Here is a 70,183-nt window from a genome sequence, read left to right as displayed (position 1 = left end):
AAGTTACGCAACATGTTTAAACATCTTTTATTTAATTTGTCATATACTATTTATATATAATAGACTCCTTCAGTGTGTCCTCACGGCACTTTACCACGCTAAAATACTAAATAAAATAAATTTCTGGACAAGAATCGAGCTCTAAGGCCAAGATAATAATGGTTTTGAATTTGCAATATTTTAGTTTGGACTTCAGTCTTGCGGTCCTGTTGCTCTGGTCTCAAAACACCTCACCAACAGGACGACAGTTGAAAACTAGCCAGCGGGCTAACACGAGCGCATTTACAGTCATGTGTGAAGTACATTTCACTCTGATCCATCCAAAGACCATTTCAGTCAAAACCCAACAGCTGCGCTCTCGACCATTTTACTCTGGATCAATCCAGCTGTTCAGTGAGACGTAACACCCTTTCAAAATAAGATTTCCAGGTCCAAACGCTTCGATTAACCACAACAGACACAACGGCCGAACATGTGAACAATCACGAACACTCATCAATCTTTTTCATTGACGTTAAAGAGGTCACATGACAATTACGTTGTTTTTTAAAAACTCCGATCTGTTCAAACAACGGGGAACGCGACACTGCGGCGTTGTAGAAAGAATCGGACCGCTGTGGACCCGGAAATCATATTTTGAAAGGGTGTTACGTCACGACTTAACAGCCGGATAGTTCGGTCTCATGGCAGCCGTAAAGGGAAGTAAAGGGATCTCCAAGGTCACTTTGTCCAGGAGACCAAATTTAAAGAAAAAGCATCAAACATCTGCTGAGATATTTTGATCTGCACCGATTTTGAGGCCACCCTTGTGTCTGTACTTGAGCGAAGCTTCTAACCAGAGAGGAGAGTAACTGGCTGATCGCTGTGTGAGGCTTTAGGATCAGTGTGAAGTAAGCCTCTTTACACCTGCCCCTGTAGTGGGATATCAGCTTACAGGTAGAGAGCGTGACGCAACATTTGACCTCAACGCTGTAAGCACAGTCACACAGCTTTTTACCAGCTGAACGTAACTGCAGGGTGTCAGCCCCCGCCTCCAGCTGGTTCACAATCCAGCAGCGAGGCGTCCCACTGGTTTTTACAGGCGGCTTCACGTCACTCCCATCCTGGCTTCACTTCACTGGCTCCCTGTACGTAAATCACTGTCAAGGCTCGTCAAGGTGTAGACCCAGAATACATCTCAGACATGCTGACCCCATACGACCCTGTTCACAGCATTAAGAGATGTGCGCGGGTCTCTTTTAGGGCGCACTCACACTGTCCATCTGTACTGTGCCCCAGCACGTTTCACGGCTAAAGTCTGGTTCCTTTGACCAGTGTGAGTGCAACCGTACCACGTCTAGGAGCGGCACGCTTGCCGTCCACGGCCCGTTTGGGAGAGGTGGGCTTTAGTAAAGCACGTTTGCACGTGTACGAGCATGAGCATGCGCACGTGTACGAGCACGAGGCCTACGGCGGTTCTGAGGTCATTTCCTGTGCGCCTGTTGGGACGTAGAAAAAAGAAGGAGGGACCATGCGCGGACATTTAAAACAATGGCGGTGAAAGGTTCACGTTGGTGTGATGCGGAGGTGGAGTGTTTACTGCAGATTTGGTCGATGAAAAGATTCAAAAACAGTCGACAAGACGCACAAAAACTCCGAGGTCTACGGAAAGATCTGGAAACAAAGCCACGCATCGCCATGACGTCATCAATGCGTGTGACGTGTTACGGCGTGATGACGTATAGGCAGCAAGAAGCATTCTCCGAGGCCCAGGTAGTGTGAGTACAAGGCTCACTGAATCAGTGTCCTCTCTTTTAAATCACTTCTTCAAACTCATTTTTATAGATTTGCTCCCTGTGACGCCGTCTTTTTATCCTTTTATCTCGTTATTCTTCTTTCTTTGCAACCACCTTGAACTGCTTAACTAACTAACAGGCTGATATGAATCTCCTTTTTCCTCTGAACACTTTTATACAATGATGCGTAAATCATGGTTCTGTTCAACCTCATTGGATTTTTACTATTAATACTGTTTGTTTTATACTGTATTTGTGTGTGTATTTATTTTTGCTATGTGAAAGCACTTTGTTAACAGCTGTTTTTAAAGATCCTATACAAATAAAGTTATTATTTTTATTATTATCTATTACAAAAAAGACCCATACTGACTTGATCAACCCCAGCAGAAGATAATCTCTAAATCTGGCACTGGGATCACAGTCTGGCATCAACAACAACATCTCTCACACACTGTTTGTGCTTAATCAAGGTCCTTTTCAAGGAGGAAGTAGGGGAATAGAAAAATGCTACGCCACCGGCTTTAGATTATTCAGAACATTTCTGGCCGAACACCAGTAAAGATAAATCAGACAATATGTTTGTTGACCTTGTCATATTTTGACCGTCACGGTCTTTGACACAGTGTTAAACTGGTGCTACTGCATTTTAGGTGAGAGCACATTCAGTCAGTGCGTTTCCCTGCAGTTTACAAACCCGATTATATTCGGGTTAAGGTCATACTCTGGTTTCTTAAACACCATGTAAACGCCGTACCCCGGGTTCTCTCTCCCGGGTTAACAGACCTAGAGAGCTCCTTTAGTACCCCCATTATTCTGGCATGTAAACAACCTTCTCGGATTATTTTGGGGTTTCGCGTCTGCAGGGTTATAACTCCCCCTCCCCACTCCGCGGCGGTGGCTTTTGACCCGGAAGTAGAATAAACCAGGAAGCAACGGCGCTGAAACAACGTGAAAATAATGATTAAGCCACAAATGCACAGTGGCTTATGTTATGCTAACATGTTTTGCATGTGTATGAGCATGCCCCTGAAGGCAAATTCCAGTTTTCAAGAACAAGCAACGATGGCGAGCGACATCAAACACATGACACAAGATGTGGAGTACCTTGTGCACATTCCTGGGATTCTCCAGCCACGCAAAATACATCTCCTCCACATAGTTAGAGCTGGTGCCATTAAGAAAGGGCTCAGCGGCCACCGATGTGTTCAGCCGCCTCGCAGGCTTAAACGTCCGTAAGCCCCCCTCGATCACCAACAGTCTGGGCTGCGATAGGCTCTGGGCCGTCGGCGCAGCGGTTAAAGGCCGAAGCCTTGAAACTGTAGTCCTTAAGCGGTGCATGGCTGCAGATCAGCCACAGCTCCTCTCCCTCCTCCCTCCCTGGAAGAAGCGCGGCCCCAGACAAGGAGACCCCCCGGACTCCTCGGCAGACGCCCCTCTCGCTCCTCCTGTTGGGTCGAACCGATGTGGTCCCTTCTCCGCTGGATCCTGTTGAATGTAAAGAGAAATATCGTCCATCAGAAACACTTTAAGTGCAACGTGTGCGCAAATCTTAAAAGGATAAGATCGCGTCAACAAAACCCATGAAAACACAATACCAGAGTTTAAAACGTCAACATGATACTCAACACTTCTTTCCTACCACGGCGAAGATAAACTTGATCCTCGGCACGCCAAAAATGTTGAAACTGTTCTCATACTTCACAACAGTTGAAGTCACCTTTGACCTCCTGTCAGAGCTCACATGCTTTACCCTTTGCTGTTTGTTGACATGGCTTTCAGGGAAATTCACATGTTGCCACACCTGTGACTTCAGGTAAGCAGGAGGATTTTCCAGTTCTGTTGTTTTACCATCGTCTTTGACTCCGGCAGTGACCTCGAGGTCTCTGAAAGTGCAGCTGCATGCTACATGATAAGCTAACATCAGCTGCACGCTACATGATAAGCTAACATCAGCTGAACGCTACATGATAAGCTAACATCAGCTGAACGCTACATGATAAGCTAACATCAGCTGAACGCTACAGGATAAGCTAACATCAGCTGCACGCTACATGATAAGCTAACATCAGCTGAACGCTACAGGATAAGCTAACATCAGCTGCACAGGGATGTGGGGAAGCTGATCGCAGCTGGAGGGTGCGTCCACACGATCAAAAACAATCTTTTTTCATCCCTTAGTTCTTACAAAGTTTTCCGTCCACGCGGCCTCGACTCAAAAGAGACGAGACGGAGCGGAGCGGACCGGGCGCTGGAGACAAATCTGTCGCCTGTTTCTGGAGTTATGGGAGACTTTTGTGTTGCTCTGCAGTTACGGTCACACTTTTCAGTTGTTGTTGTTCAGTTGTTCTTCGCATTTTTATTTATAAAAAAGCAAATAGCGACCAATTTGGCGACTTCTTCAGAGCATCAGGGAAAAGGGAGAAATCTGTGCTGGGGCTCATTCAGTCCCATGCATGTGGCTCAGAGTCCAGTTCACTAAACAGCCTTTGAGTCCGTCTCTGTCCTCTCACGCAGCAGCACTGTTGTTGTTGTTGTTGTTATGTGACGCCGCAGGGTCAGAGGTCGGAGGTGGGGCCATGACGCCGTCCTTTAACAAAGTATGAGGTTTCCCCGTCCAGGCCACAACGCCATGGGGGGCGTTTTCAAATCTTCACACTCTGGGACCTGGTTTTTAAAAGATACCGTTTTCACCAATAACGCCAAAGTTGTGCGGTTACAGGAAAACGCGTCTCCGTGTGGACGGGCCCTGAGCAGGACGCAGGTTTCAACCGTCCCCAGGGTTCCTGCACACTCTCCAAAGTCAAAGTCAAGCACTTTTCAAGCATTTTAAGGTGCATTTTCATGCGCTTCCACCACTTCACAGCTGCGGTCAACTACATATTTGTATACAGTACATACATTACATTCAGAATACTTAATATCACACTCGATCATCACATTAAATTAGATACCATTGTGCTTTAAACAACCAAAATTATGTTTCATGTCAACTTTCTACAGAAAGAATTGTTTCTACAGTCGAAAGAATCGTCAAAAAGAGTCATTTTTCATGCAGAAATGTCTGAAAAATGCAGTTTTCAGGCGCTTTAATATGGAGATCTTCTTTTTCTCTGTTATATATCATAAATGCCGTCCCATGTAACCTACATTTCAAACATTTAATTTAAAATCCAAGCACTTTAAACACTAAAATCCAATGTTTTCAAGGATTCCCAGCCCCTGTGCAGACCTACCTCTGGACGCGTAATGTAATTTGACATTGGAGTCAGTTGAAAGCACGGTTGCATACGGACGCAAAGTGGAGCCAAAACCATTAAACATCAAAGTTTCTGTGTTTTGCAGAAACATATGATGACATTTCTTGTGGTCATTGGCAACCAGGCTGAAAAATAAACCCAGGCTAACACGGGGAGAACATGGGGAAACAGACGACGTGTAAGAAATACAAAATAAATCAGTTTTTGGACCCGAATGCAGATCGAAGGCCGAGGTAATTATGGTTTTAAATTTGCAATAAAGATGTATTTTCATTTTGACTTTTCAGTTTAATGTTTAATGTGTTTTAGTTTCAGTTTTTCAGTTTAATTAGTTTGTTTTTTAACAAAGCGATATATAGTTTTTTGTTTCAAGGTGAGTTTTTATTGAGTTTGCTATAATATTTTTAGTTTTAGTTTCATTTTGAGTTCACTTTAATCACCCTGTATTTGGGTTATAACTGTTTTAAACTTTCAATTAAAATGTATTTTCGTTCTGACAGTTTCAGTTTCAGGTTTAGTTTAGTTTCAAGTTTCCCAAAAACATTCAAACGTCATATAAATTAACTTTCTTTGTAGTTATTTTTCCAACCAGGTCATCTAGTTTAGTTTCAAGATGAGTTTTTATTGAGTTTGCTTTAATATTTTTAGTTTTAGTTTCATTTTGAGTTCACTTTACTCCCCCTGTATGTTGGTAATAATGGTTTAAATCACCCTGTCTCTGAAGCAGAGGAATATTAGGATCAATTCAATAAAGTTTGTTGACAAAACTAAATAAACATAATCAATGATGAAGAGCGTTAAAGTCGCTGCTGTAACTTTATCTCTGCTGTTGGATCAGGTGATGAACCTCGGTACAGTAGGAACCGTACGTCCTAAATATAGCTGAGTCATAACCATAAAATCTGGGTACAGTACTCCCTAGAAGGCCACGCGCGCACGCACACACACACGCACACACACAAGCACACACACACGCACGCACGCACGCTGGAGGCCTAAAAATGATTTTAGTCTCAATAAATTAATAAATACAGGAATAAATAAATAAATGCATAACTAAATAAATTCATACCTAAATTAATACCTGTATGAATGAATAAATGCAGGAATAAAATAAATCTGCATAAATATAAATAAATACAGGAATAGTTAAATAAATAAATGAATGCCTGAATAAATGTATAAATAAAAACAGTAATAAATAAATATGCATAAATTAATACATAAATGAATGCCTGAATAAATGTATAAATAAATACAGGAGTAAAATAAATCTGCATGAATAAATAAATCAAAAATAAATAAATACAGGAATAAATAAATAAATCTGCATAATTAAGTGAATAAATAAGTAGATGAATACATGAATGACTGTATAAATAAATACAGGAATAAATATGTATTTAATTATTTATTTCTGCATTTATTTATTTATACATGTATTCATCCTATGGAGGTCTAAACATGACTTAACTCTCAATAAATAATAAACAAATGTTAATAAATAAATAAATAAATGTAGGTAATGTAGAAATACATGTAAAGCATTTATGTATTTTTTGATGTATTTAATATTTATTATTTTATTTATGGAAATGAGGCAGGAAGTCGGTAGGTATGCAAGTCAACATATATGTATTAATTTATTTCTGCATTTATTTATTTTTTAAAGTAAAGTCATGTTATGTTACATCACACACACACACACACACACACACACACACACACACACACACACACACACACACACACACACACACACACACACACACACACTAACTTAAACATGTCTCACCCCAAACTTTAAACTTAACCTTTAATTTAAGAGTCTTTAACTGAAATAGAGTCTTAACCGTTAAATGTACCACATTTGAACAGCGTGATGTCCTCACAACATCAGTAAAACACGTTAAAAACACCAACCGTCCGCGCTCGAGCGCACACAAACCGTTCTTTTTTAAAACTGTCCGTTAAACCGTCAGTTAAAGTGACGTTTCGGTCGTCTCCATGGTTACCCGCTCAGTTTAAACTTTAACGTAACGTTTTATTTGTCGAGTTTTATTACCTTTTTCCCCGGCGCTGGCGTGGCTTGTCTCCGGTGTAGAAGTGTCTTGTCTCCGGTGTAGTGAGGTAGCTTGTCTCCGGTGAAGTAGTGTCTTGTCTCCGGTGTAGAAGTGTCTTGTCTCCGGTGAAGTAGTTTCTTGTCTCCGGTGTAGAGAAGTGTCTTGTCTCCGGTGTAGTGAAGTGTCTTGTCTCCGGTGTAGTGAAGTGTCTTCTCGTCGGTGTAGTGAAGCGTGTTGTCTCCGGTGTAGTGAAGCGTCTTGTCTCCGGTGTAGTAAGTGTTTTCTCGCCGGTGTAGTGAAGTGTCTTGTCTCCGGTGTAGTGAAGCGTCTTGTCTCCGGTGTAGTGAAGTGTCTTGTCTCCGGTGTAGTGAAGCGTCTTGTCACCGGTGTAGTGAAGCGTCTTGTCTCCGGTGTAGAGAGGTTAATGAGGAGCGGGCTGTCCTGTGACCTCCGGAGCGCGAGCAGGAAAAACTCAACTGCAGCAGCGCGCGCTCGGGAACTGTCTAATCAGCGTGGTGCTGATGGGTCATCTGTGTGACGTCAACCTGTGACGTCGGCAAAGAAAGAAAACAACAACAACAACAACAACAGCGCGGTTGCGATGTAGAAATGTAATTCCGTATTTTGAACACGAGGCATATGACATTGAATTTATTGTTAACTTGTTGGTTTTATATAAAGAATTTTCATTTGCACGGATAAAAAAAAAAATAGAACGGAATTCCATTGCTAGGCAACAGCTTTGGTCCTTGGTAACTTCCGGTCAGCTGATGTCCTTCACATACACTGCAACAGGAAATAAACCAGGACTGTTTTTGTTTACATCTTTATATATAGACCCCTTATGGTCCAATTGTTGAGAAACATGTGCTAAAGTGTCCTCTAGGAGTCTAAACATGTGCTAAAGTGTCCTCTAGGAGTCTAAACATGTGCTAAAGTGTCCTCTAGGAGCCTAAACGTTCGCTAAAGTGCCCTCTAGGAGCCTAAACGTGTGCTAAAGTGCCCCCTAGTAGTCTAAACATGTGCTAAAGTGTCCTCTAGGAGTCTAAACGTGTGCTAAAGTGTCCTCTAGGAGTCTAAACATGTGCTAAAGTGTCCTCTAGGAGCCTAAACGTTCGCTAAAGTGCCCTCTAGGAGCCTAAACGTGTGCTAAAGTGCCCTCTAGGAGTCTAAACATGTGCTAAAGTGTCCTCTAGGAGTCTAAACATGTGCTAAAGTGTCCTCTAGGAGCATAAACGTGTGCTAAAATGCCCTCTAGGAGCATAAACATGTGCTAAAGTGCCCTCTAGGAGTCTAAACGTGTGCGAAAGTGCCCTCTAGGAGTCTAAACATGTGCTAAAGTGTCCTCTAGGAGTCTAAACGTGTGCTAAAGTGTCCTCTAGGAGTCTAAACATGTGCTAAAGTGTCCTCTAGGAGTCTAAACATGTGCTAAAGTGTCCTCTAGGAGCCTAAACGTTCGCTAAAGTGCCCTCTAGGAGCCTAAACGTGTGCTAAAGTGCCCCCTAGGAGTCTAAACGTTTGCTAAAGTGTCCTCTAGGAGCATAAACGTGTGCCAAAGTGCCCTCTAGGAGTCTAAACGTGTGTTAAAGTGTCCTCTAGGAGTCTAAACGTGTGTTAAAGTGCCCTCTAGGAGTCTAAACATGTGCTAAAGTGCCCTCTAGGAGCACTAGCTCTCTAGCTCCTTTAACTGTTTTTATCTTTATGTAAAACAACAACAGTAACGTGCTGTTGTGACACTGATGCTTCTCATCATGTCACACACACACACACACATACACACACACACACACACACACACACACACACACACACACACACACACACACACAGCCACACAGCCACAGAGACGCTCTTATTTTGACAGTCTGAGGTCAGATAGAAGGGGAAGGTCGTTCACTTTCTCTGGACGTCATCAGTCGGACAAAGGTCCACGTCCGTATCTCTGTCGCCTCGTTCCAGCAGAGAAGAGCGGCTGAGTCTGAACCACTACGTTTACATTCTGTTTACAAGTACGGCAGACCACAGATCAGCTTTACTCAACGTTTACATGTGAGAGTACGGCAGACCACAGATCAGCTTTACTCAACGTTTACATGAGAGAGTACGGCAGACCACTGATCAGCTTTACTCAACGTTTACATGTGAGAGTACGGCAGACCACAGATCAGCTTTACCCCAACGTTTACATGTGAAATAAACTTTAACTCTTTACCCTCAACAGCATCTAAGAATCAAACACATCTGCAGCTTTTTAACGGCAGAAGAAGAAGAAGAGTTACCGATCGCAAGTTTACATTTTTTTTGATCGAATTGTGTGAATTTATTTCAGAGATGTCCAAAAAAAGAATTCAAAATACAAAACTATACAAAATTAAATGAGAAAAACATTTTTAACAATATAAATATAATAAACTCTGCCTGAGAAGTGCAGTCTCCTATTGTTGTCTAAACTTAACTGTTTTGATCTGTAGAAAGATCAGAACACCGCCATCTAGTGTCTCAAGATTGTCGTCTCAACAACAAAAAAGAAGTCCAGCAGTGGGGTTGCCAGGTTGGTCAGACCCGGCCCAGTAGCTCCAGGAGACCGGAGTCTGTTTGAGCCTGTTTGAACCCGTCCCCTCCAGAAAACCACAGCATCAAAACAAGGATTAGAGGAGTTTGACTGACAGTTAGCGTTAGCTGTTAGCGTTAGCCATTCCAGCTAAGTGCAGATGAAAGTGATGTTAGCATCAAGGAGCAGCGTAGCCATGTGGGCGTGCGTTTGAATGGCGTTCCTCTCCTTTCTCTCAGTCCATGGAGTGAATGCTCGGCCTATAGTGACTCTGGTTGTTGCCCGTCTCCGCTCACTCAGCTGCTGGGACAAAGAACGCCCCCTTCACTGAGGCTCCCAAGCAGCTGCACGATTGGCTAACTCCATTTCACCCAGTGCCAGCCTACAGTAGCTGCACCCAACAACAGACAACCCTGGCAACCAGCAACGCCCAACGCTATTGGCTGCTACCATGGAAACACAACGGGACAGGAAGTCCGTTGTGTTTAGCTAACAGTCACCTTTTGTTGTCTTAACATCTTTAAGCAGCACGTTGTAATTCCACCGTTTGGCCACTAAATCAAAGTCTGGTGCACTTCCTGTGGCCTGAGTGAGGGCGCACTCCCTCTGTCCCTCCGTACGGCGCCCAAACACGCTTCACGGCTAAAGTTGGTTTGACCAGAGTGCAACAGTTCCGCGCTCAGGCACAACACGCTTTGAGAGCACGCTGCGCCCGGTTGAGAGAGGTGGGCTTTTAAGAAGCACGGACGCACTTGCATGAGCGCGAGCATGAGCGCGAGCATGAGCGCGAGCATGAGCACAAGCGCAAGCATTGCGTCTCCTGCGTCTGTTCCTCACGACGGACGTTTTAAAAGCTGCGGTCGAACGGTCCGCGGCGGATTCGATCAGATGAGACATTCAAACCAGTCGGATGAAACTAAATCTCTGAGGGGTGATGACGTGTAAGCGGACCCTAACGCCCTGGGCGTGGTACGGACGGACGGCGTCTCCTCTGCCTCACGGAGAACCGGAAATGGGGGGGGGGGGGGGCTCCAAAAGAGACGTGCCCAGGGGCCCCAGGGAACCGTGATCCGGCCCTGGACTACAGGTACGATCATAAACACCAGAACATCAAATCACACAAAATAAAAGCATGGGAGTGAATCTTTACGCTCTGTGATCAACACTCACACACGCACACGCACACACACACACACACGCACACACGCACACACACACACACACACACACACACACACACACGGAGATAAGAGAGACAGGAAGTGATGCGTTCTCTCTGCATTGTCGTCTTTATTGGTTCACACACTGATTACATTTGAATATTGATAACACTTGGAAACGCCGGCGCCGTCGTCGTCAGGGTCGGAAAGTTTCAAAGAGAAAAACCAGAAGAAGAAATTTGCCCTGTTTTTATTTACGCGTCCTGACGTAGAGGAGACAAACCCGGAGGAAACACGGGGGTCACTGGAGTCAGGGCGGTTGCGTTAAAGGTAGAGGATCAGAACTGAAGGAGTAACAGAAGTGTGTGTGCTCCTCTTCCTCTTCCTCACACTCACACTGGAGCTGTGGAAGCGTGGGTTTGCACGTCAGCGCCCTCTGGAGGACGGAGGAACGTTTACACTCCAGGATTTTAACTTTATCTATTTTTCCACTTTAATGTTTTGATTTCAGGAGACAGGAAACAGCACAGGGATGCAAGTATTATTATTATTATTGTTATTATTACTTCTGTTATTGTTTTTGTTATTGTTATATTAATGTGAAACCGTAAAAGAGCCGTGATTTAAAAACTGATCTGGGTCCGGGGGTTTCTTTAAAAGGCATGTTCTGCTCCTGACGCTCTCCTGTGATCATAAATACTAAACCATCAAACCAACACAAAGACAGCTGATGCACTTACAAAGCCCAGAAACAGAGATTACAGCGTCAGTCCAGAGGAAATCAACAGAACGCACGATAACACCCGACTCAGCAAAGGTATTAACCTGGACTATCATGCACTTAAACATCATCTACAGCGTAATAGAAACTGGAAACGTACACAAACGGCGTGGTGCTATAATCTCACCCACTGTCGTAATCTCAGAATAGTTAGTTTGAGACGTTCAGGACACAGATTCAGTTAAAGGACGGGAACACGTGAGCATGCTGCGTGGGTTCACCGCGGGCTCAGGGTCGACTACGCTCCAGAGGAGGAGAGAAAGAACCCTCTGCAGAATAAACAGAACCACGCGTAGGATTACACACACCCACCGCGTCTCCCTCTGCGAGACTCGCGTGGGTTCGTCGGTTCGATTTCACACAGGCGGCCTTTTAGTCGTGCAGAGAAACAGCCACTGTAACGAGAACACGGGTGTTACGGGGGAGTCATGCTCGTCATACAAAAAGAGAAGGAGGTACCGGCGTGGAAAGGTTTAAAAGGACCATTAAGTGTACTGTACAGACGAGAGAGCACAACAATCAGACCGCAGCCATAGCAACACGAGGAGTAACGATGATTGGAGGAGAAAGGTGAATGGCGGCGCAGCGTCGGAGGCTGCGCAGGCTCGAGAGTTTGCTTGTGTTGGGGCTGGTGTGCGCCCTCTGCCGGAGCGTGGTCGGATGACGGCGTGGATCCGTCCGCGGTCGAGACGCAGAGAGGAGAGCGAGGAGGGTGGTGCAAACATCTTCAGACTCCCGGGCTCCATCCTCCTGCACCTCCCTCTCAGGTTATTCCTCCTCCGCTCCGCTCAGCCGCACTCACGTTCCTGAGGAAGAGACGAGAAGATGACAAAACTGGAACATGTTGCATCTGTTCTTGTCATTTAGCATCTTTTTGTGCTGGTTTTGCATCTATTTTTAGTCATTTAGCATCTTTTTGTGCTGGTTTTGCATCTATTTTTAGTCATTTAGCATCTTTTTGTGGTGGTTTTGCATCTATTTTAAGTCATTTAGCATCTTTTTGTGGTGGTTTTGCATCTATTTTAAGTCATTTTGCATCTTTTTGTGGTGGTTTTGCATCTATTTTTAGTCATTTAGCATCTTTTTGTGGTGGTTTTGCATCTATTTTAAGTCATTTTGCATCTTTTTGTGATGGTTTTGCATCTATTTTTAGTCATTTTGCATCTTTTTGAGGTGGTTTTGCATCTAATTTTAGTAATTTAGCATCTTTTTGTGCTGGTTTTGCATCTATTTTAAGTCATTTTGCATCTTTTTGTGGTGGTTTTGCATCTATTTTTAGTCATTTTGCATCTTTTTGTGGTGGTTTTGCATCTATTTTGAGTCATTTTGCATCTTTTTGTGGTGGTTTTGCAACTATTTTTAGTCATTTAGCATCTTTTTGTGGTGGTTTTGCATCTATTTTTAGTCATTTTGCATCTTTTAGTGGTAGTTTTGCATCTATTTTTAGTCATTTTACGTTTCTATATCACCATTCTTCTCCCTGTGGTAATTTTCTATCGATTTTTAATCATTTTGCATGTTTTTGTCATCATTTTCTGTCTCTTTGGGGTCATTTTGCATCCCTCTGTGCTCATGTTTGGTGGTTTTGTGATTATTTTGTGGGTTGTATTTATTGGCTGGTGCACTGCCTGTTATTTAACGTCTCCACCGTAAGACCCACAAAGTCTCTGCACCCTGAAATAGTCCGGCACATCCCCCCATTGTTGTTTTTAAACTTATATAATAAAAGAGATAAAAGCTGCATCTGCATCTGTGCTTCAGTTGTGCTGGTGGGCAGATCTTTCGTACCTCACGCCTGCAGCGGGGCGGCGGGCGCTCCTGAGCAGTGGAAGTGGACGTTCTGCCACCGGCTCTCCCTGCGGTGCCATACTCTGGTCTCCTCTGATTGGCTGGAGCGGGGCTGGCCCTGCCCGTCCACAAACTGCGTCAGGCGGATGTAGGCGATGCAGGCGGCGTCCTCCCCGATCATGTGCACGTGAGGGTTGAGGATGGTGGTGTGGATGGGTTTGCTGTTCTTGGAGAGGACTGACGGGAGAGAAGCGTTTAAATGCATTTATAATAAGTTATAAAAGATAAATATGAGTTCATCTGAAGTCTTACGGTTGTCAAAGTAAAACCGATGGAAGTCCATTCCCTCCACCAGATTTCCCAGCCCCTCCGGCTCAAACGAGGTCAGACCAGGGTCGCAGATCTTCCTGCGAGGACACAACGTCACATTAAACAACTGTTACATGTCGCATCTATTTTCAATCTTTTTGTGGTGGTTTTGCATCTTTTTGTGATGGTTTTGCATCTTTTTGTGATGGTTTTGCATCTTTTTGTGGTGGTTTTGCATCTATTTTTAGTCATTTTGCATCTTTTTGTGGCTGTTTTGCATCAGAATCCTCTAATTGAAGCCCCTGCTGTGACCTTTTCTCCAATGTGAACTTCTGTAAAAAACAAAAGTGACACATTCGGGTCTTTTTCTGTCTTTGAAACAGTAAAAGAGCCGTGATTTATAAACTATATCATGCAATTAAACACCATCTACAGCCTAATTGTCGTCAATCCACCACGATGAAACTGGAAACGTGCATAAACAGCGTGACACCATACTAAACACACCTGTATGTCAGTCAGATCAACGGCTCTGTTCATTTTCACAGCACACAAATGAAGAAGAAGAGGGGACTCACGCGTACGCCTCAAAGTCCCCGTTGTTGACGGCCTCGATGAGCTGCTCTGTGATCTTTATGATCTCCTGTTTGCGAGCTGCAGACAGGAAACAGTGTGATTGCATCCCGCGCCCCAGTTCCACCTCTCACACTCACACACGGCGAGGACGCACTCACCCAAGAGCTGGCTGCTCATCACGTCCTGCTGCTGCTGCTGCACACGTCAGAACTACTGTGACCCCTCGCCTGCATCACCCCCCCCCCTTTGTTTCAGTAATAATAATAATGTTTATAATAAAACGTGTCTCCCTGCTCCCTGTGCAGACGCCGCGTCCCTCTCTGCCTCCATCACATGCTGCCTGAGCTCATCACCCTATTCTTGTCCCAGCGCTTTAGATGAGATTTAGTGCGCGGCTCCGTCCTGACACTGAGAGGGAGGCTTAGCGCTGGGATTGACTCCCCTCCCTCCCTCCCTCTCTCTCTTTCTGTCTGACTTTATTCTATCCTGACTCTTTAACCTTCACATACGTGCTTCTGTCGTATTAAAGGATAGTTCTGATTCTTTTAAAGTGGGTTTAAGTGAAGGACCTGCAGGAGATGGCGGGCCCCTCGCCCTCCCAGTTTGGAGAAGCAGCTTCGAAGCCCCCAGACTCCATTTCTACAAAGTCCTTCAACCTCAGGGTCACGGGAGTGGATCTACTTCTACCCCCTAACCCTGACCCTGACACTACCCCCTAACCCTGACCCTGACACTACCCCCTAACCCTGACCCTGACACTACCCCCTAACCCTGACCCTAACACTACCCCCTAACCCTGACACTACCCCCTGACCCTGACCCTAACACTACCCCCTTAACCCTAACACTACCCCCTAACCCTGACCCTGACCCTACCCCCTAACCCTAACACCTCCCGCTGACCCTAACACCTCCCCCTGACCCTAACACTACCCCCTAACCCTGACCCTGACCCTAACACTACCCCCTAACCCTGACCCTAACACTATCCCCTAACCCAAACACTACCCCCTGACCCTGACCCTGACACTACCCCCTAACCCTGACCCAAACACTACCCCCTAACCCCGCTGAACGAACTGTAACGTAAAAAACAAACCTTTCACATCTTCATCCTCAATAGTGGTGTTGCTGCTGTCAGATGATTCCTGCAAGGTGCACACACAAAAATGTTGATTACCAAAACAATTAACACAGGTGCTTATACACACACACACACACACACACACACACAAATGCATGCACAATGACACACACTCAAGTTTCTGACACCGGATCTACAACAGGACTCTGAATCTGAACATTTTGCCAAAGACGGCGCACGGATACAGACACAGCTGTGCGCGCGGCTCAGTGACGCGGCCGCCTCGGTGCTCACGGACACACACTACACACGCTTTAGCCGCCGCTGCACGACGATGATGAGGGTTTAATCTGCTGACAGACACTGGAAACCCACTGAGCTCCGTGGATCTGAACACAGAGGGGCAGTATAACACAAGCAGACAGCTCTCACGCTCTCCGCAGCGCTCTCATGCACAAACACACAAGAGGACGCACACGGAGATAAAAGACACAAACACACAAATCCTGCTTTTGTCCGGCTATCACAGCTTCACCCACACGCATGGAGGAACGCAGTGAGGACGAGGTGAGGGGGGGAATAAAGAGATGGAGGGAGGGAGGGAGGGAGGGGAGGATGATGTACCTTGGTCCCATCTATTGGATTATGGATAACAGTAGTCTGAGGCTCCTGGAGGGAGAATGGAGAGAAAGAAAGAGGAGAACATGGGACGGGAAGTGAAGGCTTTTACGATGACAACGTGAGAGTTTGAGAAACAGAAGAGAGCAGGATGGAAAGATCAGAAAGAGTTCATGATGGAGGACGTTAACGATGGATCTGTGAACTCTCTCTCTCTCTCTCTCTCTCTCTCTCTCTCTCTCTCATATCAGTCGCTTTTGGTCCCATTTTATATAAAATACACATATAAAACATAACTTTTCTTTAATATCTCACTCTTACAGTGATAGATACAGGACTGAACAGAGTTTCCAAAGGATAAAAGTGATATTTTATATTTTTCTTGTTGTCATTAAATCCCGTAAATATGAAAATATGAAACTTGTGAAATGTCATGAAAAAAACACCTCACACGCTTCTTTCTTTGTCTTTACTGTTTTATTTTATTTCAACCCCTCACAGGAATAGTTTGAGATTTTAAGAAATATGCTTATTAAGCTGTTATGTTTCACTGTTGAGTATGGAGCTAGAGCTAGGAGACTGTTAGCTTAGCTTAGCTTGGCTTAGCTTAGCTTAGCTTAGCGTAAAGACTGGAAACAGGCAGAAGCAGCTTGTACGGCTCTGATAAACTTTTTATATTTCTGTTTTTTGTGCTGATTAACACAAACAAGATAAAATACTACGACTTTTAAGCTGAAAATACGACTTTTAGCCTGAAAATACTACGACTTTAGCCTCTAAATACTATGACTTTTAGCCTCTAACTACTACGACTTTTGCCTCTAAATACTACGACTTTAGCCTCTAAATACTACGACTTTTAGCCTCTAACTACTACGACTTTTGCCTCTAAATACTACGACTTTTAGCCTCTAACTACTACGACTTTTGCCTCTAAATACTACGACTTTTAGCCTCTAAATACTACGACTTTTAGCCTCTAACTACTACGACTTTTGCCTCTAAATACTACGACTTTTAGCCTCTAAATACTACGACTTTTTGTCTGAAAATACAACATTTAGCCTTAAATACTACGACTTTGAGCCTTTAAATAAAACGACTTTTAGTCTCTAAATACTACGACTTTTAGCCTGAAAATCCATCTTGAAAAACTACTTTTTGTCACTTTTAAAGATTTGATCCATATTTTAAAAGTAACTGAAGCTGTGCAACAAATGTAATGGAGTTAAAGCTACAATATTAATTTAATATAAGTATAAAGTTGCAGTAGTATTGTACCTCGAAAGGTGCAGTAAATGTACTTTGTTACACGTAACCTCTGGTTTACAGTGTCTTGGCTCTAAAGCTCCACCCTTAAAGGGACATTTCACCCATTTGAATGCAGGTCTGAGTCTCAGCAGTGGGGGACGTCTCTGCAGAACGGAGCATGTGGAGATCTGCAGAGTGACGTGAAGCAAACCTCCACCGCAGAGAAAGGCCAAACGGCGTCCATGTGACCAGACCTGGACTAAAATGTGTGAAGTGTCCCTTTAAACATGAGAGAGCTGTGGATATTTATACTTAACTCTTTCCCAGATTGTCAAACTGTTCATTGAAAAGCTGCGAGCCTTGAGTCGACACCACTACGATCCACCCTCCACACCCACGCTCCCTCTCTCCCTTTCTCTCTCACACACACACCTACACACTCTGCATTTGTGTAAAGAGCGGACGGACAGACGGACACAGAGCTGCATACCAGGGCAGCAGACGCGGCGTTGCCTTTGGGACTGGTGACTATGCTGTTTCTGGTGCTGTTAGTCTGGGGCTGTGCAGGGAAACACAAAGTGCTGCGTTAGTGCTGAGGAACAGCGGTGACAGGTGCCATCTGCTGGTTCCTCAGTGGGTGTGTTTGAAAAAGACAGACAGGTAAAAATAGCAGATGGAAGCAGAAGAAGAAGAAGTGCTCCGAAGATTAAAAAAGGAAAGGAGCGAGAGTGCACTCAGCAGAGAGCAGCGCGCTGAAAGGTTCCCCCACGTTTCCCACGACGGCATTAATTAGATTAAAAGCTTTTCCAGCCATTCATCATCTCTGACTGCGGTAAGAATCCAAATCAATGGCGGTCAGATGCTCCCGCTCATCTGGACGCTGTTCGGCAGACGGGAAGTTAAAGCGAGGACAGATGTGCACCTCTGCGACATCTGTCACATATGAGGAAACGAGCGTCACGTCCGTTTTTGTTGAGAGATCCTCACACACACGTGTTTTAATGTGAGCGAGCGACGACACACGCTCATGGTACTCACAACGGGCGCTAAAGACATCATGCTGAATACACACACACACACACACACACACACACACACACACACAGATGCAGGCACGCACACACACACACACACACACACACACACACCTGGTTTTATAGGGACTCACATGACCAACAACTCCTCTACTCTGCAACGGCATGCGCACACACACACACACACACACACACACACACACACACACACACACACACACACACACACACACACACACACACACACACACACACACACACACACACACACACACACACGAACACTGATGCGCACACACACACACACACACACACACACACACACTGATGCACACACAAATGCACACACACATACAGATGCAGACACACTGATGCACACGCACACACACACACATGCACACACACACACACACACACACACACACATATGCACACACACACACACACACACACACATAGACAGACACACGCACATGCACACACACACTGATGCACAGATGCACACACACACAGATACACGCACACACACACACACACATACACACACACACACACTGATGCACACACACAAACACAGACACACACAGATGCACACAGATGCACACAGATGCACACACACACACACACACACATACACATACACACACACACACACACACACACACAGGCACGATGAAGCTGTTTCATGCTCTCTTATTTTCTGCTCATTATTTAATCGATCACAGTTTTGGACTGAAGTCAAAAAGAGAAACTAAACTTATGGGGGAAGACGGGAAAGTGCAGCAGAGAGAAATGTCTTTGCAGATGTAACCGCCTGTGTGCGCGTGCTCATAAAACAGGAAGTGTGTGACACTCCCCCACCCCCACCTGTGGCGGTAAGCCACTGAAAAATAAAAAGGCACAAAATCAGCGTATTTTAGAGACGGAGGAGTTCAAACGGCCTTAAAACGCACGCCAACATGGCTACGCTTCTCCTTGAACGCTAAAATGACTTTGATCTTTACTTAGCTTGAACGGCTAATGCTAACGGCTAACGCTTATGGCTAATGCTAACTGTCAGTCAAACTCCTCTCAAAATGAGTGGTTCCCCTGTTTGATTCATCACTGACATGGAGGAGGCTGATCGCTGACACACTCCGCAACCAACCTGGCAACCCGACTGCTGGAGTTATTTTTTGTTGTTGCGACTACAATCTTGAGACACTAGATGGCGCTGTTCTGCTCATTCTCAAGATTCAACCATTAGCGCCACCGAAAAGTCTAAGGGCACAGAATCAGCCAGCGGATTTTAAAGCAGCGGATTTCCCCCTTTACGAGGTTTTTGCGGTGAGACTTCGCGTTTAGGAGTGAGACTATTTTTGTAAGTTTGGGTCCCGGGGAGAAACCGAACCAGCTCTGGGTCTCGAGCTGAAAACGTTTGGGGCACAAACAGAGGAACATCTGCACTTTCAGGGTCACGTGAATTAAAAAACAACTGCGGTTGCTATGGACGGGAGCATTGCTGTTCAAAAACGGGCGGTCTGCAGGGTTTTACCTCCACATCAGTGTCAGTGTCAGGAAACTGCTCTCTAACCACGACCATTATAAAACAATTAACCTGAACTGTGATCGCACTGAGCCGCTGCAGAGAAGAGGAGAGAGCAAACTCCCTGAAACACGAGTGGAAACGGGGATGAGGTAAATACAGAGAGAGGAGAGAGAGAGAGGGAGAGAGAGGAGGAGGGGGAGGGAGGGAGAGAGAGAGGAGGGAGGGAGGGAGAGAGAGAGGGAGGGAGGGAGGGAGGGAGAGAGAGAGGAGGGAGGGAGGGAGAGAGGAGGGAGGGAGAGAGAGAGAGAGAGGAGAGAGAGGAGGGAGGGAGAGGAGAGAGAGAGAGAGAGAAAGAGAGAGAGAGAGAGAGAGAGGAGGGAGGGAGAGGAGAGAGAGAGAGAGAGAGAGAGAGAGAGAGAGAGAGAAGGGAGGGAGGGGAGAGATGGAGAGAGAGAGGAGAGAGAGAGAGAGAGAGAGAGAGAGAGAGAGAGAGAGAGAGAGAGGGAGGGAGGGAGAGAGAGAGAGAGAGAGGAATAGCTCCGGGGTCGTGTGCTGGAGTGACGTCACGGTGCAGCAAAGGAGAAACTGTGATTACGTAACGACAGTTTATCATGAAATAATCTGAGATTAGCATCGGGAGAGAGGGGAGAGACGGAGAGAGGGAGAGAGGGAGAGAGGAAGAGAGGAAAGAGAGGGAGAGAGGGAGAGAGGCTGAGAGGGAGAGAGGGAGAGAGGGAGAGAGGAAGAGGAGGAAGAGAGAGAGAGAGAGAGAGAGAGAGAGGGAGAGAGGGAGAGAGGAGAGGAGGAAGAGGAGGAAGAGAGAGAGAGGGAGGGGGAGGAGGAGAGAGAGGGAGAGAGGGGAGAGGAGGAGAGGGAGAGAGGGAGAGGGGAGAGAGGGAGAGAGGGAGAGAGGAGAACAGGAAGGTATCCATCAAAAACCAGAGGAAGTGACAGGATTCAGCCTTCAAAATAAAAGTGTCAGGTGCTTTGGTAAAGGCCGACGTTAAAAAGTTGCACTTTTACATTTGAACCTGCACAAAAGAGTGTTTTCCACGTGGTTATTTCATATCCACTATGTAGAGGAACGTGAAATTCAGAGTTTCTTCTAGTCAGACATAGTTCTATGGTAAGGGCGTCCTTGTACCTTTTCTTAGCTGACATTAGCTGAACTCCAGCCTTCCTAGGGTATGACGTGCCAGGAACCTTCAAAATAAAGTTCCCCTACCCGGTTGCGTCCGTTCCTCCAGGCACGAGGGGGGCATACTTGCTCCCACACACCTGGGGGCGCCATTCTCTGGACACAACCAGGTCTGGGAACTTTATTTTGAAGTTTCCCCGGCCCTGTTTTCATGAAACACGTCACACCCGTAAGAAAACAGCAGCAGTGAGGAAGGCTGGAGTCCTGTCAGGATCCCTGTGCTGTCAGGATCTCTGTCCTGTCAGGATCCCTGTCCTGTCAGGATCCCAGTCCTGTCAGGATCTCTGTCCTGTCAGGAACCCTGTCCTGTCAGGATCCCTGGTCATGTCAGGATACCGGTCCTGTCAGGATCCCTGTCCTGTCAGGATCCAAGTCCTGTCAGGAACCCGGTCCTGTCAGGAACCCGGTCCTGTCAGGATCCCAGTCCTGTCAGGATCCCTGTCATGTCAGGATCCCTGTCCTGTCAGGATCCCTGTCATGTCAGGATCCCTGTCCCTGTCAGGATCCCTGTCCTGTCAGGATCCCTGTCCTGTCAGGATCCCTGTCCTGTCAGGATCCCTGTCCTGTCAGGATCTCTGTCCTGTCAGGATCCAAGGCCTGTCAGGATCCCAGTCCTGTCAGGATCCCTGTCATGTCAGGATCCCTGTCCTGTCAGGATCCCTGTCCTGTCAGGATCCCTGTCCTGTCAGGATCCCTGTCCTGTCAGGATCTCTGTCCTGTCAGGATCCAAGGCCTGTCAGGATCCCTGTCATGTCAGGATCCCTGTGCTGTTAGGAACCCTGTCCTGTCAGGATCCAAGTCCTGTCAGGATCCAAGTCCTGTCAGGATCCAAGTCCTGTCAGGATCCAAGTCCTGTCAGGATCCAAGTCCTGTCAGGATCCCTGTCCACACACTTGTGGCATGGGTGTCAAAGTGATCCAGTAAAGAGTTGCTGTGGGCTGCGAGTCAGGTGTGTTTTTGCTTTGGTTGGAATCAAAACCTGCAGCCACAGCGACTCTTTACTGGATCACTTTGACACACCTACCCATGCATTATGGCGACGCTAGTGACAGACCCATACGTCGGCCGGCCGTATTACCCGCTGATATTTGCGTTTTTTACGTGTCCACTTGCGGCTGCTGCGTTTCTTCCCGTCAGTATTTACAGACAGCGACCACAGGCAGCTCTGTGACCCTGGAGACGCCTTTTTAAGTTCAATAAATGATCATTTCACTCGTAACGTTTGTTCTCATCATTGTGTCATTTTTATGATGCAAACTGAGGGAGTAAAAGTCGTATCGGCCTCAGTCTGTATCGGTCATCGGCCCTAAAGAATCCATATCGGTCGATCTCTACGTTGCGCTGTCCCTTTAAGGCCAAAAACAAGCTTTGATGGGAATATTTATGGCATAATAAAAGTAGCTCTGAGCCTGAAGGGCGTCCGGACAGAAGAAGAAGAAGAAGGACGTGAGGAGGAAAACGAGGCGGACGGGAACAAGCAGAAGAAGAAGAAGAGACGAGCGGCTCACTTACCTTGACATCCGCCTTCTTGTTGAGGAGACTCTTGGCTGCTGCGGAGAGGCAGAAGGACACACCCTCAGATGGAAGAGTACACATCATACACCTTCAGATGACCACAGCGCTCTGAATGTGCTCGCTCACACGCAGCTGCAGACGCACGCTGATGCACGCTCATGCATGGGCCGGGGGTAAACGAGAGACACAGCTCCTCGATAGAAACAAGGCATGCACAACACAGACAGAGTGACAGCGCTCGCCTCTCCACGTGTCCTCCCCCCGTCTCCACCCTCGGACAGAGTTCATCCCTCCCTCCGCAAAGAGAAAACCCTCCCTCTGTCCCGTGAAAAGACATTAAAATCCCAACCAATAAACACACACATTCAAAAAAAGCTCCATCCAACTGGCACGTCCCAACCCTGATCCAGCGGCCAAAGCATTAAGAGAGGGGGTGGGTGAGGTGAGGGGGGAGTCAAACTAATTCTCCATATAATCCAAACACACACACACACATATGACGGGGGAGATTAGGAGTGAAAGCATGCGGGGAAAGTGGAGATGCAGGTGTGTGATAATGGCTTTGTTAATCTGTAGAGTGGAGTAAAGAACACGGGAGGGTAAAAATAAACACGCGGACGACGTAAAGTGCTGCGGTGCACTCACGATCAAAGAGGATTTCATTATTCAGAGGACTTTTATTTTGAAAAACCAACCCGCTAGAATGCAACACTGACTGCGGTGAAGTTGGGGGAAGTTTCTAATAATTTCAAACACTTTTACTAAACTCCCTCATAGAAATCCAGGAGAGTGGCTAACAGCCGGACGAATCCAGGAGAGTGGCTAACAGCCGGACGTGGCTAACAGTGGTTAGCTCGGGGCAGCACGGTGAAGGCATTCAAAGGTCTTTTTTAACCACTAATGCTGCTGAAAATAACAGCAAACCTCTGCAGCAGCATGAGAAGAGTCCCTACACACACAACAAAGCACCAATGGGCTCCTTCCACTGTAATGGACTTTACTATAAGAGGAGCTGGTACAGGGGCCAGTAGGTAAGGTAAGAGGGAGAGAGGGAGAGAGGGAGAGAGGAAGAGAGGAGAGAGGACAGAGGGAGAGAGGAAGAGAGGAAGAGAGGAAGAGGAGGACAGAGGGAGAGAGGGAGAGGAGGACAGAGGGAGGAGAGGGAGAGGAGGACAGAGGGAGAAGAGGAAGAGGAGGACAGAGGAGAGAGGAAGAGGAGGCAGAGGAAGAGAGGGAGAGAGGAAGAGGAGGACAGAGGGAGAGAGGAAGAGGAAGAGGAGGACAGAGGGAGAGAGGAAGAGGAGGACAGAGGAAGAGAGGAAGAGGAGGACAGAGGGAGAGAGGAAGAGGAGGACAGAGGGAGAGAGGGAGAGAGGGGAGAGAGGGAGAGGAGGACAGAGAGAGAGAGGAAGAGGAGGACAGAGGGAGAGAGGAAGAGGAGGACAGAGGGAGAGAGGAAGAGGAGGGCAGAGGGAAGAGAGGGAAGAGGGGGGACAGAGGGAGAGAGGAAGAGGAAGGACAGAGGAAGAGAGGGAGAGAGGAAGAGGAGGACAGAGGGAGAGAGGAAGAGGAGGACAGAGGAGAGAGGAAGAGAGGAGAGAGGAGAGAGGAAGAGGAGGAGAGAGGGAGAGAGGGAGAGGGAAGAGACAGGGAAGAGAGGAAGAGAGGAGAGGAGGAGAGAGGGAGAGAGGGAGAGGAGGACAGGGAAGAGAGGAAGAGGAGGACAGAGGGAGAGAGGGAGAGAGGAAGAGGAGGACAGAGGGAGAGAGGAAGAGAGGGAGAGAGGACAGAGGGAGAGAGGAAGAGAGGGAGAGAGGGAGAGAGGAAGAGAGGGAGAGAGGGCAGAGGAAGAGAGGGAGAGAGGGAGAGAGGAAGAGGAGGACAGAGGGAGAGAGGAAGAGGAGGACAGAGGGAGAGAGGGAGAGGAGGACAGAGGGAGAGAGGGAGAGGAGGACAGAGGGAGAGAGAAAGAGAGGAAGAGGAGGGCATGGAAGAGAGGGAGAGAGGAAGAGGAGGAGAGAGGGAGAGAGGGAGAGAGGAAGAGGAGGACAGAGGAAGAGGAGGGCAGAGGAAGAGGAGGACAGAGGGAGAGAGGAAGAGGAGGACAGAGGGAGAGAGGGAGAGAGGAAGAGGAGGACAGAGGGAGAGAGGAAGAGGAGGACAGAGGAAGAGAGGAAGAGGAGGAAGAGAGGGAGAGAGGGAGAGAGGAAGAGGAGGACAGAGGGAGAGGCAGTTATTTTGTCGACGTCTATATTGAAATAACTGTGAGAATAATCACTGATTGTTGTAATTATTGCACCAAAGAAGTGGAAAAAAGGACATTTAAGGGTTTACTGCATCGTTTTCTGCACACACACACACACACACACACACACACACACGGACACACACACACACACACACACTGAGCTGCATGCGATTCTCCTCCTAATTCCCCGGAGGGCACGGCGTGAGCGTGTTGCACAACAGAGACGCTGTGACCCGTGACAGGCACAGAGATCCGAGCAGTAACGCGGCGACGGGAGAGGAGGCTGCTTACCTTGGCAAACGATCCAGAAGCATTAGAGAGAGAGAGAGAGAGAGAGAGAGAGAGAGAGAGGGAGGGAAGAGATTTGGGAGGAAGGGATTAAAACGAGCGCAGGGATGGAAGCGGCGTGTGGCGTTGTGACTCCGTTTAATCACGGGTCCAGTGAGAGGAAAGGATGTGAGGTTTGAAGAGAGGACGGGTCAGAGAGGGTGAGAACAACAGACGAGTGTTGCATCACACACTCGGGTGAGAGGAAGAGAGGAAGAGGAAGAGAGGGAGAGAGGAAGAGGAGGACAGAGGGAGAGAGGGAGAGGAGGACAGAGGGAGAGAGGAAGAGAGGGACAGAGGGAGAGAGGAAGAGGAGGAGAGGGAGAGAGGTAGAGAGGAAGAGAGGAAGAGAGGGAGAGGAGGAGAGAGGAAGAGGAGGACAGAGGGAGAGAGGAAGAGAGGAAGAGAGGGAGAGGAGGAGAGAGGAAGAGGAGGACAGAGGGAGAGAGGTAGAGAGGAAGAGAGGAAGAGAGGGAGAGGAGGAGAGAGGAAGAGGAGGACAGAGGGAGAGAGGAAGAGAGGAAGAGAGGGAGAGGAGGAGAGAGGAAGAGGAGGACAGAGGGAGAGAGGGAGAGGAGGACAGAGGGAGAGGAGGACAGAGGGAGAGAGGGAGAGAGGAAGAGAGGGAGAGAGGAAGAGGAGGACAGAGGAAGAGAGGAAGAGGAGGACAGAGGAAGAGAGGAAGAGGAGGACAGAGGAAGAGAGGAAGAGGAAGACAGAGGGAGAGAGGAAGAGGAGGAAGAGGAGGACAGAGGGAGAGAGGAAGAGAGGAAGAGGAGGACAGAGGGAGAGAGGAAGAGGAGGACAGAGGGAGAGAGGGAGAGAGGAAGAGGAGCACAGAGGGAGAGAGGAAGAGGAGGACAGAGGGAGAGAGGAAGAGGAGGACAGAGGGAGAGAGGAAGAGAGGAAGAGGAGGACAGAGGGAGAGAGGAAGAGGAAGAGGGAGAGAGGAAGAGAGGGAGAGAGGAAGAGGAGGACAGAGGGAGAGAGGAAGAGGAGGACAGAGGGAGAGAGGAAGAGGAGGAGAGGGAGAGAGGGAGAGGAGGACAGAGGGAGAGAGGAAGAGAGGAAGAGGAGGACAGAGGGAGAGAGGAAGAGGAGGACAGAGGGAGAGAGGAAGAGGAGGAGGGAGAGAGGAAGAAAGGGAGAGGAGGACAGAGGGAGAGAGGAAGAGAGGGAGAGAGGGAGAGAGGGAGGAAGGAAGAGGAGGACAGAGGGAGAGAGGAAGAGAGGAAAGAGGAGGAGAGGAAGAGAGGAAGAGGAGGACAGAGGGAGAGAGGGAGAGAGGAAGAGAGGGAGAGAGGGAGAGAGGAAGAGAGGAAGAGGAGGAGAGAGGAAGAGAGGGAGAGAGGGAGAGAGGAAGAGAGGAAGAGGAGGAGAGAGGAAGAGAGGGAGAGAGGAAGAGAGGAAGAGGAGGAGAGAGGAAGAGAGGAAGAGGAGGACAGAGGGAAAGAGGAAGAGGACAGAGGAAGAGAGGAAGAGAGGAAGAGGAGGACAAAGGAGAGAGGAAGAAAAGAAGACCAAAAAAGGGCATGTATGTGACGTTGGGAGGAGGGGCGTACGTCCATCTGGCTGACGTTTACCTCCGAGGAGAAGTGAGGGCCAGAGGCTAGCTGTCACTCAAGAGGCCACGCCCCTAATTATTCATACACTTTAACCTCCAATAAAATAAAAACTAGCCCCTCCCCCTCAGTGTTGTCATGGAGATATGAGCTAAACACACAGACTAGAATGTTCTTTTGTCCTTAAACAGGTTTAATGATGCTGTGTAAACGGCCTGTTTAACATGAAACCTGCCCCTAGTGGACACTCAGAGAACTGACGCTGACCGAGCTTCCTGATTGGATCAGACAGGAAGCTGTGGGCGGGGCTTAGGCTCAGCTCAGGTGAGTTTACCTTGCTCCACAATGCCGGCGGTGGTTCCAGGCACGTTGCTGACGGACGCCGGCGCCGTAGTCTGTCGACCCACTGGAACACAGAGAGGAAGAAGCCTGTTTGTGTGTGTGTGTGTGTGTGTGTGTGTGTGTGTGTGTGTGTGTGTGTGTGTGTGTGTGTGTGTGTGTGTGTGTGTGTGTGTGTGCCATCCTGTTCCCTCGACTCTGTTCATCGCGCTTCACTCACCAGAGAAGTTCCTGGAGACGAGCATGGTCGTCAAAATGGCGCCCTGAGGAGGAGGAGGAGGAGGAGACGGTTAAGTTAAGACCACTAAAGGAGACGGTTAAGTTTAGACGACTAAAGGAGACGGTTAAGTTTAGACGACTAAAGGAGACGGTTAAGTTTAGACGACTAAAGGAGACGGTTAAGTTTAGACGACTAAAGGAGACGGTTAAGTTCAGACGACTAAAGGTGACGGTTAAGTTTAGACGACTAAAGGAGACGGTTAAGTTTAGACGACTAAAGGTGACGGTTAAGTTTAGACGACTAAAGGAGATGGTTAAGTTTAGAAGACTAAAGGTGACGGTTAAGTTTAGACGACTAAAGGAGACGGTTAAGTTTAGACGACTAAAGGAGACGGTTAAGTTTAGTCGACTAAAGGAGACGGTTAAGTTTAGAAGACTAAAGGTGACGGTTAAGTTTAGAAGACTAAAGGTGACGGTTAAGTTTAGTCTCTAAAGGAGACGGTTAAGTTTAGACACTAAAGGAGACGGTTAAGTTTAGACGACTAAAGGAGACGGTTAAGTTTAGACGACTGAAGGAGACGGTTAAGTTTAGACACTAAAGGAGACGGTTAAGTTTAGTCTCTAAAGGAGACGGTTAAGTTTAGACACTAAAGGTGACGGTTAAGTTTAGTCTCTAAAGGAGACGGTTAAGTTTAGACACTAAAGGAGACGGTTAAGTTTAGTCTCTAAAGGAGACGGTTAAGTTTAGACGACTAAAGGAGACGGTTAAGTTTAGACACTAAAGGAGACGGTTAAGTTTAGTCACTAAAGGAGACGGTTAAGTTTAGACACTAAAGGAGACGGTTAAGTTTAGTCGACTAAAGGAGACGGTTAAGTTTAGACACTAAAGGAGACGGTTAAGTTTAGTCTCTAAAGGTGACGGTTAAGTTTAGTCACTAAAGGAGACGGTTAAGTTTAGACGACTTAAGGAGATGATGATTTAAAGCGTGCGTATAAACGTACGCGGATCATCTGAGGTGAAAAACGCGGATTCTCAAATGAGTGGGATGTTGCTGTTTGGAGGAAACACACACTTCCTGTTCACACACCTTGAGTTTCCTCCTGGCGTTGAACTTCTTCAGACACTCGACTGTCTCCTGTCGGTGCATCATGGACGCCACGGTGGAGCGTTGCTGTGGAGACACACAGAGAGAGAGAGGGATGAAAATAACAGCGTAGAGGAGCCGCGGTGACAGTGACAGGGCTCTGTGGGCAGCAGCTGTCGGAGAATCCGCGGATTCAACGCAAAAACCTTCAACTCCCTCTCACAGAAACAGCTGAAAACATCACCTAAAGTCAAAGAGCACGAGTATTTTTGGAATAATGTTCTTTGACACGGTGTTGTGGTGGTTAGCACTGTCGCCTCACAGCGAGAGGGTTCCCGGTTCGAATCCCGGCTGAGGCCCTTCTGTGTGGAGTTTGCATGTTGTCCCCGTGTCTGCGTGGGTTTTCTCCGGGTTCTCCGGTTTCCTCCCACAGTCCAAAGACGTGCAGGTGTTCGGTTCATTGATGACTCTAAATCACCCGTAGGTGTGAATGGTTGTCTGTCTCTGTTCGTCTCTATGTGTCCTGTGATAGACTGGCGTCCTGTCCAGGGTGGACCCCGCCTCACGCCCGATGTCAGCTGGGATCGGCTCCAGCCCCCCGAGACCCCGACAGGGACAAGAGGCTGAAGATGAATGAATGAATGAGAAAACACTGCGATGACACGAACGAGTGTGTGTGTGCACTTACGCAGACCCATGGGTGCTTGAGAGCCTCCTGCGCGGTGATTCTCTTGGCCGGGTTGATCGTCAGCATCTGGTTGATCAGATTTTTAGCCTCCGGCGTCACCGTGTCCCACTCTGGGGAGGGGAACTGAAGCACGCACAACACCCACGTGTGTGTTTAACACAACACAACAACAGTAAAGCAACAAACGTCTGATTTAAAGTGGCGTCAAACAGGAGAGACGGTGGAACTCACGTCGTACGCGCCGGCTTTGATCTGCTGGTAGAGTTTGTGCTGGTCCTCGTCCCAGAACGGAGGGTATCCAACCAAGAGGATGTAGAGGATCACACCTGCACACCAAAACACAACCTCTGTGTGAGTGACGGCGAGAAGGAGAGCGAGGAGGCGGCGGTGGTGAGAGACACACAAACAAAGAGGCTCACCGCACGCCCAGATGTCCACGGGTTTACCGTACGCCTCCTTCCTCAGCACCTCAGGGGACAAGTAGCCGGGAGTCCCCGCAAAGCCTGCAAACACACACACACACACACACACACACACACACACACACACACACACACACACACACACACACACACACACACACACACACACACACACACACACACACACACACACACACACACACACACAAAGAGGGGGTTTATCACTTTCACAGTTTTCATGTGACAGACAAGTCGGAATATTTTCAGAATAAAAGTTGAATTATTGTGACAAAAAAGTCGGAATATTTTCAGAATAAAAGTCGGAATATTGTGACAAAAAAGTCCAAATATTTTCAGAATAAAAGTCGGAATCTTGTGACAAAAAAAGTTGGAATATTTTCAGAATAAAAGACGGAATATTGTGACAAAAAAGTCAGAGAAAAAAGTCAGATTATGATTAAACGTCGCAATTTTTATAGAAAAAAGTCGGATTGTTGAGAGAAAATGTCGGACAGTCTGTGTTTAAAAGTCCACTTTTGGATGATTTTGGTTTCCAGGTCAAAAACAAACAGGAAACTGCTAAAAAACAAAACAAACCGTGTCCTCCTGGTGCATTTCCTGACACTAACACGCCTGCTACCTTCATCAGAACCAAGTGTCTGCAAAACTAAATACAAAATAAACAATAATAATGAAATAATCTCACTGGTGAAATAGATTCTTCAACACGCATTTCCCAAAACAACACGTTTACAACCAATATATGATAAAAAGTGGTGTTATTCTGATATAAAGTGGTGTTATTCTGATATAAAGTGGTGTTATTATGATATAAAGTGGTGTTATTCTGATATAAAGTGGTGTTATTCTGATATAAAGTGGTGTTATTATGATATAAAGTGGTGTTATTCTGATATAAAGTGGTGTTATTATGATATAAAGTGGTGTTATTCTGATATAAAGTGGTGTTATTATGATATAAAGTGGTGTTATTATGATATAAAGTGGTGTTATTATGATATAAAGTGGTATTATTATGATCTAAAGTGGTGTTATTATGATATAAAGTGGTATTATTATGATCTAAAGTGGTGTTATTATGATATAAAGTGGTATTATTATGATATAAAGTGGTATTATTATGATATAAAGTGGTATTATTATGATATAAAGTGGTATTATTATGATATAAAGTGGTGTTATTATGATATAAAGTGGTATTATTATGATATAAAGTGGTATTATTATGATATAAAGTGGTATTATTATGATCTAAAGTGGTGTTATTATGATATAAAGTGGTGTTATTATGATATAAAGTGGTGTTATTATGATATAAAGTGGTGTTATTATGATCTAAAGTGGTGTTATTATGATATAAAGTGGTGTTATTATGATATAAAGAGGTATTATTATGATATAAAGAGGTATTATTGTGATATAAAGTGGTATTATTTTGACCGACGGATAGGATAGTAATTTCTACCCCAAACTGCCATGTTTGCACTTTAATTTAGGGAATAGTTACTGCAAAAGGTGCTTTTTTGGTGCCATGTCGAGGGGTTTGTGAGGCAGAGAGTCATAATCATCGCAGAGAGTCGCTGAATGGGAAGTGAGAGCTTTTAGCTGCAGCCTCGCTGAGATTTATCTTCACGCTGGCTCCGGATCAGAGTGAGCATTAAGAAAGTCCTTTAATGCACTTGGTTCAATGTGGCTGGAGCTGCTGCTGCTCAGCCATCTTTAAAAAATCATGAGTCATTTTCCTCGTTAGTGCGCTGAACACAAGAACACACACACACAATAGAGTTAATAAAGAAAAGACCATGAAAAGAGAGAGGAGAGGAGGAAGAGGAGGAAGAGGAGGATGGAGACAGCTGATGTTGGTGCATCTGTGGGAAGCGTGTTCTCGTTCACGTGTGATTAATCAGACGTCAAAGTCCGTGTGGATCCATCAAAGTGTGACGTGAGTTTGTATCACGACACAAAAACAGGGTTTTTAAACCACCCAGACACGTTTGAACGCACACAAATGTCTCAAAATCTGAAGAAATAAGGGTTTAAAAGGTGAAAACAAGCGTGTTAATGGTAACTCCCAGTGTGTTTTATCATTTAGCTAGCACACTTTTTATGCTAATGTTTTATTTTTAATCAGAAAACACTGCAATGAAAACTAAGCACTAATTATTCTCCATGTGGTTGTAGCAGTTATGCTAGCTATAAGAGTTTTTTTTCTTGTTAGGATGCTATATATGTGATGCTAACTGCTGTTCAAACATTAATGGTAATTCCCATTATGTTTTAGCATTTAGCTAGCAGACCTTTTATGCTAAACTTTATTGTAAATCAGTAAAGTTTGCAATGATACAAATAAACAGTAATATCAAATAAACTAAGCACGAATTATCTGCATTGTTGTTGTAGCAGTTATGCTAGCTATACAAGTTATTTTTCCTGTTAGGATGCTATATTTGTGAAAATAACTTCTGTTTGCGCGTTGATAATAATTCCAGTTATGTGTTAGCATTGAGCTAATGCCTGTATCTGCTGTTATCTTCATTGAGGCTCCGTTTTTGGACTCGTTGTCGTTGTTGTGTGTGTGACGTACCAAACCACGCCTGCTGCTCTCCTTGAACCTCGATAGCGAGTCCAAAGTCCGCCAGCTTCACCGCGGCGTTCTTACACTTGCTGGCCAGCAGCAGGTTCTCCGGCTGCATCAACGACACAAACACACACAGTCACAGTCACTCTCCGTTTACAGGCTCCACTTCTAAAACACATCGTCTCAGAACACCTTCAGAGTCTAAGACGATGGAAACGTCCTCTGTGTGCCGGGTAAAGACGCTTCCTTTGGTTTCTTATGTTGGAACAAGTTGTTTCTGCAGGAGTGGGTTCAGAAGCTCTAACCTGCACATGTGTTATAGTTACATTGGTCATTTTGTTAATTAACGGAAATTAACTTTAATGTTTGTGGTCATTTTGTGTCTCTTTGAGGTCATTTTGCGTCTCTTTTTTGTTATTTTGTGTCTCTTTGTGGTTATTTTGTGTCTCTTTGTGGTCAATTTGTGTCTCTTTGTGGTCACTTTGTGTCTCTTTGTGGTCACTTTGTGTCTCTTTGTGGTCACTTTGTGTCTCTTTGTGGTTAATTTGTGTCTCTTTGTGGTCTTTTTGTGTCTCTTTGACGTCATTTTGTGTCAATTTGTGGTCATTTTGTGTCTCTTTGTGGTTATTTTGTGTCTCTTTGTGGTCATTTTGTGTCTCTTTGTGGTCATTTTGTGTCTCTTTGTGGTCATTTTGTGTCTCTTTGTGGTCATTTTGTGTCTCTTTGTGGTCATTTTGCGTCTCTTTGATGTCATTTTGTGTCTCTTTGTTGTCATTTTGTGTCTCTTTGTGGTCATTTTGTGGTTATTTTATGTCTCTTTGACGTCATCTTGTGTCATTTTGTGTCTCTTTGACGTCATTTTGTGTCTCATTGACGTCATTTTGTGTCTCTTTGTTGTCATTTTGCGTCTCTTTGATGTCATTTTGAATCTCTTTGATGTCATTTTGTGTCTCTTTGTGGTCATTTTGTGTCTCTTTGTGGTCATTTTGTGTCTCTTTGACGTCATTTTGGTGGGCCTGGTCCCTGTAGGTCCATCTACCTATCACCTTCTGACCTTGGATTCTAGCTTTGGATACACACACACACACACACACACACACACACACACACACACACACACACACACACACACACACACACACACACACACACACACACACACACACACACACACACACACACACACACACACACACACACACACACACACACACACACACACACAGAAAGCCCAGCTCCCTGTTTTATAACCCGTTCCTGCTGATCGTGATCGAGTTGTGCCAAGAAGTTGTTTGGGAGCACAGAAACAGCTGGATGTGCGGCTCCAGCTGCAGGACACTCATCATGTCACCCTCTGCTGGCTGCTTTAAAAACTCAATTAAAGGAACTTGACTTATTAACAGGAGGCGGACGCTACTTATGAAGTAAAGTCACGTAATAAAGTCGTCTGTCACAACGTATTTTCTGTGGAAACCAGAAGTAACTTTCTCTCTGAAGCACGGAGGCGGGGCTGTGAGTGTGACTGGCTCCCCTGCCAGAGTCAGAAGGTGATAGGTATCTAGCGTTGGGCATTGCTTGTTGCCAGGGTTGTCTGTTGTTGGGTGCAGCTACCGTAGGCTGGCACTGGGTGAAATGGAGTTAGCCAATCCTGCAGCTGCTTCTTTGTCCCAGCAGCTGAGTGAGCGGAGACGGGCAACAACCAGAGTCACTATAGGCCGAGCATTCACTCCATGGACTGAGAGAAAGGAGAGGAACGCCATTCAAACACACGCCCACATGGCTACGCTGCTCCTTGATGCTAACATCACTTTCATCTGCACTTAGCTGGAGCGGCTAACGCTAACGGCTAACGCTAACTGTCAGTCAAACTCCTCTAATCCTTGTTTTGATGCTGTGATTTTCTGGAGGGGACGGGTTCAAACAGGCTCAAACAGACTCCGGTCTCCTGGAGCTACTGGGCCGGGTCTGACCAACCTGGCAACCCCTATGCTGGACTTCTTTTTTGTTGTTGAGACGATGATCTGGAGGCTCTAGATGGAGCTGTTCTGCTCATTCTACATTTTAAACCTTTAAAATGTTCTCTCACTTCAATCAATCAATTAAAAACGTCACCTTAATAAAACAAATACAGTTCCTGCACTTAAACGCATGCACAACATCAGTGTCATGACGCACAAACACGCACAAACTCATGCATGCGTTGCGAGGTCCAGCGCGCACACATGCACGGGCGGACATGCTAGCTTTAAATCCAGCACTTACCAGCCTTCAGAATGATGTGACAGACAAACACAACTGAAAATCCCTCCTGACACACACACACACACACACAGACACACACAGACACACACACACCCCTGCAGGTGACTCACCTTGAGGTCTCTGTGTACCACCCCCATCTGATGGCAGTGGAGCACGGCCTCCAGGATCTGCTGGATGCAATGACTGCACGCAAACAGCAGGGGGAGCAGGTTAGTCTGAGCAACATTCATCCCCCCACAAACATCCATGCAGAGGCAGCAACACTCTCACACACACACACACACACACACACACACATACCCACGTCCTCGCCGCACGCTCTCACACACCGCAATTTAAAAACAAGTGCGAAGAGTGAACCTGTCTGGGAGCTAACGCGGGGGAGAAGGAGAGCTATTTCCTTTTTTTACAGAAAGAGCCAAACGTGGGCGTGAGCTGCAGCTCCGTGTGGGAGACGCTGTTTTCAACCAGCAACATTTCACATTCGTGTCATTTATTCAGGAGCGCTGCCTCTGACGAGACATTTGAGCAGGTTCTCCTGAAGTAGACGCTGCTGCTGAACTCTCTTTCACGCTCTCTCTCTCTCTCTCTCACAATCCGAGTGCAGACCGTCTAAAATAGTGCAACAAGAGTCCCAAAAGCAAAACAACCTGCGGACGGGCAGACAGCAGGCACAGGCACATAATTCAAAACAGAAATCACAGGCATAAATGAAAAGAGTGCAGAGGGCAACGCAACACAATGAGACACACACACCTTGAGGTCCCTGTGCACTATGTCATGTTGGTGGGTGTAAGACACACTGTCTAGAATCTGATGGATACAGTGACTGTGGAGACAAAACGACAGGGTGAGGAGCAGATAAAGGAGGGAACACTGGGGAGGAAGAGGAAGCATAAAAGACGACAAGACAGGAAGTAGACGGAAGTAGAGGATGCGGGGAGTTCGCCAAAACGACTAAGGGCGCACTCACGCTGTCCAAATCCGTACCGTGCCCCGGCACGTTTCACGGGTAAAGTCTGGTACCTTTGACCAGTGTGAGTGCAAACGTACCACGTCTAGGAGTGGCACGCTTGCCGTCCACGGCCCGTTTGGGAGAGGTGGGCTTTAGTAAAGCACGTTTGCACGTGTACGAGCACGAGCGTGCGCACGTGTACGAGCACGAGGCCTACGGCGGTTCTGAGGTCATTTCCTGTGCGCCTGTTGGGACGTAGAAAAAAGAAGGAGGGACCATGCGCGGACATTTCAAACAATGGCGGTGAAAGGTTCACGTTGGTGTGATGCGGAGGTGGAGTGTTTACTGCAGATTTGGTCGATGAAAAGATTCAAAAACAGTCGACAAGACGCACAAAAACTCAGAGGTCTACGGAAAGATCTGGAAACAAAGCCACGCATCGCCATGACGTCATCAATGCGTGTGACGTGTTACGGCGTGATGACGTATAGGCAGCAAGAAGCATTCTCCGAGGCCCAGGTAGTGTGAGTACAAACGGGCCTGGAGGGGGGGGACAAGGACCCTAAAGCACGGGGCACGGGACAGAGGCACAGTGGGAGGGCGCCCTTACGTTACCTTACCTTACCTAGGCTGGTACCTTACCTTACCTTACGTTACCTTACCTAGGCTGGTATCTTACCTTACCTTAATTCTAATCTTAATTTTATTTGGGCTTTCTTCCAAATCAACAGGATTAATCTTGTGTGAGTTGAGTGTATGAGATATATTTTGATTGGCAGTTCGGTAATGAGAGTTATCTTCCAGTTGAATACCAAAAAGAGCTGTGAGGGGGTCGGATCCAACAGGTATTCTCTGAGGATGATCCAGAATAATGGGGACACTAATGTGCAAAGACACACTGCTGTCATTACTGAGGGCCCCGCAAACTCAACTCTCCTCCAAACAGACGCGTATCTCCAAACCCTTGGACGCGTACGAGAAGAAAACCCTCCACATGTCTGGATTCAGTGAGGAAATATGTTTTTTAACCTTCCCCTCGGAGGACGGAGCGAAGGGATCGGATGGTTTCTGAGTGCAGATGGAAGCGCGGAGAGGAGACTGTCAGCGAGATACTGTTGGACAGATATCAAGCCTCGCTAATCACACACCCACACACAGACACATCCAGTGACACACACACACACACTCGCAATTTATGCAACGGAACAAGGGAGAACGAAGGCAGATGAGAGGGGGGAAAGGAAACAATAAAGGGAAGGATACAGAGGAATAAACATGGATATTAAAAACATTAAAACGGTCGCCAGGGCTCTTTAGTGCCACCATATATGTGTGTGTGTGTCATATAGATAAATCAGACAGACAGGGGCGCTCTTCATGAGGTAAAGGTTTGAATCCGTGTAGACGGTACGGCCTCCCTAGGGAGGTGTTCCAGGCACGTCCAGCTGGGAGGAGGCCTCGGGGAAGACCCAGGACCAGGTGGAGAGATTAGATCTCCACACTGGCCTGGGAACGCCTCAGGATCCCCCAGTTAGAGCTGGTTAATGTGGCCCGGGAAAGGGAAGTTTGGGGTCCCCTGCTAAAGCTGCTGCCCCCGAGACCCGATCCCGGATAAGAGGCTGAAGATGAGATGAGATGAGATGTTTGTGTTTATATTTTTGAATGAGAATTCAGATATTTTCCTCCTTTTTTACTGCATCATCTCTCTCATTCTACCCTTTTCCGTCTCTGCTCGTTTCTTCTTCCACTCTCTCGCCTCCGCAAACCGCCTCCACAGTCAAATTGATTTAAGTCTACCTCCTGAGGGGGGGGGGGGGGGGGTTACGTGTGTGTGTGTTGCGTTTTGTGTTTCCGTCCGTCTGTGAAAAAAATAAAACCTGTCTCGACCTCGATTTGCAATTCAGTTCACGGAGCGTTGAGGTATTTTAACGGGGCTGCAGGAGGACTGACACGTGGAGGGGGTGAAGAAGAAGAAGAAGAAGAAGAAGAAGAAGAAGAAGAAAAACAAGAAGAAGAAGAAGAAGAAGAAGAAGAAGGAGAAGAAGAAGAAGAAGAAGAATTGCGTTGTTTTGTTTTTACCTGGCGTCTGCTTCACTGTAGTACTCTCTCGCCACGATGTCCTCAAACAGCTCCCCTCCTGTCACCCTGAGAACAACACACACACACACACACACACACACACACACACAGACACAGACACACAGACACACACACACACACACACACACACACACACACACACACACACACACACACACACACACACACACACACACACACACACACACACACACACACACACACAGACACACACACACACACACACACACACACACACACACACACAGGAGGGGGATGTCCTCATTAGGGGGAAACCCCGGCTGCAGGATTCACTCCACCACTGGGTTGCCATGGAGACTGGCTCCAGTGCGGAGGAGTGTTGTATCCGTGTGTGTGTGTGTGTGTGTGTGTGTGTGTGTGTGTGTGTGTGTATGTGTGTGTGTGCACTAAAGTGGAAGCCGCACGGATGGAGGTTAGGGGAGGAGGGGGGGGGGCTGTTATGTAACGGGGGGGAACTGCCTCGGAGGCGAGGAGGGGATGAGGAGGAGGAGGAGGAGGAGGAGGAGGAATGCGGATATGAAGAAAGAGGAGACGGATGCAGCAAGGACTGAAGGAAGGGAGTGGAAAAACTAAGAACCAGGAGGAGGAGGAGGAGGAGGAGGAGGAGGAGGAGGAAGGAGGAGGAGGAGGAGGAGGAGGAGGAGGAGGATGAAGGAGGAGGAGGAAGGAGGAGGAGGAGGAGGAGGAGGAGGAGGAGGAGGAGGATGAAGGAGGAGGAGGAGGAGGATGAAGGAGGAGGATGAAGGAGGATGAAGGAGGATGAAGGAGGATGAAGGAGGAGGAGGATGAAGAAGGAGGAGGAGGAGGATGAAGGAGGAGGAGGATGAAGGAGGTGGAGGATGAAGAGGAGGAGGAGGAGGAGGAGGAGGAGGAGGAGGAATGTGGATATGAAGAAAGAGGAGACGGATGCGGCAAAGACTGAAAGAAGGGAGTGGAAAAACTAAGAACCAGGAGGAGGAGGAGGAGGAGGATGAAGGTGGAGGAGGATGAAGGAGGAGGAGGAGGAGGAGGAGGATGAAGGAGGAGGAGGAGGAGGAGGAGGATGAAGGAGGAGGAGGATGAAGGGGGAGGAGGAGGAGGATGAGGATGAAGGAGGAGGAGGATGAGGAGGAGGAGGAGGATGAGGATGAGGAGGAGGATGAGGATGAAGGAGGAGGAGGAGGAGGAGGAGGAATGCGGATATGAAGAAAGAGGAGACAGATGCGGCAAGGACTGAAGGAAGGGAGTGGAAAAACTAAGAACCAGGAGGAGGAGGAGGAGGAGGAGGAGGAGGAGGAGGAAGGAGGAGGAGGAGGAGGAGGAAGAGGAGGAGGAGGAGGAGGAGGAGGAGGAGGAGGAGGAAGAGGAGGAGGATGAAGGAGGAGGAGGATGAAGGAGGAGGAGGATGAAGGAGGAGGAGGAGGAGGATGAGGAGGATGAAGGAGGAGGATGAAGGAGGAGGAGGATGAAGGAGGAGGATGAGGAGGATGAAGGAGGAGGAGGAGGAGGATGAAGGAGGAGGATGAGGAGGATGAAGGAGGAGGAGGAGGAGGATGAGGAGGATGAAGGAGGAGGAGGAGGATGAGGAAGGAGGAGGAGGAGGAGGAGGAGGAGGAGGAGGAGGATGAAGGAGGAGGAGGAGGATGAAGGAGGAGGAGGAGGAGGAGGAGGATGAGGAGGATGAAGGAGGAGGAGGAGGAGGATGAGGAGGAGGAGGAGGAGGATGAAGGAGGAGGAGGAGGAGGAGGAGGATGAAGGAGGAGGAGGAGGATGAAGGAGGAGGAGGAGGAGGAGGAAGGAGGAGGATGAGGAGGATGATGAGGAGGAGGAGGAGGAGGAGGAGGAGGAGGAGGAGGATGAAGGAGGAGGAGGAGGAGGAGGAGGAGGATGAAGGAGGAGGATGAGGAGGATGAAGGAGGAGGAGGAGGAGGATGAAGGAGGAGGAGGAGGAGGAGGAGGATGAGGAGGATGAAGGAGGAGGAGGAGGAGGATGAGGAGGATGAAGGAGGAGGAGGATTAGGAGGATGAAGGAGGAGGAGGATGAAGGAGGAGGAGGAGGAGGATGATGAAGGAGGAGGAGGAGGAGGAGGAGGAGGATGAGGAGGAGGAGGATGAAGGAGGAGGAGGAGGAGGAGGAGGAGGAGGAGGAGGAGGAGGAGGAGGAGGAGGAGGATGAAGGAGGAGGAGGAAGGAGGAGGAGGAGGAGGAGGAGGAGGAGGAGGAGGATGAAGGAGGGGAGCAGCGCAGTGAAAGAAAAGGAAACTCACAGGTCAAAGAGGAGGTAGTGGAAGCCTTCCTCTGAGATGCTGTCATGGAGACGGACTGCAGGAAGAGACATGCGGAGACATTAAGGCGTCACAATCATAGTTTCTTTCATCTTCACCTTGTTTTTGCAATAATGCACACGATGCACGTTAAATCATCCCTTTTTCTGCACTCACACACATCAAATAATCCATCGAGACAGTTTTTTAGTGTAAGAACCGTTAACGGAGAAATCCAGGAGAGTCGCTAACAGCCGGACGTGGCTAACAGTGATTAGCTCGGGGCAGCACGGTGAAGGCATTCAAAGGTCTTTTTTAACCACTAATGCTGCTGAAAATAACAGCAAACCTCTGCAGCAGCATGAGAAGAGTCCCTACACACTGGACTTTACTATGAGAGGAGCTGGTACAGGGGCCAGTGGGTTATGCTGCCTTCCTTTCACATGTTTTTTCAAGTGTCCCCAGCTTTTACGGTGTACGCGGTGTTGTGGGGGTCAGCACTGTCGCCTCCCGGCTGGGGCCCTTCTGTGTGGAGTTTGCATGTTGTCCCCGTGTCTGCGTGGGTTTTCTCCGGGTTCTCCGGTTTCCTCCCACAGTCCAAAGACGTGCAGGTGTTCGGTTCATTGATGACTCTAAATCACCCGTAGGTGTGAATGGTTGTCTGTCTCTGTTCGTCTCTATGTGTCCTGTGATAGACTGGCGTCCTGTCCAGGGTGTACCCCGCCTCACGCCTGATGTCAGCTGGGATCGGCTCCAGTGACCCCGATAAGAAGAAGCGGTTGAAGATGAATGAATATGAAACCATGGCAACAGGTCATAAGTTCAGAAAACAGACAACACTCACCGATGTTGGAGTGTTTGAGCAATCTGCAGATCCGGGCTTCTCTCTCCAGTTTCTGATGGTCTGTAAGACAGGAAGACGTTAGGGTTCACGAGAAGGAGAAGAAGAAGAAGAAGAAGACGAAGAAGAAGAAGACTCTGCAGGGGCGTTACAGGAGGACACAGGAAACAAGAGCAGAGGAGAGGAAACAAGAGGAGAGGAGAGGAAACAAGAGGAGAGGAGAGGAAACAAGAGGAGAGGAGACAAGAGGAGAGGAAACAAGAGGAGAGGAGAGGAGAGGAAACGAGAGGAGAGGAGAGGAAACGAGAGGAGAGGAGAGGAAACGAGAGGAGAGGAAACAAGAGGAGAGGAAACGAGAGGAGAGGAAACAAGAGGAGAGGAAACGAGAGGAGAGGAGAGGAAACAAGAGGAGAGGAAAGGAAACAAGGAGAGGAAAGGAAACAAGGAGAGGAGAGGAAACAAGAGAGGAGAGGAAACAAGAGAGGAGAGGAAACGAGAGGAGAGGAAACGAGAGGAGAGGAAACAAGAGGAGAGGAAACAAGGAGAGGAGACGAGAGGAGAGGAAACGAGAGGAGAGGAAACGAGAGGAGAGGAAACAAGAGGAGAGGAAACAAGGAGAGGAGACGAGAGGAGAGGAAACTAGAGGAGAGGAAACAAGAGGAGAGGAGACAAGAGGAGAGGAAACAAGACGAGAGGAAACGAGAGGAGAGGAAACGAGAGGAGAGGAAACGAGAGGAGAGGAAACGAGAGGAGAGGAAACAAGGAGAGGAGACGAGAGGAGAGGAAACGAGAGGAGAGTAAACAAGAGGAGAGGAGACAAGAGGAGAGGAAACAAGACGAGAGGAAACTAGAGGAGAGGAAACAAGAGGAGAGGAAACTAGAGGAGAGGAAACGAGAGGAGAGGAAACAGGAGGAGAGGAAACGAGAGGAGAGGAAACAGGAGGAGAGGAAACGAGAGGAGAGGAAACAAGACGAGAGGAAACGAGAGGAGAGGAAACGAGAGGAGAGGAAACGAGAGGAGAGGAAACAAGAGGAGAGGAAATGAGACGAGAGGAGAGGAAACAAGAGGAGAGGAAATGAGACGAGAGGAAACAGGAGGAGAGGAAACAAGAGGAGAGGAAACAAGAGGAGAGGAAACAAGAGGAGAGGAAACAAGAGGAGAGGAAACAAGAGGAGAGGAAACAAGAGGAGAGGAAACAAGAGTGCGTTTGCTGCACTTCCTGTTCAGCATCTTTTGACTGCAGGTTTTTTTTGCACGTATTTTTGCGCGTAACTCGTAGAAAGTTCACGAGAACACGAAGAAACAGGTCGACGCTGTGTCCGGTTCTTTACACATGTACGATGGAAACATGACGTAGAGCTGTTTATGTGTGTAACATGGACTTAAAGGGACTGTTGGTGTGACATCGTCCTCTTCCTCCGCTGCGTTCACACCATCCTTTTCTATTTTTACACGATTCCCGCGTTGTTTGTTTAACTGTATTTGATCCGTCTGATGTCGGGAGACACAGACGGGGCGACATAACGTCTAAAACTCCTCAAATAGCACTTTGAAAGGACACAACGACCCGCGGCAGAGCGCTCAGACTCGTGATTTTCCTGCATATCCTCAAAAATAATCATGTGTCCTGGAAAAATACGGATTTCTGTCGTTTCTCTCGCTGCGGATTCACGAGTGAACGCTTCATTTCTCTCTCTCTCTCTTTCTCTCGGAGGAGGAACAGACGTAGACGCTTCACACACTGCAATCAAACACTCGCTAAAATATGCTAATGTGAGCGATCTGGGACACACACACAGACACACACACACACACACACACACACACACATGGTTGATGAAATCCCCCATGATGCCTCTGTGCTCCTTCACACACGTGTCACGGGGCGTTCGCTCGCCCTCTCACCTCTGGCCGAGAGCTTTTTGGTGTTGATGATTTTGGCGGCGTACTCTTGGCCCGTGCAGAGCTTGACACAGCGGCGCACCACTGAAAAGGCCCCCCTGGGAAACAAAGACAAGGAGACAGGAAGAGGAGACGCGTCAGCTGCCAGAGGAGCTTTGTCAGCATCAGAGGGAAGTCGTCCCGGACTCCTCTCTGCTCCCAGACCGCCCTGATCTGCATGAGGCCCACGGAGGCGACTGTGGGCAGAACTTAACACGGTTTAACAGGGTTCAACACTGCAACCCATGACACACAAACAGACACACAATAGAAGAGACATAAAATAACCACAAAGAGAGACAAAATGACTACAAAGAGACACAAAATGACCACAAAGACACAAAAAATAACCACAAAAAGACACAAAATGACCAAAAAGAGACACAAAATGACCACAAAGAGACACAAAATGACCTCAAAGAGACACAAAATGACCACAAAGAGACATAAAATAACCACAAAGAGACACAAACTATATATAACACTTTCATTATTGATTATTCTGCCGATTCTTCTCTCGATTAATCGTCGATGCTCTAAAATGTCAGAAAAAAGTCCAAAGTGATGTCGTTAAGTGTTTTGTTTTATCCAAAACACAAAAATATTCAGATTAATATGAAATAAAAGAGACAAAATAAGGACATTTCCGTACCTGAGGGGCTGAAAACAGCATTGTCTTTTCTCGCACAGCGTTTTCCATATGTCGTAATATATCAAACACATCTGTTGTAGTCCCAGTGGCTTAAAGCTTCAAATATGTTCAGGTTTTAGAGAATGTCATTAATATTTTCCTCATGACAAATGTATTATTTCATGCATCCGACGGTGGAGGTTGGACAGAAGCGGGACTTTAAATTAAATAAATAACTTCCACATAAAAATGCAACATCTAAAAACACTCTTTTCAGTTCATTCTTTCACCTGTTTGAGACACAACAAAGAAGAAGAACGTTAATCCCAACAACTGCTTGTATAAAGTAACATCGATGCAACAGCGCCCCCTGCAGCCGCCTCCTTCTCACCGTAACTTTAATTAAGTGCCCTCTAGGAGCCAAACGTGTGCTAAAGTGTCCTCTAGGAGCATAAACGTGTGCCAAAGTGTCCTCTAGGAGCCAGAACTTGTGCTCAAGTGCCCTTTTAGGAGCCAAAACGTGTGCTAAAGTGTCCTCTAGGAGCCAAAACGAGTGCTAAAGTGTCCTCTAGGAGCCAGAACTTGTGCTCAAGTGCCCTTTAAGGAGCCAAAACATGTGCTAAAGTGCCCTCTAGGAGCCAAAATGTGTGCTAAAGTGTCCTCTAGGAACCAAAACATGTGCTAAAATGTCCTCTAGGAGCCAAAACGCGTGATTAAGTGTCCTCTAGGAGCCAAGACGTGTGCTAAAGTTTCCTCTGGGAGCCAAAACATGTGCTAAAGTGTCCGCTAGGAGCCAAAATGTGTGATTAAGTGTCCTCTAGGAGCCAAAACATGTGCTAAAGTTCCCTCTAGGAGCCAAAACGTGTGCTAAAGTGTCCTCTAGGAGCCAAAACATGTATTAAAGTGCACTCTAGGAGCCAAAACATGTGCTAAAGTGTCCTCTAGGAGCCAAAACATGTGCTAAAGTGTCCTCGAGGAGCCAAAACGTGTGTTAAAGTGCACTCTAGGAGCCAAAACATGTGCTAAAGTGTCCTCTAGGAGCCAAAACATGTGCTAAAGTGTCCTCTAGGAGCCAAAACGTGTGTTAAAGTGCACTCTAGGAGCCAAAACATGTGCTAAAGTGTCCTCTAGGAGCCAAAACGTGTGCTGAAGTGTCCTCTAGGAGCCAAAACGTTAATCCCAACAGCTGCTTATATACAGTAACATCGATGCAACGGCGCCCCCTGCAGCCGCCTCCTTTTCACCGTAACTTTAACGACTTCAGTGATGTGAGTTTCATCAAACGACGTGAACCTCGTGTGCAGCAGCTCTGCAAGTGCTAGGGCCACGTTTGCTCATCAAACCCCGACGGAGACAAACAGAAATAACCACCTCTGTCGTTTCTCTGAGCTAATTTTATCTCACCTCTGTATTGTTACGCAACGTAACGCTCTCACACTCCGCTCTCACCAGCTCTCCAACACGCATTCATTATGAGGAGACCGAGTGAGTAAGCATGACACTCGCTGACACTCCTGCCGCGTGGTAGAAAAGGCAGCAAAGCGCCGACATGACAGGTTACAGCACCTGCAGGCAGTGGCGTGCACGGGGAAGGGGGGGGGGGCTCTAGGAGCCAAAATGTGTGTTTAAGTGTCCTCTAGGAACCAAAACGTGTGCTAAAGTGTCCTCTAGGAGCCAAAACGTGTGCTAAAGTGTCCTCTAGGAGCCAAAACGTGTGTTAAAGTGTCCTCTAGGAACCAAAACTAGTGCTAAAGTGTCCTCTAGGAGCCAAAACGTGTGCTAAAGTGTCCTCTAGGAGCCAAAACGTGTGCTAAAGTGCCCTCTAGGAGCCAAAACATGTACTAAAGTGCCCTCTAGGAGCCAAAACGTGTGCTAAAGTGTCCTCTAGGAGCCAAAACGTGTGTTAAAGTGCCCTCTAGGAGCCAAAACGTGTGCTAAAGTGTCCTCTAGGAGCTAAAACATGTGTTAAAGTGTCCTCTAGGAGCCTAAACGCGTGCTAAAGTGTCCTCTAGGAGCCAAAACATGTGCTAAAGTGTTCTCTAGGAGCCAAAACACGTGCTTAAGTGTCCTCTGGGACCCAAAACATGTGTTAAAGTGCCCTCTAGGAGCCAAAACGTGTGCTAAAGTGTCCTCTAGGAGCTAAAACATGTGTTAAAGTGTCCTCTAGGAGCCTAAACGCGTGCTAAAGTGTCCTCTAGGAGCCAAAACATGTGCTAAAGTGTTCTCTAGGAGCCAAAACACGTGCTTAAGTGTCCTCTGGGACCCAAAACATGTGTTAAAGTGTCCTCTAGGCACCAAAACTAGTGCTAAAGTGTCCTCTAGGAGCCAAAACACGTGTTAAAGTGCCCTCTAGGCACCAAAACTAGTGCAAAAGTGTCCTCTAGGAGCCTAAACGTGTGCTAAAGTGTCCTCTAGGAGCCAACACACCAAAGTGCCCTCTCCAGTGTTGAGGACACGCTATATGTGCCCTTTTATTTCATTTTCGCCCCTGCCCTTCATAAAGTCTGTGCACGCCACTGCCTGCAGGGCAGGTGAGAGTCTGGAGGATCTGAATCAGAGCGCACGCACCTCTAATCTTTTATACGCTGCTCTTTTAAACTACTAATGGACTAAAAACACCACTAGTGTGTTAGAAAGAAAGTTTAAATATGAACTTGCAATTAGTCATATTAATTTACTATCTCTCAATCACCACGACGACTGGACATGTTGGGTTTAGCTTATTTAACAGGGATTTCTTTATTATGTGAAATAATTAATTTTTTAACCGAAATAAAACTATTCGTTCATTAATTCATTCGTTTGATTGGAGCCTTCAAGAAAAACCCCTGACTCAGAACACTTGACTTGCTCTAAACCCTTCTGTCTGTGCATCTGCAGCACACACACACAAACACACACACACACACACACACACACACACACACACACACACACAGAATAAAAAGTGACAGCACCAGCAGAACAGCAAAGAGCCTCTGTTATCAGTGTGAGCAGGGGCGGGGCTTGCCAACAGGCAAACCAGGCAATTGCCTGGGGCCCCGGCTTCCAGGGGGCCCCCACTTGGGCATCCTCCCCAGTGACCGGTGCCCCAAGTGCTAATAAATGTACGGCACGGCAACGACAACAACGGGCATTTACTATGAAAAAGCGCCGTAGCAACCCCCCTTGGGGGCCCCCACGTCACTTCTGCCGTCGGCGCTGTCTGTGTCAATCAGCGCGAACCGCAGGTTTGATTGTTTGTTTAGCACCGAGCTCTGCCCACTTACACCGAGCTCCGCGCTTGCGAAAAGATGAAGAGGAGTTATCCCAGCGGGGCAGAAAAGAAAAAACAGAGGAAGGAAAGGGAGGAAAAACGAAAGAAAGACAGTGGTAAGTGCATTGTTATGTTTTTCTGACTGACTGTGTTGTGTTGTCACGGACTCCATAGCGGCTAATAAGCTAAAAACTAAGCTATGACGAATGCGTAACATGACACAGCTACATGAAGCTAGCTAGCAGGAGGAGATGTGCGCCACTCTCCAGTCTCAACCAGCAGAAAACAACAGAAAGTTTAGTGAGGCAGACAGTCTAACAACAACAACAACAGCAACAACAACAACAACAGCCTAATACAGTGGAAACCGCTTATAGTGATCACGGATATAGTGATCAACCGCTTATATGGATCAAAAGGCTTGGGACAGAATCATTTCTATACAAATGCTGTTTAAATAATTTGTTTATTGTGATCGAGAAATCCGCTTATAGTGTTCATTTTTTTTCTCATTTTATGAATGAAAACGTGCAAAAATAATTTTAAATTATTAAAAAATATTATTATTTTATGTTTTACTCCCGCGATTCCTCGCTGGACGTCTGCTTCTGACGAGTGAGCTAACAGCTAGCTAACGAGTGAGCTAACAGCTAGCTAACGAGTGAGCTAACAGCTAGCTAATGTCAGGAGTTCACACCGGCAGCAAGCGCGCGAATCATGGCTTGAAAAGGGAAGTCATTGCCACCTGATGAGAAACGTCTCCTCAAGGCTTATGACAGATTTTTTTTTATCGTTTTGAAAAAGCAGTGAACTTGGTGTTAGACAACACTGATCCATGGAAACATGTGAAGTGACTTCTTAACGTGGCGCAGCGGAGCCGCAACACAAAACAGACGTAGCTTAACTCTTCTTGATGCCGTTGTTATCTTCTATGTTGTTGTTCTATGAAACAGTGTTTCAAAGTTTATTTTAAGACTTGTTTAAAAAAAATGCACCGGCTTCACGGCAGAGCCGACGCACAGAAGAAGTTACTGTATTTGTATTTATGTATTTATGAGTTATGTCTGCGCACTGCGCAGTAATATAACTTGCATGGTTCCTCTCAAAAGGAGCATTTGAAACGAATGTGTTGGAAACCATAATAAAATTCAGTAAATGCTGAAACGGTTCGTTTCGTGCAATTGTTATCATTGAAAAACGATACAAATGGCGTTTAGATAATATTCTGCATAAAAAATGTGAAATACTGTAATAAGAATTCGGTTATAGCGACCAACCGCTTATAGTGATCAAATTGGCTCTGGACCAACGTGATCACTATAAGCGGTTTCCACTGTAGTATGTAATACTAAAGTACACCTTCTATGATAAGCTTTGCATAATGATGAGATGAACTTAATAGTGCCAGAAAGGGAGAAATATGTGTTTGGCAGTACATATGATATGTGCACCCACCACAAGAGTACATCAAGTGCATAATACATGTTGAACTTAACAATATGTTTCCCTCTCATCTCTCCTCAGGATCATTACTGTCTTTTTTAAAACCAACACATCCAGGGAAGGATGACGTTCCCCCTCCCATCCCTGATGATGACAACTGTAAGTTCATTATTCCACAATTGATAATGTTATGCCTTAATATTCTTCATGGCAGTAGTATTAAGCTGTAGTAGTAGAAAATGCTGTGCACATACATAATCATATGCCTGCCCTTAGAGATTCTCATATGCCCTGTTGTTGTTTTTTGAGTTTAGTTCCATCAACATCCACCTCCAGCAGCACAGTGGTTTCCCAACCTCCTGCGCAGGAACATCCAACCGATGATCAGAGATCAAGTCCAACTGCTGACACAGATGACTGTGAGTTAAATAATTTTTTTTTTTATTTCCATAGAGAACATATAACAATGACAATAATAATAACTGCAACAAGAATTGCTGTAATTAGCCCATGCTATTAAAGATTATTTATAACAAATATACCCTGTTGTTGTTTTTTTTTCTTTTTTGTCATCAGCTCCATCAAGACCCAAATGTGAACAGTCAATTTTATTTTTGTATTTATTTTATTGTTAACAACATTCAGATTTCTATTTTTTGTAATAAAAAAAGTTCATATTTTATATTGTGTTGGTGTCAGTTAATTTACAACAATTATTGATAGGCGTAGGGTTTTAAGAATTTCTGTTCCTCCCTGAAACTCACTTTGAGAACCCCTAATCTCTTTTAAAGTATTATTTTCAGTATACATATCAAATGTCCCAGAAATTGTGTGCAAAAAACGATTTTTTTCACTGTGGAGGGATGGGGTGGGGCCCCCACAAATTTCTTGCTTGGAGCCCCAAAGGACCCTTGCCCCGCCACTGAGTGTGAGGGCAGCTGCTGCTACTCCTGCATCACTATTGTCTTGAACTTATCTCACACACACACACACATGCGCTCTCACACACACACACGCACACACACACACACACAGAGCTGGAGCTGTGGCATAAATGTTCCTGTGAGCACAGAGATCCTCTGCCCACGCACAACCTGACAGAGACACTGAGTCCACTCCACATCCACCCACTGTGGCACCCGGAGCCTCTTCAGTCTCCCTCGGTGTGTCTGCACGCTCTCAGGGGGGACGGGGGGGGGGGCACACATCCCAAATAATACATCTATGTCTTATCACAAGACACACCTCATTAGATCATCAGCATCATCATCATCAGCAGCAGCAGCAGCATCATCAGCAGCAGCAGCAGCAGCAGCAGCAGCATCAGCAGCAGCGTTGCCCTGTGACTCCTCCACTAAGCTGAGTGCCTCTGTGATTAAAGCCAGCTGATGATGAGGGGGAGCTTAATGCCGACACATCAGCTTCCCCCTCACATTAGGCCTGTTTGTCCCTAATTAGCCTCTGGGCAGAGAGGGGAGGGTGGGGAGGGGGTGTTCCCAGAAGTGTCCCCGGGCTCCTGCAGCCTCATCTCCATCAGGCAAAACACACAACTGCATTTAAAGAAGGTGTCAATAAATACATAAATGAATGAATGAATACAAAAAGCATGCATTGATTGTCTAGTTGAGGTCCTGCAGAGATGCGGGAGCTCCGGAGAAGCGTGCGTCTTGTTTTGGAGGGATGGAGCTGCAGAGCCCCGCACCGCACCGCAGAAGAGCTCCATCCCTCCGGTTAGGACGCGCGGGGTCCGGCAGCATGCGGGAGAGAGGGAGCCTCACAGGGGGGGGGGAAAGAAGCGAAATGTAACAGCGGCTTACTTGCCCAGCTCCTCGTACAGCTGATATTCATCCGTGAAACGCGTGCATGTAGTCGCGGCCATGGTGTCTCCGCTCCTCGGACGGGTTGCGGGTGCCGAGTCCGAAATGCGCGGTGCGTCGCTGCGGACGGGAGGACCTCGGGCTCTCTGTCTCCGCCCACCTCAAACCTCCGGACGGCTGAGTGGTTCAGCTGCAGCCCGGCGCACACACACACAGGCACACACACGCAGGCACGCACACGCACGCACACGGTGGGCTCTCCTCTCTTTAAATACACCGGAGTGGAGATGTGAGCTCACCGTGACGCGACCCTCTGAGATGAAGCAGGAAAAGTGAAACCAAGGGGGCGCAGCATTGATTATGATTATTATTATTATTAATATTATTGTTATATAAATCACATCTAAGGCAGAGCAGCTGCAGCCCATAATGAAATTAAATGACTTCACTTAAGGAGCCTGGATCTATTTTCAGGCTTTCAGCAGGAAGTGAATCCAAACGGACCTTTATGTCACTTTGAATTAATAAAAAAAACACAAATATATTTATTTTCACCATATGTTTCATTTCAACACGGCCGGATTAACCTGTTGGGGGCCCGGGGGCAAAAACTGGCTGTTTGGGCCCCCCAGTGACACAGGCGGTGATGTCAGATCGCTGTGAGGTTAGGAAAACATCATGGTTTGGGTTATAATCAGTATTTTTGTTCCTTATGTGACTTTAGTTACGTACGATTATACGTAACTTAAATGACGTAGGTTCATACGCATGAGTGGATAACTGAAGCGGCCCACAGGGCAGAGACCCAGGGGCCCTGATTTATAAAATGCTGCTGAAAAAACCCAGAAAACGAGTTGAAAAATGAAAATTAATGAAAAAAAAGATGCTCAATGACCACAAGTTTACACAAAACGACCAAAAATGATTAAAAAAAAGAGACCAAAAATAAATATATGGGGTTCAAAACAATCACGAGATGATTGATGACTGAAAAAAGATGCAAAACCACCAGCAGGTTCACTAACTACGCTGTTGCTGCTTTGTTGTGTGTGTAGGGACTCTTCTCCTGCTGCTGCAGAGGTTTGCTGTTATTTTCAGCAGCATTAGTGGTTAAAAAAGACCTTTGAATGCCTTCACCGTGCTACCACGAGCTAATCAGTGTTAGCCACGTCAGACTGTTAGCGACTCTCCTGGATTTCTCTGTTAACAGTTGTTTCACTTAAAAAAAAACCCGTCTCGATGGTTTACTTGCTGAATGTAAGAGCTGAAAAAGACCACGGTGTTACACTTTAAGTCTGAGGTAACAACCTTTTTTAAACTCTCTTTCTGGGTCCAAACGAAACAAACAACCGCCTTCTGTAACCTTTAAAACATGTCGTTGGTTCAAACGAAGCATTTTCCAAACATTCAAGCCTTGGATACAAAGATGCGTCCATTTCTAAGAGCGCCCTCCCACTGTGCCTCCGTGCCGTGCCCCGTGCTTTAGGGTCCTTGTCCCCCCCTCCAGGCCCGTTTGTACTCACACTACCTGGGCCTCGGAGAATGCTTATTGCTGCCTATACGTCATCACGCCGTAACACGTCACACGCATTGATTGTCTCTTCTTCTTACTTTATTTAAACGCTTTTCTGTTCGTTAGTTTAAAACTTGCGCTTCTCGTGGAAGAGGGGAACAAAGCTGAGACAAAAAGAGTCAAACAGGCGCAGGAGAGTCATCAAATAAAGAGCAGAACAGCAAAGAACACGTGTTTATCAGAAGTCACACTGTCAAACACATGGGTAAGCATCTGATATGATGACGTCGTCGTCGTCTGGATCCAGGTCTGCTCTTAAAATCCGACACAGCAGATGATGTCGTGTCTGTGTTAATGAATTCAGTTCACTCAGAGGGGGGAGGGGGGGGGGGGGGGGGGCTCAGAACTGCACCGCGCTGGGCGGGATGTCAAACATGGAGGGGTCGAACTGCTGCCCTCTGAACGGCGAGCCCTCGGCGTCCCAGCCCTTCTTCAGCATGTTGTGCACCTTCTGTGGACGCACACGCGCGCACACGCGCGCACACACACACACACACACACACACACACACACACACACACACACACACACACACACACACACACACACACACACACACACACACACACACACACACACACACACACACACACACACACACACACACACACACACACACACACACACACACACACACACACACACACACACACACACACACACACACACACACACACACACACACACACACACACACACACACACACACACACAGATGTGTTAAACACCGATGACAGATGTTAAACGCCGTCTGTAACATTCACTTCGATCATGCGTTGCTTTTACTTCTGTACGAGTGCGGCGTGTTTTTCGACAGTGACGCGTTTCTCTTCAGTTCACGTTTTCATCATCGATCATTTGAAACAAATCTCTGACTTTACGTCTCACAGAGTTTAAGAACGTCCCTCTGAAACAGGCAAAAGACTTACAGAGACGGATGTTAAAAACCCACGCTGTGATGTCTACGTGAGTCCGTGAGTCCGTGTGTTTCGTCTGTCAGGGCGCACTCACACTGTTCTTCCGCACCGGGTCAAAACAGGTTTTGCGGCTAAAGCCTGGTGCCTTTGACCAGTGTGAGTGCAACCACTCCGCGCATAACTGCGGCCAGCTGGCCGTCCACGCCCATCTGAGAGAGGTGGGCTTTAGTAAAGCGCGTTTGCCCGTGTACGAGCACGAGCGTGCGCACGTGTACGAGCACGAGAAGTACCCTAAAGCCCGGGGCGCGGTGCGGAAGGACAGTGTGAGTGCGCCCTCAGTCTGCTCCAAAACAAACAGGCTGCAAGTTTTTTATTTCCTACTTTTTATCTCATAAATCTGCAAAAATGTTTCTGTAGATTTGCTGCTTTTAATCCCATAAATGACCCGAACCGTTCTGTAAGGCGTTTCGGTGCATTGCTGTCGTCTGGGACCACTTCCTGTCCGTTAAAATGACATCATCACCAGGTTTGGAGGATGTAATCTCAGCTGGGCTCAGTTTCTTTTATTAAACTAGCACAAATATTGGACAGATTATCATCTGACGATTATCTGAAGCTCCTCTAATAAATGATTTGTGTATTTCTGTCGTTTACATTTATAACTGAGTCAATATCGAAGCTTTTAGATCAACATGCCGTCAAAATGGAGTAAATTGTGAGGTTCACGTGCACCTGTGGATTCAGCACCTTTTAAAAGAAGGTGTGTGTGTGTGTGTGTGTGTGTGTGTGAGTCCTCACCATTTCGTGACTCTGTGGTTTCCCCTGCAGCTTCTGATGGTAGTCGAAGGAGAGTCTGTCCAGGACGGCGTGCTCCTCCTCGTCCACCGTCGCCATGGAGCGCTCGCGGTTAATCTGGTTTATGTCGATCTCTTTTTCCCCTTTCAGCACCGCGTTCCACCAAACCTCCGAGGTCTTACTGAGCGACAGCTGGAAGTCACAGACGAGCCAGCTGAGTTCAAAGAGTCATTTAAAGGTCGTCGAGCGCGCGTGTGTGTGTGTGTGTGTGTGCGTGTGTGTGTGTGCGTGTGTGCGTGTACTCACGACCACACAGCTGCCAGGCTCCAGACTCCACAGAGAGGTTTCAGTGTTGATCTTGTGAGTGAACTCTCCCTCCATCAGTGTTTTCTCCTCCGTTCCCTCCCTCACACACAGCTGCAGGCTGCCGCTCTGCAGGCTGACTCTGACCTGAGGACGGAGGACGCCACACGACACATTAGAGACACGACACGTATGAGACACAACACCCCTGACATCACTGAACTGAGAACAGCACTTGGGACGGAGTGTGTTTACCTGTCGGCCTTTAACGACGGTCTTTGGCACGAACACGCGGACCTCCACGTCGGTGTAGTCCTGGGACCAGCTGTAGTTTTCCCGCACAGCCCCGTTGTAAGTGTCGGGGTCCGCCTGCAGCTTCTCACGTCTCCTGAAGCACAACACGACACAAACGACTGAAAGATACTCTTCCCTTTCTGCTGTTTTGACTCTTTTCTTTTGTGTCGTTCTTAGGGCGCCCTCCCACTGTGCGTGCGTCCCGTGCCCCGTGCTTTAGGGTCCTTGTCCCCCCCTCCAGGCCCGTTTGTACTCACACTACCTGGGCCTCGGAGAATGCGTCTTGCTGCCTATACGTCATCACGCCGTAACACGTCACACGCATTGATGACGTCATGGCGATGCGTGGCTTTGTTTCCAGATCTTTCCGTAGACCTCGGAGTTTTTGTGCGTCTTGTCGACTGTTTTTGAATCTTTTCATCGACCAAATCTGCAGTAAACACTCCACCTCCGCATCACACCAACGTGAACCTTTCACCGCCATTGTTTGAAATGTCCGCGCATGGTCCCTCCTTCTTTTTTCTACGTCCCAACAGGCGCACAGGAAATGACCTCAGAACCGCCGTAGGCCTCGTGCTCGTACACGTGCAAACATGCTTTACTAAAGCCCACCTCTCCCAAATGGGCCGTGGACGGCAAGCGTGCCGCTCCTAGACGTGGTACGGTTGCAGTCACACTGGTCAAAGGAACCAGACTTTAGCCGTGAAACGTGTTTGGGCACGGTACGGAGGCACAGTGGGAGTGCGCCCTAACGGTCTGATTAGACCAATTCAAACAAGGAGCTTTGAAGGATAAAAACACCAGAGGTTACTGACTCTTCTGTGGAGGTCGTGCCGGCTGCCGCTGCCTGGTCTCCCTCAGCCGACTGTCCTGGACCGCTGCCGCTGTTGCTGCTGCTGCCGTCACCGCTGCTGCTACCGCCGGGCTGAGGGCCGCCTATCGCTCCTGAGGAGGCTGCAGCTGAAACATCCAGGGGGGAGCTCTCCTCCGGGCTCTGCTCCTCTGGAGGCTCTGCCGTGATCTCCAGCTCCCGGACCACCGGAGGAACACTCGGACTCTCCTCGCCCTGCTGCCGCTCACCCTGCTGCCGCTCGCCCTGCTGCCGCTCGCCCTGCTGTCTCTCTCGGTCGTGCTCGGCCAGATTCTCAAACATCTTAAACGTCTGCAGACGGATCAGAGATTATTAGATTATACTCGTTCACGCACCTTTAATCACAGAGGAGGAACTCAGTACTTGAACATCACTTTTATCCCATAGTTAAATCCTCTCTGGCTCTGGGGTCCTTCTCAGTTTTTCCTCTATTTGTATTTTAACTATTTATTTGCTGTGTCTTCTTATGTTTCATATTCTTTTGTCAGGGACTTCGGGACTTTACATTTGTTTAATTTACCTCACTGGGAGAAAAATGTGCCTCTGATTGGATAGATACGGGATCAGCTGCCTTCATGTGGCCGCGTTCAGAAGGTCAGTCTTGTTGTTAAATGAAACGTCACTCACTGTTACTATGGTTACTACACAGTAAAGAGGCAAAATGTCAGAAAGGAAATGTGACAGCGGAGCACGACAAAGAAAAGCCCGACTGAAAGAACAACAGGAAGAAGATCTACTAAGAAAATGTGTAAATTTAAAGGGTTTTTCAAGGTTGCGGACTCTTTTACTGTACTCACAGGTTTTTTTTTGATAAAGCCTGATTTATAATGGGGGGGGGGGCAAACTAACAGTAGCCCGGGGCCCCCGACCACCTTAATCTGCCACTGGATGTATCGGTCTATCACTACGGATTAAACCGTAAACTCTCTACGCTCCCAACATTTGAACCGTCGTGTCTCGATGATAACCTGAGATTTGTGAAAAATTGTGAGATTCTCTTCCCGCCACTTATACAAAATATAACCATTAAATTTCGATGCCTAACATTAACCATCTAAACTTAAACCATTGCATTTAATACCTAAACTTAACCACACAACCTTATTTATATAATATTAACAGGACTGAATTTAAAGGGTTTTTCAAGGTTTCAGACTCTTTCTCTGATAAAGCCTGATTTATAATGTGGGGGGCAAACAAACAGGAGCCCGGGGCCCCTGACCACCTTAATCCGCCTCTGGATCGGCCTATCACTACAAAGAACCATTAAAAAAGTATATAATTAAAAAATAAACCTTGTGACACGTGATGAATATTAGTATTAATGTAGCAAAAGTAGTTTGACACATTTTAACGGTTAAAAAGTTTCGTTTTTTAATCAAATTAACGTTGAATTTCAAACTAACTGGTGTCAGGAAGTCGCTCTTTCCCTTGTTGCCATGTCAGTGAACGCATCACTAACGTTAGCACGCTTCACCTTGAACACCATCTTCTCCGCCACACCGGGGGGGAAGCCCATCTTGTCCCTGGGGTTCGACAGCAGCCGGTAAAAGTCGGTTTTCCGGTAAAGGAAACCGAAATAAACCTGTAGAAAGTCCTGGATGTTCCCGACGTGCTGCAGGATCCCGAGCAGCGCGTTATCGTACATCTCCGTCATCTGCAGCGGTGACGTCATTCTAACAGTTGTTTGTTTTGTTTGTAACCGTTAACGTTTCCCAAACCGACGGTTTAACGTCAACACCGAAGCAAAACAGCCGTTAACGGGGGGGAAATACACGTTTATAAATAAGTGTGACGTCCGCGGCGGGTCCTTCCAGAACAACAGTGACACTTCCTGTCCCGGCTTTTCAAAATAAGTGCTTCCTCTCTGTAAAAACGCACAAAATGGCAAAATTAATCACATAAAAAGCCAAAAACGCAAATATAAAAATATAATATCTTGCTACGTATTTGTTATAATCACTAATACCTATTATTATAAGGTAACTGAAGCTCTAAACTATTTATTTTTTCTGTATCCGGTTGATACAGCTCAGTAATCGTCCGTTGGAAACAGATGCACGACCGTTGGATAAACAGTTCCGGTATACACGTATAACTTACCGGATAAATATCAATTTTTGTTACGTTAATGAGAGTTATAATCTATAATATTGTGATTTTGATTCAATTTAAAAACTATAACGGGATCAAAAAGCGAATTAAACCGTAAACTCTCCACGCTCCCAACAGTTTAACGGTCGCGTCTCGATGATAACCTGAGATTTGTGAAAAATAGCAAACACTCTCGCGAGACTCTCTTCCCGGCCACCTATACTTAATTTAACCGGTACATTTCGATGCTAACATTAACCATCTAAACTTAAACCATCGAATTTAATACTTAAACGTAACCACACAACATTAATTATGTTATATTATCGGGGTTAATGACTTACCTTCAACATCTCGCGAGATTTTTGCAAATCTGGGGTTACCGTGTAGATAGACACAACAAAGATGGCGGCGTCCTTGAGCAGCGCAGGGAGTGTGAGGCTGCTGGTGAGTAAAACGACATTTAAACGTTTAATTCATTTATTTTAACTCATTTACATCGTTCACATTAGTGCAGTCAGTTGAAAGCGTGTTTATCTGAACAGAAAATAACGGTTTAAACTGCCGGTAGTTAACGATAACGTCCATGTTGTTAATTTAACTCTAAAACGTTTGATACTTTAATGGGTTTGACTCATTTCCTGACCATTAAAAGGTGAAAATGCAAACAAATCCAACTCACAAAGAAATATAACAATAGGGTTAGTAAACAACTGGCTTTAGCCTCTTAGTGAGCAGCATTTATACCATTTATTCTCTCTAAATGTCACTTTAATAGAAGCTATTTGCAGCAAAAATTTAGCAAACTCCAACTAATAAAGAAATTAAGCTCCTGAAGAAAAGTTCTAATGACCCAAAACTTCTCAGAATGACTCAGTAATGTATTACTATGGTTATTTAACAATTACACAAAATGTTCCTCTTAATATCACTATTTCTCAAAAAATACAAAAAATAACGACTCTTACTGACCTTCATTTAAGCCCATAGAAGCCTTCTGTTTTCACGTCTCTCCGTAATAATCCCATGTTTTTCTGTCTGGTGGTGTTTTCTCCGCAGAGCGCTTTAGCCCGGGTCGGCTCATCATGCAGCTCCTCAGGAAGCAGAGCCCTCCACGTCACTGCGGCGTGCTGCAAGGTAAAACCCTGCACGCATCATCGCAGTTAACCACCATGTTGTTCAAGATATATAAAGAGAGTTTCTGAACGAACACTTACTGACACTTGGTCTTTCTTCTCCTCTTCTCTTCCAGAACAGAGCGGCTCGTGTTCGAGGGGGAAAAGGAGACAAACCCTTCACCTATGAGCGAGCGCTCGCACCGCATCACATCGCCCACCGCAAAGGATGGCTGTCGCAGCACACCAGTGAGCACGACCACGCACGTTATACATGTCGCTGTAGCTCAGAGGTTTTTCAGTTTATTGTTTATTAAGGATCCACGTTAGCCGACGCATGAATATCCCCGAAATCACCTTTTTTTTACCATTTTTCTATTCTAAGGGCGCACTTCCACTGTGCCTCCGTACCGTGCCCCAGCACGCTTCACGGCTAAAGTCTGGTTCCTTTGACCAGTGTGAGTGCAACCGTACCGCGTCTAGGAGCGGCATGCTTGCCGTCCACGGCCCGTTTGGGAGAGGTGGGCTTTAGTAAAGCACGTTTGCACGTGTGCGAGCACAAGCGTGCGCACGTGTACGAGCACGAGGCCTACGGCGGCTCTGAGGTCATTTCCTGTGCGCCTGTTGGGACATAGAAAAAAGAAGGAGGGACCATGCACGGACATTTCAAACAATGGCGGTGAAAGGTTCACGTTGGTGTGATGCGGAGGTGGAGTGTTTACTGCAGATTTGGTCGATGAAAAGATTCAAAAACAGTCGACAAGACGCACAAAAACTCCGAGGTCTACGGAAAGATCTGGAAACAAAGCCACGCATCGCCATGACGTCATCAATGCGTGTGACGTGTTACGGCGTGATGACGTATAGGCAGCAAGAAGCATTCTCCGAGGCCCAGGTAGTCTGAGTACAAACGGGCCTGGAGGGGGGGACAAGGACCCTAAAGCACGGGGCACGGGACGGAGGCACAGTGGGAGGGCGCCCTAAAAATCCAGACTTGGATCCAGGAATAAGCCTAGATACTCGACTTTACTTGTTGAGAACGTTAGCGGCTGTACGAGTAACTCACCTGTGTTTCCTGTTTCTTCCAGGTAACCTGAAAGAAGAGGACGGTGCAGCCGAGCGGACCGTGGAGGACGTGTTCGTGAGGCGGTTCATGTTCGGGACGTTCCACGGCTGCCTGGCCGACGAGGTCGTGATCAAACGCCGCAGCAACGTGCTCATAGTGTGCGCCCTGATGCTGCAGAAGCTGCCCCCGCAGAAGTTTTACTTCTTAATCGGATACTCAGAGACTCTGCTGTCGTACTTCTACAAATGTCCCGTCAAGTTAGAGATCCAGACGCTGCAGGACAAAGCCGTGTACAAGTACCTGTGATCCAGGCGTGTGCAGCAGCTTCACTGTTTTGTCAACAAACGCTCAGAATTAAAGAAAATACTGTTAATACACATTAGGCCTGAAATGATTAAACAAAGTTCACACCTAAAGGTTTCAATTAGTCTGACCTGACCTATGTTACCATGGAAACCAATGTTTATATTTTTACAGGCACAACTATAGCGCATTAACCAACACCACATACTAGTATTACCTGTAGAGTCAGTGGCGTACACAGACTTTATGAAGGGCAGAAGCGAAAAGGAAAAATAAGGGAACATACAGCACATCCTCGCCACTGAAGAGGACACTTTAGCACATGTTTTGGTTCCTAGAGGGCACTTTAGTACACGTTTATGCTCCTAGAGGAAACTTTAGCACACGTTTAGGCTCCTAGAGGACACTTTAACACACGTTTAGGCTCCTAGAGGGCACTTTAGCACACGTTTTGACTCCTAGAGGATACTTTAGCACAAGTTTAGGCTCCTAGAGGATACTTTAGCACACGTTTAGGCTCCTAGAGGACACTTTAACACACGTTTAGGCTCCTAGAGGGCACTTTAGCACACGTTTTGACTCCTAGAGGACACTTTGGCACACGTTTAGGCTCCTAGAGGGCACTTTAGCACACGTTTATGCTCCTAGAGGAAACTTTAGCACACCTTTAGGCTCCTAGAGGACACTTTAGCACACGTTTTGGCTCCTAGAGGACACTTTAGCACATGTTTAGGCTCCTAGAGGACACTTTAGCACACATTTTGGCTCCTAGAGAACACTTTAGCACACATTTTGGCTCCTAGAGGGCACTTTAGCACACGTTTATGCTCCTAGAGGACACTTTAGCACATGTTGTGGCTCCTAGAGGGCACTTTAGTACGTGTTTTGGCTCCTAGAGGGCACTTTAGTACACGTTAAGGCTCCTAGAGGACACTTTAGAACATGTTAAGGCTCCTAGAGGACACTTTAGAACACGTTAAGGCTCCTAGAGGACACTTTAGCACACGTTTATGCTCCTAGAGGCAATTTAGCACACGTTTATTATCAGGTTTCATCACTACAAAGAGAATTCACTTCACTCCTGTGGAAAACAATGAATGGTTTAAAACACACTAATGTAGAAGTTGTTGACAAATACTCTATTAATAAACACAAAATGTCCTTATTGCTGCTAACTACGTTACAGTGTGTTATAAACCGCTTATAAATACTAAACATGGGGACTTGAAAGGATCCAGGACAGGTGCATTTAAATGCTACTTTTGATTTATTTGATTTCGTCACAGTGCAAATATACATTCACATTTAAGGCGGGAGAGCCTCGTCGGTGCAAACACAAGGCACACAGGATCAAAGCGTTTCATTTCAAACGTTCCCAGGTTCAATTTCCCTCCGATGAGTTCATCACAATCACAGAAATCATCAAGCGTCACAGCACTTTCACTGTCGTTCCTCTTCTTAAAAGTTCTCTTTATAAATGTTTTCATCGTAAATACTCCGTGTAAAATATATATTTTTAAAAGTCGTGTCCGTTCTCGTAATCGGAGGCACAAAACTGGACACACGAGACGTTCAGTCCGTCTCAGCGGCTGCAGAGAGAAGTTCAACAGTATTTAACAGTCATTAAAGTGACATTTGGACATTTTGGGAAATCTTGCAGAGAGTTAGCTGATAAGAGTGATAGCGTAACGACTGGAAACAGCTAGCCTGACCGCGCAATGCTAACAAAATTAACTCGTTATCTTGTTTGTTTGATTTCTACAAAAACTAACGTGTCAGAACGCAAAGTTGTGGTTTGAAAAGGGTCTTGATGGACCCGCGGAGACGGAAGAAAACAGTCTAACGTGCACTTTAGTACTACGACTTTTAGCTAACTATTAAACTAACAGTTTATCCATTACTTTTAGCTAAATAGTTAGCATTTTAAAGGTTTATTTCTATATTTTTAGCCAAAAAGTTAGCATTTTAAAGGTTTATTTCCATATTTTTAGCTAGATAGTTGGCATTTTAAAGGTTTATCACATACTTTTATTTAATAATTAGTGTTTCAAAGGTTTATCCATTACTTTTAGCTAACCATTTCAACTGTTGCTTTACTTTTAGCTAACTATTTGAACCATTTCTGTAACTTTAAATATTTACTTTTTATCCATTACTTTAAGCTAACTATTTCAACTGCTAATCCGCTACTTCTAGCTAACTATTTCAACTGTTTAATCATTGCTTTTTGGATATCTGTTTTTACCATTGACTCATGACATAAAATGTATGTAGGCCACTAGCGCGCTAACCAGCTAGTTTTCACACAAAAAGGTTGTGCGGGGTACGTAGGCGTGGTACTTTTTTGGTGAACGCTCTTGAAGGTCGGTAGTTGCAGGGAGCAGCTTTAGGCTTACACAACTGCAACATGTAGAGTTCAGGTGGCTGATAATAATCCTAATTTCAATTTTTTTAATTTAGCAGAGCTGCTCCACAACCTTTCCCACAGCAGAAGAACCTCGGTTGGGAATCACTGAACCAAACAAACAAGATTTAAAGTGTTAATAAGTGAGTTTTAAAGCTGCTGACGGGGATTAGATCTCCACACTGGCCTGGGAACGCCTCAGGATCCCCCAGTTAGAGCTGGTTAATGTGGCCCGGGAAAGGGAAGTTTGGGGTCCCCTGCTAAAGCTGCTGCCCCTGAGACCTGATCCAGGATCAGAGGCTGAAGATGAGATGAGATGAGATGAGGGGGATTTTGTAACCGATGGACTGCACCAGGTTAGCGGTTAAGCTAAGTTAAGCTAAGCTAATCTAAGCAAACCAGCCGCTGTTGATTGCTTTACACAGAACGGACAAATCAATCTCCTCAACTAATTCTCTGCAAGAACGCGAAGAAGCGTGTTTCCCCGAACGTCTTCCCTCAGAGATGATTGGTTTTTACGGACATCAGCAAACCTTTGGTCCTCTATCGTTTAAGAACAAGAGTGTTTAGATGGCGTTTCGAAGTCTGAACATCGTAAAAAAACAAAAAAAAAACAAACAGAAGTAAGTAAAAAGTGCAGTTTCAACCCTGTTTTCAAAGAATGGTCCCATTCAGCTTCACTGGACTCTCAGTAACGTGTGGGAAACGTTTTCCACCTGGATTACGGCGCCGTTTTTTTTTTTAACGCTGTGAATCGCTTCAAAACCGCTCGGTTAGCAGTTGTTACATAACAAAACACGATAAGTTCACTTGTTAAATAACAACACTGAGTTTCGCAAAGGACACAAACAGCGGTGAACGTGGGTGAACGACCTCCTCGGCCTCGATTAGGAGTCGTTTTAAAATACGGTTAAAACCAAACGTAATCCAGGAGACACACACAAATAAATGTTTCCCTCACGAGCGTAAAATCAAGAACGCAGTTTGTATCCAACGTAGTTATTAAAGCTCGCCGTCGGACACGTTACGGCGTGCACCGAAGGTCGATCTGCACGATACGATACACGATACACGAGCACAGCTCAGAGAAAGTTCACAGCAGACGTTTTGACTCATTAGAAAAGCACGAGCGTTTGAAATCGTAAAGGAACAGTTTGACATTTTTGGGAAATGTGCTTATTTGATTTCTGGACGCGTGTGCGTAAAAAGTACTAGAGGGACTATTTCTTTTGTACCGACCAAGAAATAGTCCCCCGTAAAACACCGATGTGTCGTTTTTACACTTCAGTGTTTGAGCGAATTAAACAAACGTGTGAATAACGTTGTATTTATCGTGTATTTGCACTTACGACAGAATTCTTACAATGAGAGAATCTAACGCAATCCCATTTTGTTAGCGTTGCACAGAGCCAGGCTAGCAGTTTCCCCCCCCGTTTACAGCCTTTGTGCTAAGCTAAGCTAACTAGCTGCTGGCTGTATCTGCACATGTATCGTATCGTGAGAAGGCAAATAAGCGTGATTTCAACCAAAAATGTCAAAGGCGTCCTTTTACGACATGGCTCCGTTCTATTCCAGCGTCCGCGACAGCGTGACAGTGAGCCAGCAAGCACAACACCAGGACCCTGAAACTGAAGCCGCCAATCAGAATTCAGCCTTTTTATTATTCTTACCTGAGCTTTTCCGATCCGGTCTTTGAGTCGTGACGTAAACGCCCGTTCAAAGTGCTACTTCAGGGTCCAAGCCTCGTCTTTTTACAATGGTACAACAGTTCCAAGGTTTACTATGGTATTACTTTTAGCTAAATAGTTAGCGTTTCAAAGGTTTACCCATTACTTTTAGCTAAATAGTTAGCATTTCAAAGGTTTATCCATTACCTTTAGCTAAATAGTTAGCATTTCAAAGGTTTACCCATTACCTTTAGCTAAATAGTTAGCGTTTCAAAGGTTTACCCATTACTTTTAGCTAAATAGTTAGCGCTTCAAAGGTTTATCAATTACTTTTAGCTAAATAGTTAGCGTTTCAAAGGTTTATCCATTACTTTAAGCCAACTACTTCAACCGCTAATCCGGTACTTTTAGCTAACTAGTTCAAATGTTGGTTTAACCTCTGCCATTGTTTTTAGCTAACTATTTTAGCTGTTGGTTAATCCACTATTAGCTAACTATTCGACCATTTAATTGTTTTTAGCTAACTACTTCAGCTGTTGGTTAATCCACTATTAGCTAACTATTCGACCATTTGTTGTTGTGTATTTGACGAGGAAAAAAGGTCGCGCAGTGCCGTTACGCAACGACGGAGCGTAAGTTTATGCTTTTAAAATGATTTAAAAACTAAAAAAACCTTTAAAGAAGCAGCTGACCATCTGAGAGAGGAGTGATTCACACGTTCAGGCCCGGAAATAGTATTTTGAAAGGGTGTTACGTCAGACTTAAAGACCGGATTGAGTCAAAAAGGGAAACGTGGTGATGAAGAAGGTCGAGCCACGGTCAGATAAACCAACCCCCACCGTCCCCCGACAGAACGAGGCAGTCTGTGTTTGGCACGTCGCCTCCTCTTTACTTGATGTCGCGGCAGCTGTCGCCCTGACAGGACTGGAGCTTTATGAGCCGCTGGTTCATCGCCTGCAGGACGGCCGGATCAACCTTCTTCACGATGTTCTCCAGCTGGTGGGGGTCCGACGTCAGGTTGTACACTTCTACGAACGACTGAGGACACAAAGAAGAAGAACAGACTCAGCAGAAGTAGTAAAAGTACTAATAACAGTGTGAAAATACTCCTCTACAAGTAAAAGTCCTGCATCTGATGTTTGTGGATGAATCTTCCTGCTGCTTTAATGTGTTTGTGTCATTTTCCTGCTGTAGATGTTTCATGCTGAGCTCGTTTGAACTCCTTTACGTCCTGTTGGGAGTTTAACCTGCGTCATATTCTATGAGATCATCGTGTGTTTGCAGCGTGGCGTCCTGAGAGAACCACGTCTCTCTACAAACGTCATGTTTTCAGCTTTGGGACGATGCATTTTGCACCTGATCCAAGAAGCTTTTTAAACACTTTATTCATCTTCAGGAGGAGAATTTACTCAACACGTAAAGGAACATTTCATCCTTCAGTTCATCAGAAAACGTAATAACTACGGGCGCCCTCCCACTGTTCCTCTGTCCCGTGCCCCGTGCTTTAGGGTCCTTGTCCCCCCCTCCAGGCCCGTTTGTACTCACGCTACCTTGGCCTCGGAGAATGCTCCTTGCTGCCTATACGTCATCACGCCGTAACACGTCACACGCATTGATGACGTCATGGCGATGCGTGGCTTTGTTTCCAGATCTTTCCGTAGACCTCGGAGTTTTTGTGCGTCTTGTCGACTGTTTTTGAATCTTTTCATCGACCAAATCTGCAGTAAACACTCCACCTCCGCATCACACCAACGTGAACCTTTCACCGCCATTGTTTGAAATGTCCGCGCATGGTCCCTCCTTCTTTTCTCTACGTCCCAACAGGCGCACAGGAAATGACCTCGGCCTCGTGCTCGTACACGTGCGCACGCTCGTGCTCGTACATGTGCAAACGTGCTTTACTAAAGCCCACCTCTCCCAAACGGGCCGTGGCCGTCAATCTGGCCTCAGCTAGGTGTGGTACGGTTGCACTCACACTGGTCAAAGGAACCAGACTTTACCCGTAAAACCTGTTTGGGCACGGGACGGATGGACAGTGTGAGTGCGCCCTAAAGCTTGTGGTTAAATGTGGAGCAGTAAAAAGTAGGATATTCACCTCTGAGACGTAGAGGAGAAGTCATCTAAAGCAGCAGAAAATGGAAAAACTGTGTGTACGTGAGTAAATGTGCGCTGTACCTCGCTGTCTGCAAACTCGCAGTACTGCAGGTCTTGCTCTTTGTCCAGAGTCCTGACGCAGGCGTAGGTGTTGTTGTAGGCGTCCTCGCACACGCAGTCCGGGAAACATTGCTGAAGAAGAAACGAAGAAGTGTTTTGCGTTTGTGCTGCGGCTCAAAATCACCGTCGTTGTATTTGGTTTGAAGAAACGCGTTAAACGTAATGATGCAGATACTCACGGAGAGTCCAGGGCCCAGTTTGGGACAGGAAGGATCTGTGGTCGGATGCCCCTCTCCCGTGTATTCGACCAGGAAAAACGGCCGTGCGGTGCCATTACGCAGCGACGGAGCCTGACGGACAGAGAAGTTTACGTTTTTAACACTGAGATCTTTAAATAAATAGCTTAAAAACCTTTAAAGACGCAGCGGACCATCAGAGAGAGGAAGGACTGTCCGTCCACGTTCACAGACGACAGGTTGACTCCAGATATGTCCAGGATGGTGGGAGCCAGGTCGATGTTCAACACTGGGGCCTGAGGGAGGACATCGCAAAAGAAGATTAAACTCAGGACGGACAGATGACAGGGAAAACGTGTGTGTGTGTGTGTGTGTGTGTGTGTGAGAGACCTGCAGTGTCTGGTTCGGTTTGATGCCGGGACCTCGGACCATGAGCGGGACCCTGATGTCGAATTCGTAGAGCTGCCTCTTATCGATGGGCAGAGAGAACTGACCTGAGGACGGTGAAGAGAGGGGGTTACCGCGAGGCAGGAAGTCTGAAAATACTACGACGACACACACACGCATACACACACACACACACACACACACGCACACACAGACAGGCACACACACACCTGTGTGGTAGCCGTTGTCGGACATGAAGAAGACGTAGGTGTCGTTCAGCTCCTTGATGTCGTCCAGTTTGCTGATCAGAGCCTCCACCATGTCGTCCACAGAGGACAGAGTCCGCCACCTGCAGCACACGTCACCCCGTAACGTTTTACCCTTTATTCTTTTACAAAGTCTCTTCAGCAACATTTTCTCCCACTGTGCCTCCGTCCCGTGCCCCGTGCTTTAGGGTCCTTGTCCCCCCCCTCCAGGCCCGTTTGTACTCACACTACCTGGGCCTCGGAGAATGCTTCTTGCTGCCTATACGTCATCACGCCGTAACACGTCACACGCATTGATGACGTCATGGCGATGCGTGGCTTTGTTTCCAGATCTTTCCGTAGACCTCGGAGTTTTTGTGCGTCTTGTCGACTGTTTTTGAATCTTTTCATCGACCAAATCTGCAGTAAACACTCCACCTCCGCATCACACCAACGTGAACCTTTCACCGCCATTGTTTGAAATGTCCGCGCATGGTCCCTCCTTCTTTTTTCTATGTCCCAACAGGCGCACAGGAAATGACCTCAGAACCGCCGTAGGCCTCGTGCTCGTACACGTGTGCACGCTCGTGCTCGTACACGTGCAAACTTGCTTTACTAAAGCCCACCTCTCCCAAACGGGCCGTGGACGGCAAGCGTGCCGCTCCTAGACGTGGTACGGTTGCACTCACACTGGTCAAAGGAACCAGACTTTAGCCGTGACACGTGCTCAGGCACGGTACAGAGGCACAGTGGGAGTGTTTGTCTTAAACACTGTGAAAAATATGTTTTAAACTCTATTTCATATTTACGTTTCCTGACTTTTGCGGTACTTTTCGAACTGGAATGAAAATAAATCTTTTCTTCTGCGCGGATTGTGCAAAAACAACTCTTCCTAATAACTTTATTTTACAATATTCAACATTATTATTAAACGTTATATTTAAAGTGCATTAAAATAACAAACAATTCAGGAAATAAAAATACAAAAAAACAAATATAAAACAAAAATCACACTCTGCTGACACCGTTTCTAAATCACCTCAAGTATCGTTTTACGTTAAAAAAATGAATTTTGGTATCGAACCGCAGATACGTGATGCTCGGTCGTACCTTTTCCTGTACGCATCGTCCAGGAAGCTGAGGGAGCTGTCGGGCATGGGGTTGACGGGCTGACGCAGCAGCCAGTGTTTGTCCTGAAACACAGACAAATAGATTTAAAACAATAATGATCGTGTGATCGAACGATGAAGCAGGACCCTCGTGCTTCATCGCAGGAGGGTCCTGCTGGCGCTCCAGTGTGAAGTCGATCAGATGAGGGGTTCTTAAGTCAGCGCGGCAGTATTCAGTAATGTTTTGACGTGAACTCGGACGCACCTTCCCCGGTTTGTCAAAGCTCCCGTCTCGAGGGGCTTTGACGTCGCTGAACTCCTTCTGGTACTGCGGGGCGGCCGTCCAGGGCGAGTGAGGCGCCGGGGGAGCCAGCATCAGGAAGAAGGGGTGCTGGGGGCTCCTCTGCTCCAGGAAGCTGAGGGAGCGGTTCGTCTGCACGGAGGGAGAAGAGGCAGAGACGCAGTCAGAGGTACAGTCCTGCTGCAAGAGCGTCACATTTGATTAAAAACACAGATGGGACGACAAAGACGGACGCAGCAACTGTGACTTTTTGTGCTCAGATAAGAGGAAACAAACGGAGACAGGCAGCTGCATCCGTGAGTCACAGTCACCACAGGGAGCAGAGTGACAGCAGCTGGTCACATGCTGCTGAACACATGCTGTCAGATGTGAGTGATGCTCCCACACACTCTGCTGCATCAGTCCTTCCAACGCTCACATTACTAATTAACTCAACTGTCGAAGAAACGAAACTTGGATTATCTGCTTTACTACATGTTTGGTTTTCATTTTTCTGCTTTCCATATCTCCAACGTTTCTGCAGAAAGAGAAAGTTCAGCTGCCATAACGTGGTTGCCCCCCCTGGTGGCCCAATTTTTGAAAAACGTGTGCTAAAGTGTCCTCTAGGAGCCATAATGTGTGCTAAAGTGCCCTCTAGGAGCCAAAATGTGTGTTAAAGTGTCCTCTAGGAGCCAAGACGTGTGCTAAAGTGCCCTCTAGGAGCCAAAATGTGTGTTAAAGTGCCCTCTAGGAGCCAAAACGTGTGCTAAAGTGTCCTCTAGGAGCAAAAACGTGTGTTAAAGTGTCCTCTAGGAGCATAAACGTGTGCTAAAGTGCCCTCTAGGAACCTAAACGTGTGCTAAAGTGTCCTCTAGGAGCCAAAACATATAATAAAAGTGCTCTCTAGGAGCAAAAACGTGTGCTAAAGTGTCCTCTAGGAGCCAAAACCTGTGTTAAAGTGTCCTCTAGGAGCCAAAACATGTGTTAAAGTGTCCTCTAGGAGCCAAAACCTGTGCTAAAGTGTCCTCTAGGAGCCAAAACATGTGTTAAAGTGCCCTCTAGGAGCCTAAACCTGTGTTAAAGTGTCCTCTAGGAGCATAAACGTGTGCTAAAGTGTCCTCTAGGAGCCAAAACGTGTGCTAAATTGCCCTCTAGGAGCCTAAACGTGTGCTAAAGTGCCCTTTAGGAGCTAAAACGTGTGCTAAAGTGTCCTCTAGGAGCCAACACATGTGCTAAATTGCCCTTGTGGAACCTAAAAGTGTGCTAAAGTGTCCTCTAGAAGCCAAAACGTGTACTCAAGTGTCCTCTAGGCGCCTAAACATGTGCTAAAGTGTCCTCTAGGAGCCTAAACGTGTGCTAAAGTGTCCTCTAGGAGCCTAAACATGTGCTAAAGTGCCCTCTTCAGTGGTGAGGACGCGCTGTATGTGCCCTTTCTTCCCTTTCGCCCCTGCCCTTCAACAGTGACAGTAAACCAAAGAGTCATTTTAAGCCTGTTCTCCTCCAGCTGTTGATGATTAACCTCTCACGCTCGTGACTGGCAGGCGGAGAAGACTTACTCGACATGTTTGCAGGTGAACGCTCGTATTTCCCCCCATAAATCCTCCCATAAACGCCTCTACAGAGGCATGAATCACTGCTGATCACAGGCTCCGTGCGTGGTCGTCTACTCACTATGAGGTCCGTGAGGTAGTCCTTCTCATAGCTGTCGCCGTGCTTCTCTTCTTTGCCGTTGACGGAGAGCGTGTAGTTGTAGTAAAGGGAGTTCCCCACCTGTAACACACACATATACACATACATGTAAGTGTGAAACTCTTGGTAATACAACAGTGGTTTCTGTGTGAGAGACACTCACCAGTGCGTGCCACTGGTCCCAGCCCGGTGGAACATGACCCACGTCTCCTGCCTCTTTCTTCCCGTACTGATGACAGAACACAACAACGGGGAGATGAGAAAGTGTGTGTGGTGGAAACGGATTTTCCTCTGCAGACAGAAACACGTTCCCCCCTGCGTCCTGCATCTCTGACAGCTTCTACCTTGTTATTATTTTATATTTATTCTGATAATAATAAACAGGAAGTCCTAAAACAAACACAGATATGAACTCTTTTTCTCTTCAGGGTCCGCAGCCTCACTTCAAACAGCTTTATTTGATTTTAAACAAACTTTAATCCTCATTTACCCGCGACAAAAGAAGACAGATCCAAGCTCCTTCCCTTCGTACCTTTCACAATAAAAGCCTGACGCACGCACACACTCTCACTGCATTTCACTGGAAGGAAACGACATAAAACACTTCACAGAAGCTCAGTCGAACTGGTGTGTAAAGTCCTCAACAACAACAAGTACTGCTTTCAACCAAGCCCCGCCCACGGCTTCCTGTCTGATCCAATCAGTTCCAGTTCTCTGAGTGTCCACTAGGGGCAGGTTTCATAACAGAGCAGTTTCTCATTGAGCCCCATGTTAAACAGGCTGTTTACACAGCATCATTAAACCTGTTTAAGGACAAAAGAACATTCTAGTCTGTGTGTTTAGATCAGGTCTCCATGACAACGCTGAGGGGGAGGGGCTAGTTTTTATTTTATTGGAGGTTAAAGTGTATGAATAGTTAGGGGCGTGGCCTCTTGAGTGACAGCTAGCCTCTGGCCCTCACTTCTCCTCGGAGGTCAACGTCAGCCAGATGGACGTACGCCCCTCCCCCCAACGTCACATACATGCCCTTTTTTGGTTGTTGGAAATGAGGAGGAGTCAAAGTCTGACAAGATGGAGACTCCTGTAGGCGAGGACGATTGGATCAGGTTGAGAGAACGGACCTCGACGGAGACGCTACGTCTGTTTTTTATACATTCCACTGATTTTAGACCCGTTGTCTCGTACGTGGA

General features: G+C 46.7%; 5 protein-coding genes across 5 annotated transcripts in view; 1 reads left to right on the top strand and 4 right to left on the bottom strand.

Annotated features, from left to right (window-relative positions):
- ogdhb (oxoglutarate dehydrogenase b) overlaps positions 1-3,116 on the bottom strand; it is a gene marked incomplete at both ends in the record, with an annotated part of 23,453 nt that extends 20,337 nt beyond the window's left edge. Inside the window, one exon of the mRNA XM_083930161.1 lies at positions 2,883-3,116. Coding sequence (XP_083786287.1) covers positions 2,883-3,116 — 234 coding nt within the window. The remainder of the gene's footprint in view (positions 1-2,882) is intronic.
- Positions 3,117-11,102: 7,986 nt separating this feature from the next.
- Positions 11,103-49,621, bottom strand: camk2b2 (calcium/calmodulin-dependent protein kinase (CaM kinase) II beta 2). The gene is made up of 21 exons (XM_083929862.1): positions 49,492-49,621; positions 42,309-42,403; positions 40,406-40,465; positions 39,565-39,619; positions 37,277-37,342; positions 34,999-35,071; positions 31,987-32,089; positions 29,379-29,462; positions 29,191-29,285; positions 28,960-29,082; positions 28,275-28,358; positions 27,188-27,230; positions 26,963-27,034; positions 22,489-22,526; positions 17,707-17,775; positions 15,972-16,016; positions 15,363-15,411; positions 14,266-14,341; positions 13,691-13,785; positions 13,379-13,615; positions 11,103-12,396 (listed from the first exon to the last, which is right to left on the bottom strand). The coding sequence occupies exons 1-20, from the start codon at positions 49,551-49,553 to the stop codon at positions 13,380-13,382; spliced, it is 1,623 nt and encodes a 540-aa protein (XP_083785988.1). The 5' UTR covers positions 49,554-49,621; the 3' UTR covers positions 11,103-12,396; position 13,379.
- Positions 49,622-51,113: 1,492 nt separating this feature from the next.
- nudcd3 (NudC domain containing 3) lies at positions 51,114-56,053 on the bottom strand. The gene is made up of 6 exons (XM_083930214.1): positions 55,722-56,053; positions 54,189-54,535; positions 53,335-53,467; positions 53,083-53,226; positions 52,780-52,968; positions 51,114-51,515 (listed from the first exon to the last, which is right to left on the bottom strand). Exons 1-6 carry the CDS (start codon positions 55,917-55,919, stop codon positions 51,405-51,407), a joined length of 1,122 nt encoding a protein of 373 aa, XP_083786340.1. The 5' UTR covers positions 55,920-56,053; the 3' UTR covers positions 51,114-51,404.
- Positions 56,054-56,713: 660 nt separating this feature from the next.
- Positions 56,714-58,924, top strand: mrps24 (mitochondrial ribosomal protein S24). Its single transcript, XM_083929255.1, has 4 exons — positions 56,714-56,785; positions 57,398-57,475; positions 57,591-57,702; positions 58,542-58,924. Exons 1-4 carry the CDS (start codon positions 56,744-56,746, stop codon positions 58,823-58,825), a joined length of 516 nt encoding a protein of 171 aa, XP_083785381.1. The 5' UTR covers positions 56,714-56,743; the 3' UTR covers positions 58,826-58,924.
- A 4,857-nt stretch (positions 58,925-63,781) lies between these two features.
- gnsb (glucosamine (N-acetyl)-6-sulfatase (Sanfilippo disease IIID), b) overlaps positions 63,782-70,183 on the bottom strand; it is a gene marked incomplete at its 3' end in the record, with an annotated part of 11,098 nt that continues 4,696 nt past the window's right edge. The window contains exons 4-13 of the mRNA XM_083929309.1: positions 69,157-69,222; positions 68,976-69,074; positions 67,290-67,457; positions 67,026-67,108; positions 65,901-66,019; positions 65,674-65,777; positions 65,478-65,579; positions 65,287-65,397; positions 65,069-65,179; positions 63,782-63,931 (exon numbers count right to left, since the gene is read on the bottom strand). Coding sequence (XP_083785435.1) covers positions 63,782-63,931; positions 65,069-65,179; positions 65,287-65,397; positions 65,478-65,579; positions 65,674-65,777; positions 65,901-66,019; positions 67,026-67,108; positions 67,290-67,457; positions 68,976-69,074; positions 69,157-69,222 — 1,113 coding nt within the window. The remainder of the gene's footprint in view (positions 63,932-65,068; positions 65,180-65,286; positions 65,398-65,477; positions 65,580-65,673; positions 65,778-65,900; positions 66,020-67,025; positions 67,109-67,289; positions 67,458-68,975; positions 69,075-69,156; positions 69,223-70,183) is intronic.

Source organism: Echiichthys vipera (genome assembly GCF_963691815.1).
Source record: "Echiichthys vipera genome assembly, chromosome: 16".
Taxonomy (NCBI): domain Eukaryota; kingdom Metazoa; phylum Chordata; class Actinopteri; order Perciformes; family Trachinidae; genus Echiichthys; species Echiichthys vipera.
The sequence above is the reverse complement of the archived record's forward strand: the minus strand, read 5'-3'. Positions and strand labels throughout refer to the sequence as shown.

What these genes read in the sequence shown, in the direction of transcription:
- camk2b2 (XM_083929862.1), bottom strand. Translation starts at nt 49,553, where the DNA reads ATGGCCGCGACTACATGCACGCGTTTCACGGATGAATATCAGCTGTAC. An exon ending in TCAAAGCCGGCGCGTACGAC is followed by an intron (nt 29,083 to 29,190) that starts GTGAGTTCCACC and finishes TGCGTGCTTCAG; the next exon opens with TTCCCCTCCCCAGAGTGGGA. An exon ending in GGGGACTTTGAGGCGTACGC is followed by an intron (nt 13,786 to 14,265) that starts GTGAGTCCCCTC and finishes GTGTCCTCGCAG; the next exon opens with GAAGATCTGCGACCCTGGTC.
- nudcd3 (XM_083930214.1), bottom strand. Translation starts at nt 55,919, where the DNA reads ATGACGTCACCGCTGCAGATGACGGAGATGTACGATAACGCGCTGCTC. An exon ending in CGGAGAAGATGGTGTTCAAG is followed by an intron (nt 54,536 to 55,721) that starts GTGAAGCGTGCT and finishes ATCCGTCTGCAG; the next exon opens with ACGTTTAAGATGTTTGAGAA. An exon ending in GGCACGACCTCCACAGAAGA is followed by an intron (nt 53,468 to 54,188) that starts GTCAGTAACCTC and finishes GTTGTGCTTCAG; the next exon opens with GAGACGTGAGAAGCTGCAGG.
- mrps24 (XM_083929255.1), top strand. Translation starts at nt 56,744, where the DNA reads ATGGCGGCGTCCTTGAGCAGCGCAGGGAGTGTGAGGCTGCTG. An exon ending in TCACTGCGGCGTGCTGCAAG is followed by an intron (nt 57,476 to 57,590) that starts GTAAAACCCTGC and finishes CTTCTCTTCCAG; the next exon opens with AACAGAGCGGCTCGTGTTCG. An exon ending in ATGGCTGTCGCAGCACACCA is followed by an intron (nt 57,703 to 58,541) that starts GTGAGCACGACC and finishes TGTTTCTTCCAG; the next exon opens with GTAACCTGAAAGAAGAGGAC.